General features: G+C 37.8%; 4 protein-coding genes across 7 annotated transcripts; 1 reads left to right on the top strand and 3 right to left on the bottom strand.

Moving 5' to 3' along the window:
- The first annotated feature begins 16,929 nt into the window (after window positions 1-16,929).
- LOC137140262 (galactose-specific lectin nattectin-like) lies at window positions 16,930-19,859 on the top strand. Of its 2 annotated transcripts, none has more exons than XM_067528500.1 (7): window positions 16,930-17,043; window positions 17,617-17,682; window positions 17,890-17,932; window positions 18,463-18,554; window positions 19,015-19,149; window positions 19,351-19,459; window positions 19,639-19,859. In XM_067528500.1, the coding sequence occupies exons 2-7, from the start codon at window positions 17,617-17,619 to the stop codon at window positions 19,704-19,706; spliced, it is 513 nt and encodes a 170-aa protein (XP_067384601.1). In that variant the 5' UTR covers window positions 16,930-17,043; the 3' UTR covers window positions 19,707-19,859. The 2 variants fall into 2 exon arrangements, with proteins under 2 accessions (XP_067384601.1, XP_067384602.1); XM_067528501.1 differs by having other exon boundaries at window positions 16,935-17,043; window positions 17,890-17,911.
- Window positions 19,860-22,106: 2,247 nt separating this feature from the next.
- atp6ap1a (ATPase H+ transporting accessory protein 1a) lies at window positions 22,107-35,119 on the bottom strand. The gene is made up of 11 exons (XM_067527999.1): window positions 34,960-35,119; window positions 30,432-30,558; window positions 29,156-29,230; window positions 28,760-28,953; window positions 28,400-28,440; window positions 27,923-28,008; window positions 27,681-27,833; window positions 26,994-27,151; window positions 25,669-25,719; window positions 25,276-25,513; window positions 22,107-23,995 (listed from the first exon to the last, which is right to left on the bottom strand). Exons 1-11 carry the CDS (start codon window positions 35,094-35,096, stop codon window positions 23,786-23,788), a joined length of 1,470 nt encoding a protein of 489 aa, XP_067384100.1. The 5' UTR covers window positions 35,097-35,119; the 3' UTR covers window positions 22,107-23,785.
- A 226-nt stretch (window positions 35,120-35,345) lies between these two features.
- Window positions 35,346-40,487, bottom strand: tafazzin (tafazzin, phospholipid-lysophospholipid transacylase). Its single transcript, XM_067528013.1, has 11 exons — window positions 39,644-40,487; window positions 39,330-39,454; window positions 39,062-39,190; window positions 38,940-38,985; window positions 38,684-38,769; window positions 38,515-38,595; window positions 38,337-38,378; window positions 38,096-38,158; window positions 37,675-37,727; window positions 37,514-37,591; window positions 35,346-37,034 (listed from the first exon to the last, which is right to left on the bottom strand). Exons 1-11 carry the CDS (start codon window positions 39,706-39,708, stop codon window positions 36,933-36,935), a joined length of 870 nt encoding a protein of 289 aa, XP_067384114.1. The 5' UTR covers window positions 39,709-40,487; the 3' UTR covers window positions 35,346-36,932.
- A 1,666-nt stretch (window positions 40,488-42,153) lies between these two features.
- Window positions 42,154-70,256, bottom strand: acss2 (acyl-CoA synthetase short chain family member 2). 3 transcript variants are annotated; one of them, XM_067527101.1, is made up of 19 exons: window positions 69,465-70,256; window positions 65,763-65,958; window positions 58,727-58,818; window positions 58,275-58,378; window positions 58,124-58,196; window positions 55,923-55,998; window positions 54,079-54,190; window positions 53,147-53,194; window positions 50,691-50,828; window positions 49,036-49,206; window positions 47,872-48,005; window positions 47,514-47,646; window positions 47,220-47,276; window positions 46,528-46,608; window positions 46,275-46,383; window positions 46,017-46,085; window positions 45,628-45,804; window positions 45,028-45,102; window positions 42,154-44,545 (listed from the first exon to the last, which is right to left on the bottom strand). In XM_067527101.1, the coding sequence occupies exons 1-19, from the start codon at window positions 69,589-69,591 to the stop codon at window positions 44,418-44,420; spliced, it is 2,100 nt and encodes a 699-aa protein (XP_067383202.1). In that variant the 5' UTR covers window positions 69,592-70,256; the 3' UTR covers window positions 42,154-44,417. The 3 variants fall into 3 exon arrangements, with proteins under 3 accessions (XP_067383202.1, XP_067383203.1, XP_067383204.1); XM_067527102.1 differs by having other exon boundaries at window positions 53,147-53,191; XM_067527103.1 differs by lacking the exon at window positions 53,147-53,194.
- Between the last annotated feature and the right edge of the window lie 1,365 nt (window positions 70,257-71,621).

Here is a 71,621-nt window from a genome sequence, read left to right as displayed (position 1 = left end):
TACCCACTCATCTATCATATAAAAAGGTTTTCTCTTATATTTTAGTTTAAATTAAATATTCATGATGCTGGTCTTTCCATAATGATGATAATGCTAACCATCGTGAGAGTTGTGCTAAACTCAGTAAATACCCACTGAAATGTGGAATTCACCCTCTTTTGTTTAATATTAAAGTCTTTACAGTCATTTATTGTAGATTCTGATTAGTTAACCTTTCTTTAAAAAAAGCATCCAAACTAATTTCTTTTAAAAACAAGTAAACTGGAATAGGAAACTTATTTCTAGTTACAGATGCTTATTAAGTGTAATACACTTACAATTCTGTTTACACAGCTAAAACAACTGCGTACTGTACTTAAAAATCAACTTCTCATAACTCATAACTCAGTATGAACTACTCAGGGTTATTATTTCAAACAAAGTAATTTCAAGTTAAGCGTACTGTGTTTATAACCAACATTTTACCTCAGTTTGAGTTTTACTTTCTGGTTTAGTCAAGTTCATTCGTTTAAATACGTCATTATGAAGATTTTATAAAATCATACTTTCGTGACCCTTTGTTATGATCTAGAACAAATTTGACACATACACACAATATGACCAAAAAAACCCACAATACTTACTCATGCAAAGTGCTATCGTTGCCTTAATACTTTCTATGGTTTTCAAACAAAGTAATTTCTATTTCTATTTCAAACAAAGTAATTTCAAGTTGTACTGTGTGTTGTCTTTCAAACTACCCACTTATTTAAATGTCAACAAGCTTGACATTTCCTACAACTTTGAATGACTGAGTTGTAGTCACTTTTGCAGTGGACTGATTTACTTGCTAACACCATGCAAACTCATTGGGTTAAAAAGATCTAATGGTTACTTGTGTTATTTCTACTTTGGTCACATGTCTTCACTCATGGTTTATTAACCAGGCCCTTCCCCCTAAAATTAATGAATGTGCATTACTTTTGTAACAATACTACACTATACCACAATATTAGGCAAATATATACTATACTACTAAGGTAGATATACCCCCTCCCATCTGTTCTATCTCAGAACGCTTCTTTTTTCAATTTACTGTAATTATCTAGTGCTCAGATCAGTCCCAACGTAGTGTAAAATATTCTTAACATTGTACTGCATATGGAAAATATATTTACTTGCAGCAATGCACTTTAAAAAATTGAATCCTCCTTCATTGCTTAGCAAATATCAACCGAGGATTTTCCAAGAGCAAAAAAACGTAAATGGACCGGGTTTTTGAATTGCACCAAGTTGCTTTGACCCCATTTATACTTAGCTTCATGACCTTTTTACTACCTGCTTAAAAGTTTTCTCGGGAGACTAAGCAATTGCTGCCTCCCACTGGCTAAGTAGTGTCATTGCCTCATTTGTTACTACTGTACTTGATAGTTTTAAGTTACCTTCACTTGAAAACAAAGAGTAAAGTTTCTTTTTCACCCTGCAATTACAACTAACTTGAAGAAAACTAGGAAGAAGTGCATTTGTTGAAAACTGAGTAAAGTTACCTAAAAACATCTGAGTTAGATTACTATTGGATTTTACAATGTTGAGCTCATCCAAAATTTGTTAGTTTGTGCATATAACATTTATCATCGAAATGTCCTTCTTATCTGATAAATCATGGGTTATGTAAAGGCCTAAATATTAATTCTGACTATTTCTTAAAGGCAACACAGAAGGACATCAGAAAACACTTGATTTCTGCCTTCTTAACTTCTAACAGTCATTACTTTACTAACATTAGCATTATATAAATGGTTTACACTTATATAGCGCTTTTCTACCTATTGGCACTCAAAGCGCTTTACACTGCTTCTTATTCACCCATTCACACTCACACACACACTCACACACTCACACACCGATGGGGGAGCTGCTATGCAGCTGGCCAACACTTACCCGGAGCAACTAAGTTGGGGTTCAGTGTCTTGCTCAAGGACAGTTTGACATGTGACTGGAGGAGCTGGGGATTGAACCAACAACTGTGAGATTGGTGGACAACCGCTCTACCTTCCTGCGCCACAGTCGCCCCTATGTCTCCATTGATATTGAATAATTCAATTCAACTTTATTTATATAGCGACAATTCACAACAAAGTCATCTCAGGGCACTTTACAGAATAAAGTCAAGATTATAAAGATGTACAGAGCAAACCCAACAATTCCTCCTGAAAAACACAAACCTCCAAAGCCGGGGACACCTGCAGAAAAAGGGACAGAGAGAGGGGGACAAAGAAAGACAAAGACAACTACGGGAGAAAACACACAGAGTTAATGACGTACAGTGGTGACAATTGCGGGGTGAGAGGAGAGGAGAGATGGTAATGGGGGTAATAAATCCTCAGTAACTGAAATCCAGCATTATATGGAGCAAAAATGACCAAACCTGGTGGTTTATGACAGAATTGCCCTTCATTTATTCTGTACCACATCAGGAGGCTTCACAATGTTAATCTGCAGCAAAACAACAACAACAATGAGAATTCAAACAACAGCAACTTATGGACTATACAGTCTACAGAGAAGATACCAGTCAGTCATAGACTGAACTTGTGCACTGTACATTGTGTGTACAATGTGTGTCATATGCATATAATTTGGATTTATTAAGCATAACTATGTTAATCATATATTATTGGCATTTTAGAAAGTTGTGTATTACATTATATTAGCAAAATGTAATGATTGATTCACTATCCTCATCATTTTCATTTTGCAGCTGATAAATATGTAAGTTTGTTATTTTAATAAATAAAAATAAACTTCCCAGCTAAAAAAAACCTCTAATTTATAGATGAACTGTGTTGAGCTTTGACTGTGGCATTTTTACAATGACCTTATGCAATGTGAAACATAATAATTACTGCTGTCAGATATGAGTGTTTTTAAGTGTCTTGGTATCTGAGATGACTTGAAACCTCATCTTGCTAGTGCATAGGGAGGCGACATGATCGGCTGGAATATAAGTCTGAGGTAAGTGAGGTATGTCTAACAAACTAAAGGCCTGCCTAACAATTCAGAACAGTCTGACATGTACACACTGTACTAAAGTGTTTCCAATATTGTGGAACTGGATGACAAACATCTGAAGTAAAATAATTTTATTCAGGGAGGAAGTGTAATACAGTGTTGTATGAGGGAAGTACCAGGGAGTTCAGTTCTACAAGCTCATGGGGACATTTTAAAATAAACTGGGGGTAAACAGAATCAGACAAACCTGTTCTGCCATCACAGGTGTTGTGCTGTGTGTGAGTCTGATTCTGGTGGTGGTCACAGTCATCATAATCTGCAGGAAGTGGGACTGAAAACTCAGGGTATATGAAACACATCCACAGATGATAATAATGTAGCTCAAATTTAGCTCAAATTAAAATGTTTACCAGAATTGAACCAAGTTGTCATCTTTGGCCTCAATGTCAGACACTGTGTTTCCATGGCATGAAATAGTGGCTTTCCTGAAAAGTACAGCGCAATTGGACGCCTTATAGGAAGCGTCATTATCAGATGCTGGGGCATGAGAACTTGTTGGATGAAAGAGTTAATAAAATGGGAATTAGTTTCACAGATGCAGACAAAAATTTGGCATTAATACTAGTTGCACATAAGCCTAGTTTGAAATCATTCATGTACCTGCTGTTAAGGAACTGCAGTAGAAAAAAAGATTATTAGGAAAGGGACGAGAGTCAAGTGTGTGTTTTGTTTAGTAAAGGAACTTCATCTATTGGGGAAGAAACCATTAACCATCAGAGTCTTAAAATGAAAGTTCATTATACTTTAATCTGCTTCTTCTTCCTCAGTGAGTAGATTCACTCTTTCATTTTAATACTTTGTCTTTAAATGGGTTTTATTAGGATGATTTACATTTTATTGATACATTTTAATCATATGTTCAACTCGTCATTGTGGTTTTTCTGGGTAAACATGATGCTCACTGACTTCACTTTCAAATACAGTTCATTACAAGTAATCGTTATCTCCTCATTATATTTAAGTATAAACATACAGATTGTGAGGTTTAAACTAACGTTTATCATTAACCAGACAAATATTTGTTTATTTCATGTGAAATAATTCTTTTCACTTTTTACTTATCATTCATACACTTCTTGCAGCTATTAAAACCCTGGTAGCAGCTGTTAACAAACTGAGAGCATTGATTATGTTAAGGAGCACATTCAAATTGCTGGCTCAAATCGAATTTCACATGCAAATACAAAAAGCAATTGACAGATGAAAATGTCTCCAGAAAAATAGAACTGAAGAACTAAAACAACCTAGTGTATCAGTTAATTAAATAAATCAGTTAATCAAGCTTCAAGCCTACAAGACATAAAGGCCTGGATGTCCCACAATTTTTTTACTTATAAACTCAGACAAAATTGAAGTCATAGTATTTGGGCACAAAAATCTCAGAAATATAATATCCAACCATATCGTTACTCTAGATGGCATAAGTCTGGCCTCCAGTACTACTGCAAGGAGCCTTGACCAGGTTTTGTCCTTCACCTCACATATAAAACAAATCTCTAGAACAGCCTTCTTCCACCTACGGAACATTGCCAAAATTAGGAGCATCTGTCTCAAAGTGATGCCGAAAAACTGGTCCATGCATTTGTTACTTCTAGGTTGGACTACTGTTATTCCCTACTCTCAGGAGGCCCCAGTAACTCCCTAAAGAGCCTGCAATGAATACAAAATGCTGCTGCTATTTCACCTTCACTAGCTTCTCTCCATTGGCTTCCTATTAAATCTAGAATAGAATTTAAAACCCTGCTTCTTACATATAAAGCTCTAAATGGTCAGGCATCATATATAGAAGACCTCATAGCACCATATCATCCCAGTAGACCACTTCGCTCTCAGAATGCAGGCCTACTTGTGGTTCCCAGAATTTCCAAAGGTAGAATGGGAGGCAGAGCCTTTAGCTATCAAGCTCCTCTCCTGTGGAACCAACTCCCGGTTCTGATTCAGGAAGCAGACACCCTCTCTACTTTTAAGTCTAGGCTCAAAACCTTCCTCTTTGATAAAGCTTATACTTAGTTATAGTTATGCTGCTATAGGCTTAGATTGCTGGGGGACCCCCCTCCTCTTGTCCCTCTCTCCTCTCCTCTCACCCCACAATTGTCACTACTATATGACATTACCTCTGTGTGTTTTCTCCTGTAGTTGTCTTTCTCCTTCAATGTCTCTCTCTGTCCCTCTCTGTACTTGGTACATAATAATTCTTTCTCAGCACAGACACAAGAATGTGACGCTTTCTGTCATTATTAAGAGATGTCAGTCAGGACCATAAAAAAATGTCTGCAGTTTTCTGCATGAATTGAGCATATGTGGATGTTATGTGGCTCTGGTGCATCCTGTTCAGATTTGTAAAACATTTTTATTCATGTTTTCACATCGTCACAATTTTTGGGGTGTTGTAGTTGAAGAGAAAGTAGGGGTCATAGTGGGTATATTATATAAGCAGTTAATGTTTTGTCCCCTTTATTCATTTTTACATCCACAATAGAATTATGCCTGAGAGCTTTCCTCATAACATCCAGCCTATAAGAAAAAACAAGCAAGGAAGACAAACATTTCAGGCCCATTCTACAACTAAAAAGCCAGAATGGACCGACTACATCAGCTCTGTGTCTCCTGGGATGACGTCACCAGAAGAAGATATAAAAACCATGATGTAGATGAGCAAAACTGTAGTTTATACAGTAAGTGTGGTTGGAGGCTAGATAGGTGATTTTGAGGTGCTGAATAAAAGAGAGAATAATCATAAAGGAAATATTTCAACAAAGACATGTGTATACTACTGAATGTAAAGAATCTAGTGCATGTATGCGCTATAATGAGGAAGTACCGAGGAGACAGACACCTGGAGAACAAGCGAAGTACCTCAATAAAAATAGAATGATAGAATCATTGCAATTACGAAAATCCGTTGAGCCTGACCAGTGAATGGGGTAACATGACATAAAGCTGCTAGGATTGGATAAGTTACATAGGTTCTCTATCAGCACTATGCCACAAGCTGATCATGCATTTATAAAGCTTAATCCGCATGGTAATGGACACATGATCACATGGTGGAAGTTTATTTTTGGAGTGTCTAAGTGTACAATAAGCTAGACATGCATTCTTTATTTGCTTTGTCAGTCTGCATCAAAAATCTCACCACCACTAAACGTTCATCAAGACCAGCAGACATCCCAATACCAGCCCGACTTGGCAATGAGGCCTAGGTCAGCAGGGCCTTAGGACCTGTAGACGACATTCGAGTATGAAGAAAGCAATAATTAATTATTTTTAACAACTATTCTTTTACATTTTTGCTTTCCCTGTTCTTCAGACACCAAGAAGGTTGTGAGTAAAACGTTAGTAGTAGTCTCTCGTAGTCTCTTCTTGTTGTTTGAGAAATAGTCACTGACTAAGCCAGGCTCAAGTTACTGGTTGGTTTAATCCAGGCTCTACAATAATATCTCCTAAGCAATAAACATGTACAACCATAACATCTGGTACACTAAGAAGAAACCAATGGTAACCAGTGTGGCTCCATTAGTAAATTCAAACCTACACAGGTGCTTGTAATAAGGTAGCAGTGGAAACATTGGGATGTAGCCAGCCTGAGCTTAAACGAATGCGGGCTTATTGTATGTATAACATTCTGAAATGCTCCTGTTGGTTCAGGTTCTACTTTACTTCTGTCCACAGTAAAACATTAATACACAGAGAAATGGGCGATGCTTCTGCTGGGTGACTGTGGTGCAGGAAGGTGGAGCGGTTGTCCACCAATCTCACAGTTGTTGGTTCACTCCTCACCTCCTCCAGTCACATGTTGAAGTGTCCTTGAGCAGGACACTAAACCCCAACTTAATTGCTCCCAGTGAGTATTTGCCAGCTGCATAGCAGCTCCGCCATCGGTGTATTAGTGTGTGTGTGACTGTGGGTGTGAATGGGTGAATAAGAAGCTGTTTAAAGGGCTTTGAGTGCCAATAGGTAGAAAAGCCATTTACCATTGCTACTGTGCATGTGATGAGGACTGACTACAGAACCAGCCTCAGAACCAGTATATTGCTTTGGTTCCACTTTATACGTTGTTTACAGTGAGCATACAACAAGATACCTGAGTTCATTCTGACACTATCTGTTACCCACAGCTGCTCTATGCAAAATTTATTTTAATAAGAGCAGATTTGATCAACTTAACATAATGTTTATTAAAGCTAGAATGTGAGAATTTCTTTAATATTATTATATGATCAATTAAATTAAAGCTTTGAAATCAGTCAGAAGTATAGGGAGGGCAGATATCCAATCACCTGCCATATAAAAAAAGGTTTTGTTTAAGCATGAACTTGCCAATGAGGAACTGTGCAGTGGACAACACAATTTAATAAGAGGAAAAAAAAAGTTCTTGGTTTGCCATAGAACACGGAAGGAAGGAAGCATTATACCATCAGAGCCTCAACATGAACGTTCATTACATACTGATCTGCTCTGGGGAGGGTTGCATCAGGAAGGGCATCCGGCATAAAAACTGTGCCAAATCAACATGCGGACAATGATCCGCTGTGGCGACCCTGAACTCATGGGATAAGGGGACAAAATAAAATACAACTTCAAAAGAAGTTTCCCATTAAATTAATAATGTGAGTTGTTCACGGGGGCATGATGATAGACTCAGGACATCAGAAAATACTAGTTGTCTGCCTTCCTCACTTCTAATACTCATTACTTTTACTAATGTTAGCATTATATTTGATGTCACAGAATTACCAATCATGCATTCTGTGCCACATCAGGAAGCTTCACCTTGTTTTGCACAACATCAAGTCAAGCAATAACTACAACAACAACAACAAAAAGCACAACAACTAAAACAACAAAAAGCACAACGACTACAACAAAAAGCACAACACCTACAACAACAACAACAAAAAGCACAACGACTACAACAAAAAGCACAACACCTACAACAACAACAACAAAAAGCACAACAACAACAACAAAAAGCACAACACCTACAACAACAAAAGATTCCAGTACAGGAAGTTTCACATCTTCTTCATCCTCCACTGAAACCACCTGGCAGCCAGAGACAGCATCATCTGCAGGTTTGGTTACATTACTTTTTGATATTGATTGTGCTTAGAGAAAATGAACATGCCCTCAGTGACTATAGAGAAGATACCAGTCAGTCATAAACTGAATTTGTACATTGTGTATAGAATGTCTGTTTATCATATGGTACGTGAATTACATTATATTAGTAACAGGTCATCATTGATGCATTCATCTTCATCATTTTCATATTGCGGCCGATATAAGTGGAGCTGAGTAATAAATAATAACACACTGCCCAGCAAAAAACAAGGTCACACAACGCTCTTCGCTTTGACTGTGGCACGTCATGTCAATGTGTCATCATTATGCAATTTGTCTATGCTGAGACATTTATTACTGCAGTCATTATCCAATGGATAAGGTTGGAATTTTATACATTAATATTTATAATATAAATAATTTTTTTTGGTATCTGAGATGCCTTGAAATTTGTGGATGCACCTTGGTAGTAACTGAAGCAACAGAGCTCCCCCAATGTGACCCCTTGCACCGTGTTAATGCAGGGCTGTTCTTGATGTGGGTCTGATTAGTTCTGAGATGGCCCAGTGCATTGGGAGGCTGACATGATCGGCTTGAATATAAGTCTTAGGTAAGTGAGGTAGTGAGGTACAAACACCTGCCTAACAATTCAGAACAGTCTGACATGTCTGTACATGTACACACTGTATTAAAGTGTTTCCAGTATGGTGGAACTGGATGAAAACATCTGAATTTAAATATTTAGATTCAGGGAGGAAGTGTAATACATTGTTATACGGGGAAGTACGAGGCAATGCAGTTCAGAATAAACAGCAGAAAACAAACCTGTTCTGCCATCACAGGTGTTGTGCTGAGTGTGAGTCTGATTCTGACCGTCATAGTCATCATATCCTCAGTGGCTGTGCTCATAATCTACAGGAGGAGGTTCAGAAATCTCAAAGGTAAGAATATAGGAAACTCACACACACATAACAAAGGTACTTGACTATGTAAGCTTACCTATACTCAAAAAAAGAAAATAAAATTATTTTCATTTGTTACAGGACGACAAAGTGTTTGACCATAGCAGACAGTTTGTGGCCAATTTGTATTAACCCTAAATCAATCAATGAATCAATCAATCAAACTTTATTTATATAGCAACTTTAATGCAGATTCAAAGTGATTTACAGATGATAATATGTCCACAAAGCTACAGTAATAAAAACATCAATTTAACTCAAATTACAGTCTTTCTCAGAATTGAATAAAGTTGTTATTGTGAATAAAATTTAAAAAACTGGTTGATTCCTAAATCTCAAGGGACCAGAATGTCTTCCATGGTGGATGTTAGATCAATAGACCATAGACACTGATTTTACTTAGTGTAAAAAAAAAAAAAAGAGGCTCCATCACAAAATTCATGGAATGGCTGCTGTCATTTCTAACAATCTTATGTTAATTTTCTCTAGATGTTGTAACTTCATGATCTAATTCTCATCCTCTGAACTAAATGCTTTCTAGAATGTACTGTGGAAATTACCCATGATGATGTCAAAGAGGTATGGCAAGTCAGTCTGTAGCATCTTAGCATCACTAGTGTTTTTAAAGCAGCTGATACTGATATAATGCTTCTTCTGCAGACCAACCAAGCGTATGATAAGATCAAAGAGGACATACACTGTGGACCTCCTCCTGTGAAGGTGTCTACTGTCTACGATTGTGTCAAATACACTGACACCAATGGAGCTGAAAGCACAGATGAAATCAGCTCAGCCACTGCCACTGCACCCTGCACAGAGAACCAAGTAAGTTCCCCTGTGGTATAATTTTAATCACAAACGTTATGTTTTTAGTGGATTAAATCAAAATTATGTGGAAATGCAGGTGATGCTACCAGAGAAGAAAAAGCTTTTCTTCTTTCCCAATACACATCTGGCAGCGCTGAAAACAATCAGAAAACTATTACAGGACGAGACTGGAAAGTTTATGTTTGTTTCTGTGTGGTTTTCTGTGTTTGTACCCATTTTTTCCACATAACGTTGCTTTATTTTTTTTTATATTTGCAGTCCCACTATATTTCTGATGGGTTTTTTGTTCTTTTTTTCCAGAGTGAACACAACTCCAGTAATATCATCTACACCAGTGTGAAATTTCTAAATGGCCCAGACTCCTCTCTCCACAGGAACCCCGGTGGTCAGACTGATAACGTTGCCAAATCTGCGCCATGGATAGAAGTAGATTATGACAACTACTCCAAAGACCCTTCACCTCCTCTCTGCTTTTCTGCTGATACACATCACGAGTAGGCTTCATTGCTGAGGCTTCTTTATTCACTCACTCAGAGGCCGATTGGTGGTTTTTCTCTCGAAGATTGAGAAAAAGAAAAAGAAGTGATAATATTTGAGAAGGTGCTAAGATTAAAGTCCAGTCCCAACAATTTCCCCCAAATTAGTTAATTTAATAACTGCTGTTGTAGTCGAGTTATACATATAGTTATACCATCTATTTTTATTAGATGTGCTGCTCCGATGTGCTGTAAGCAAAACACGGTTTCCTACAGCCTAAATCTGATCGAGTATTAAAATCGCAACCCTTAATTGAGACCCTTATGTGTTCTAATCAATGTTATCCACTAACATTCCACCTTTTCATGTGTGAAACTCAACTCCGGACAATGTCCAATTTCTGTTTCTGATTTCTGTTGACAAACAGGCTTCAGATGAACCCAAGAGATTCTGACTTGGAAGATGGACTCTCTTCTACAGCCCGACCTTTAGGCAAATCAGAGACAAGGGAACAATGTCACTAGTGTCCAATATCTGCATGAACCAGTGTCAAAATCTGGACAAAACCCTGAATTATAAGTTCCAGTAAGTAATTTCAAGATGTTTGATCCAAGTCTCGTTAAAATCTGAGGAACAATCGCAAAGATAACAATTTGCTGGAAAATTGAGTAAATGTTTCATGGAACCACAATGTCACTAAATGGTAGCAGTGTTCAGTTTATTCATGTGCTGGCTGATATGACGCTTGTACTAATTTAGATTTTGTAATAATTTGAAATGCATTTTTAGTATTGAATTTTCTATCATATGACCTAATGCATACTTTGTTTATGATATTTGATCTCTCATACACGATTCCAACTACTGACAGTTTAGGAGTTATTAGGAATAAGCCCATTATCCTTATTATGCCTCTTATTCACCCATTCACACTCACAATTACACACACACTGATGGGTGAGCAACTAAGTTGACCCTCACGGGGAGAAACTAAGCTGAGGTTCAGTGTCTTGCTCAAGGACACTTGGACGACCGCTTTACCTCCTGCTGCTAAGTCGCTCCAAATGAATATACATATATGATGTGTACGTGTTGATGTGATACCTTAATGTCATCAGTGGCTTGTCCCTTCAGAGGTCACCACAATGGAACATGAGTTTTTGTTTTATTTCCTATTATTCATCCCAAACTGTTTATTATTTGATCTGTGTATTATTTTAATCATCTGCATTGATCTTAATTTTTTAAATTACAATTATTAATTTGATTTATAAATATTTATGTATAGATATCTTGGGGAATGTGTTGTTTATTCCACGGTGATCAATTATCTGGAGAAGAGCCCATCTTTGATTTGTGAATGATTAATATGTTTTCATTAATACGTCGTGGTTTTAATAGAGTATCTCGTACTTATCTGGTGACAGATAACAAGGATAAAGAAATTACTTATTAATGTGCACATTTGCTACATTATTTTTAAACTCCAGTGAAATGATTTAAATGGTAATTTTTGATGACTTCTATTTCTACACGACACATGATGTTAAGGAAATTAAGCTAAAATGCAAATGTTTACTATCCCTAATGATCTTGTGCATTATTTAGTGCTCGTACATTATAAGAAGAGGTGGACATAATGTTATATAATAAAAATGCAAATCAAATTTCAGTATAAATAATTGACATATCTGACATATTAAACCATTCTCTTGAGGCTAGACATACAACCATCTTCAAATATTAGTACCCCTTCTTTTAAGTTCATGGTATTTGGGGTAAATAATAACTGATCATAGTGGGTCTTAGTCTTCGGCAAATGCAACCTCAGATAAACAACATGTCATTTTTTTCACTTTTGACATTATTTAATTAACAAAAGTGAAGGCTAAGAGAAAGAAGTACCGCGTTGCTGCCTCCAGGTGCTGATGATCATCAACTATTGATGAACTAAGCATCAGCAGGAGTGCAGACCTAAAAGTAGATTCTATTCGGTATTGCAATACCAGTTTTTGCAGCTCTCATTGAAAAAGGCAGAATGAGGATCTTATTTCTTATATTATTTCTTATTTCTTATATTATTTCTTACTTTATTTATGACTTTATTTATTTTTGTCAAATAATTGTAAAGCCACCTAATGTTGATATAAACAATTCAAGGAAATAAGAGACGTCCTTCCTTCCTGTAAACCATAATGTAAAATCTAAGACAAAACAATTTTACTAGCATCTGTAGATAATTGATTCCTAATGAGTTTAATAATTCTAGCGCTAAATGTTGGTCATCATCTCAATGATCTGTGTATGAAGGATTGAATTCACAAACGTGCTCACTTAGAATAATTGGCCTCAGCACAACTCAAACCACACAGAATAGAAAACTCTACATAATGTGAGATTCAATATCTGTAAAAACATCAATAAAAGCCCTTTCTTTAACTACTTGCACATACATTTTAAAACACACCCAACAACTACATCAACATCCTTCAAAAAGTACAGGGGTAGAAGATGGAGACTGTTACTTTTTTGCTGACATCATCAGCTCCTCTCTCACCTGTGAAGCCCTCCTCTTCTGTCTTAATGAAGTCTTTATTTTTTCTGTCAAGAACTCCCGGAGAGAAAATGATCCCCAGGTGTCCAGCCCAGAGGCCAGATGGATCTTATGCATTCCTTCTGGATATGCTTCTGGAGTCTTTGCTGCTTTTTTTGCATGTGAGAATGAATGGGTCAATGTGAGTGCTCAACTCAGTCCATCCAGGTTTTGCTTGAGATCTTGCTTGAACATGCACCAACTGCAGATCTGAAGCTGTCAAGCTCTTCTGTGAGGTAATCAGCCAGCACCTGGTGCCTCACCTCCACCTCCTCCATTATGTCATGGAGTTCATTGATGTTTCCTCTGCATGTTGCCTTTTAAAAATATAGTTTACTTTAATACCAACTTCAGCAATATACATTAAGTCCTCAGGGGACCAGTACATTCTCAGTCCAGGAAGAAGGACCACGGGCACAGGCCTCCCAGCTCCTCCTCCCCCTTCATTGTCAGATAAAGGTATATATGAAGATGAAGAGATAGAAACAATTTTAGGAGAAACAAGTACTCTGCCAAAACATTTCCAAGAATAAAGGACACATCGTCAATGGGGTAAAGACAAAGACAAGACAACCTCTACCAAAACCTTCAACAAGGACGCTAGAATCCAATGCAAAGTCATGCGAAAACTGAAGAAAATCCTGTAGCATCAATGACTGAAAAGCTCCAGTACCTCAGATTTTAACAGGATGTCTAGTCTAAGGGTCAGTTTTCAGAGAGACAAAACAATCCATAAAGAAAGGTGAAGAGCCTTTCATCCCACTTTTCACTTATATTCTCCTCATTGTGAGTCAAAACAGGACTTTATTAAAAGATACAGGCTGACAGGGTCTTTGCTTTTTACTTAACAACAGGACACTGAGTAATAAGATGACCAGTTTTTTTCTTTACATAAAAAACAGTTTTCTGTAGAAAAACTCTTTCTTTTTAGACACAAAACGAATGAACACCAGCTATAGGTTTTGAGGAGCAAGCTCTAGCTTTTCATTTTTGCTCATCCTGACCTTTGTCAAAGTTTGTCTTGTGTGTCAAATTCATCTACTAGAACAGGGGCTTTATCAATTGTTTACATTCTTTGCTCATTGAGATACGTACAAACTACGTCAGGCAAAAAGTTTTTAAATTCTACCAGCAAAATAAGATGTCTCAGGTCTTCATTAGTTTCTGCCTTCTAAGACTTGGACCATTTGTTAGTCTCCTTTGCCTTAGCAAACTCATCATAGCTTTGTTTATTAACCCTAGCAAGGCCTCTAAAGGGTTTGCATGCCATTGAATATCATGCCATTGGGATTACAGCAACAATTACAGTCCATGTGATTATGAAATATTGACCACCAGGCCAGCTGACGAACTTCTCCGATGAGCTTGACATGCTGCTGTCTCACTTTCGTGAAGACGACACTCCTCATCATCTTGGGAGACCTGAACATCCACCTGGACAAACCTCAGGCGGCTGACATGCTTAATCTTTTAAACATGTTTGATCTGAGACTGGTTTTCACTCCCTCACAAAGCTGGTAAAAACCTGGACCTCATTCCCATTTGGAACTGCTCCACAGACAACAATCTTGGTCACTCCTCTGCATTTATCGGATTACTTCTTCATTCAGCTAACAGTCTTCATTCAGACCTTCGCATTCTACCACACTTTTAATTTTTCGCCATAACCTCCGGTCTGTCAAAATGCGGCCTGCGAGACGATATTTTGTGGCCCGCAGGAAGATTTGAAAGTTTAATGTTGGTGTGGCCCGCGAGATTTATATGAATGGCACTTTACCACGTTGTGTGCAGAAGGTTCCTTTTTTGTGGAAGTAGAGTGGAGCATATGGCTCCGGGGGGGCGGGGCCATCGGTCGAGCTTGATGCACGCAGAGAAACTTTGCACAGCTAAGGAGGTGCAAGTGTAACATCACATAACCGTTGCTGGACGAAGTAAATGTTACCGGCTTTAACGGCCAACACGGATGTTCCATTGATGTCACCGAGGCGAGTGGACCTTCACTTGGGCCACTCAGCCAGCTCCCGCCCGCCTCGGTTATATAGTCAACGGAACATCGGTGTTTGTTAGTACGTAGCGCTGAATCCATAGGGTTATAATAGAAAAGAAAACCAGTAAATAACGCCTCTGTGGCTGCATCCGATTGTTTGTATATTGTATATATTTGTATATGTATATGAACCAACTTTTTCCTGTCCACACTCTAACCTGTAGAACCATGCTGTAACTCTCCTACGGACACTTCTGACCTTTGCCACAACTGAGGTGATAGAAAAGGCTTCAGGGCAACATCTGATTTCTGTCTGGGAAAGTCCACACAAATGATGAGCCCTGTTTTGTGCAGTTGCTTCTTGTAGTTTCGTTTAGCCTTTCTGTGTCTTTGCTTCTTTCCTTTTTCTTCTGCTAAATTATCAGTTTGATCCTCCATTTTTAAGGCTGGGTCCTTCTGTACCTCTCAGAAATGATACTACTTTTCCTCATCTTTTTCAACTTCCAAGTGGTACCAAATAAAAGCTACCACTTCAACATCAAAATGTGAAAATCGCTTTTTAATAAGCTTTAGATTAAAATGTAAATGTATTCATTTGGCAAATACTTTTGTCTAAAGTGACTTGCAGGTACGGGACAAAGCAAGCAAAAGGCTAAGTCAACAAGCAAACATTGGACACACTGTAACTACAGTGTACAATAACAGTTTTACTGTTGGAAAGTAACACCCTTGTTTTTATTTCCATATCGTGTGATAAGAACATGTTTATTTAAAGTCGTTTAAGGAAAAGTTTCATATTTGACTTTTAACAACCTTCTTCTTTCCTCTCTCTTGTGGTAATAATGAGTATGATCCTCTATTTCTACAAATTGATGTCCTGAAACTTCTCACATAAATTATACTTCTTTCTTTCTCTTCTTTTACTTCTTAAATCAATGCTGCTGCTTCAATGTTAAAATGTGATCATCTCTCTCTATAAGCCAGTATTTAGTTTGTCTGGTTGGGGTTATAATAAAAGCGTGGCAACCGCCATGAAACAACTTATATTACACATTAATCAAAACTGAATTATAATCAGTGGTGGATGAGACAGGAATCCTTTCACTAAATCAGGTACAGGTGTAGGGTGAGTTTGTTCTTCCATGGTCTTGTTTCAAACACTTATTTGACATATTAACAGTACTTGAAGTGAGCCAGTATCCAGTAATTTTACTCTTTGGCATGTTGTGCTGAATTTGGTCTGTCTACAGAGTTCTGTATTCACTGCAGTACCACACACAGCTCAAGTGAAAAACCCCGGCTAATGGTCTAACTTCCAACACAAAGCTGCTGAATTCATGGTAAATAGGCCTTCAGATGGGGATCATTGAATGTGCTGTCAGATTCACTCATGACGTCTCAAAGTCCATCAAACAACAGAACCTGGTGTTGCCTCTCTCTGCCATGTGCTCAGAAAGGGGGAAACATAAAGATAAAGCAGAGCGAAGCAGTTCTTGGTGTCACTGCACCGAGAACTGGGACAGAGCTGGTCCCTGCTGATTCACATATTGATAAGACTGATGGACTGAGGACTTTTCTGTCCTCCTCTCCTTCTGAAAGAAGCAGCCACACGCACTAGTCCATCCACTGTGTTTACCTGGATAAAATCAGGTGCAAAGAACAAATTAAAGCTCCCAGTGAAGCACAGAGCCTTTCACTCATGTGTCCTCCTTCTTAATGAATTTCTGTGGCAAAGTACACTAAGTCTAAGTCAGCGAGAAGACATTGGACATGCTGTAGCTACAGAGTACATTAAAAGATTAACCTGTTTGACAGTTAACACCCTTGTTTTTATTAATATATCATCTTCTAGGACATATTTTTTATGTTATTTAAGCAACATTTACACAAGGTGGTGGCAAATTCTAATCCAGCAATCATTTTAAATACAAACCAATTTTTAAAAACAACAACACGATGTCTTGTGATCAGCAGATGATATGTAGCCTAGTAAAAGTATATAAGGGCTGCGTCTTTCCTTCTTTCAAGACATCCTGTAAATTCTACTGCAAGTGAAACCTCATCTGATCGTCACAAAGAAGGTTTGAATTCTTTTCTTTCATTATCAGCTTTACGGAGATTCATCTACTCATTTCTATTTAGATTAATTAAACAATATTAAAAGTAGAACCAACTTCTTTTAGGGTATGGTTGTTTGCAATTTGACATTTCTTAAAATTTTTGTTGCAATTCTCATTGCAAAGATACATTTTTATATGATTATAGAATTAAATATGCAACGCAAAGTAATTGTGTTATTATAATGTTTAATAACCTGAAAAATATGAAAAATTTGCAGGGGGCCGTCGTGTTGCGCCACCATGTTCCTACAGAAACCTAGAATCGAAAATCCAAACCCTGTTTCTAAATATATAATTTTGCATTTTCACTTAGATGAACTATGACCCATAGCTTTACTAAATAAATTACCTTAATTCTATTTCTAAGCATATATCTATTCAAAGTTACCTTATCAGCTGTCATGCTGCTACTGAATGCAGTCGTACATGACATGATGGACACCGTAGGCTTTCTTACTCATCAGATTCAGATTGTTGTAACCTCACCCATAGATGCCAATACATCATTAACCTATCTAATGTATCATTACGCAGATGGCATCATATCTTCATTTCATTGTGGTACTCTGTTTGACCAGCGGCCTGTGGATGGGAGCAGATGTAAGTAATATTTCTAAGAGAGGTACTTTTTTGTCTCGTCAAAAACTAAATAAAAATCTTATGGTTTGCTGACAAGAAAAGAACCTTAGAGGTTTGGGAGGCAATTCATTGATATGTGACTTTCCACTCTTACTCCAGTTTGTGTTCCCGCTGTTCCACTGTACTGTACAGTGCTGGTTTGTAATACTATGCTCTTTACATCCACAGGCATCCTGTCCAAAACAACAAGGTTTGTGTGGCATTTCTGAAGGTGAATGCTAAAAATCTAATAGCTAGCAATCAGTGACCACAAATGTTAATTATAATTTTAACCAACTAGCTTTTTTAGTATCTCAGACTCTGTGGCTTCTGTTTGTTGGGATGTGACAGTGGTTTTAGGACTTTAACTGCTTTCCCACAATTAATCCCCCTTCATCAAAGTGATAATTAGTTTGGGTTGAAGCCATTTTAAAAAGGTGAGGATGCTACTGTGCTGCTGTTGAAGTGTACTGCATCATACAGAAAGTTGTTTAGCCTCACTGATATGAGATAGTAGCACTTATTTTAAATGATCTCCGGTTGATTCAACACCTCTCTAAAACTGTGACTGATCATTATCACCTCCATAAAGGTTACAGGAATGCTGGCTTTAGTTAGTTTTATCTAGGTTGTCCAACTGAGTGTATATGATGTAGTTATGTGGGTTTTATGTTGGTGGAGATTTAGTCAGACTCAACAAAATATGGGAAGGGGTTTCTAGGCTTTTGGAAATTGTGATGGGCATAATTAGTTTTTTTATAGGTTGCTGTGAGATCTGCCCTCCTGGCTGGACTATGTTTAATGATCACTGTTACCAGTTCTACAACAGTGAGAAGGACTGGGCTGATGCAGAGGTACTGTATGGAACAGCACTAGCTATAACCAACACCCCTCACTCACTCCAAGAAATCTTATCAATCTATTTTTAGAAAAAACATTATTACTGCTACTACTATTACTACTACCAATAATAGTATTACTACCACTACTACTACTGTGGCTTTATAATTGACTGTCTTAAACCCATGAATACTTCATATTTATGACATTTTTTGACTCTATGTTTAAATAAATTAAATAATAACTACATTAAATTAAGTAATTTCTTTCAAGACATAAATACACAGGGTTTCTTCATAGTGGGCATCTGTTAGTTAAATGTCACACTTCAAATGTAGGCAGTGTTGTTATGGACTTAATTAGTTTTTATCTGTCACATTCTCTCTTTTTCTTTAACTATGTAATGTCTCCGTTCATAGTCACTCACTTTCTGTGTTTCATTCATTTTACTTAACACCAAATTTTCTTCATCAGAGTTTCTGCACTAGTCTCGGTGGAAACCTGGCCTCACTCCTAACTGCAGACATTCAAAACTTTCTCAAAGAGATGATTTTCAGAGCAACAAATGCCTATAAGAATGCTTGGGTCGGAGGCTCCGATGCAGTGAAGGTGAGTGTTTCATCAATCAGCTGCATATGTTTGTTGGTTTGCATATTTTTGCAGGTTGACTCGATTTTTTTTTTTTTAACTACACCAATGTATAAGCTTAATTGTATCAAGTAGTCTCTTTAAGATCAAAATCTCCTTTGCAAGACAGATGTGAAATAAAGCATTGGCACGGCTTTAAAAAATGACTTTAACTTCTGTCAGGAGGGTAAATGGCTGTGGAGTGATGGCTCACAGTTTGACTTTAATCGCTGGGGCAAGGGAGAACCTAACAACCTGGGAGATGAAGATTGCATGGAGATTAACTTTGGAGGTACAAATTAATGATCTTTTTTCTCTTGATAGCAATGTTCTTTCTCTTATTTAGAAACAGATGAGAAATGTGTGCAGACTTGCATGTGTCAGTAAGAATAAATACGCAAATTAACACTACAAGAAACAGCAAACACCCCTAAATTTTTACATTACTTTTTTTCCTCCTCTGGTCTTTAGGACAAGATTATGTCAATGATGCAAAGTGTGACCTGAAGAGAGCCTTTGTTTGTGCTAAAGAGCCATAATAATCTTCTCCATGTGCTGACACATGTCACCCCCACTGAGGATGTCATCTCCACCAGGACGTCAAAGCCTCGATGACGTCAGTGCGGGAAGATATGCTGTCAAACGTGATTTCATTTCATTTGAATCAATAAATGTTAATATCTGCTCAGCAACCTGTGTCTCCTGTGTCACCTATTCTTAGCACTATTTAATCTGGAGCAGAAACTTACTCAGCAGAAAATGTGATGGCAACTTATGACGCCAACAAAACTCTATGCAGTTATTTACAGGGATGGGATTTGCTTTAAATCTGTAAACAGAAAAGATTTGATTATTAGAGAGTTGTTCAGACAAACAAAGACATGTGAAGACGTTACCATGTGCCAAAGCTAACATTTTAAATATGTTATAGAAATAATATTTGCTTTTCAATTTAACAAAAATGCTAAACTAGCAACTTTACCTTTTTTCCTTTGAATTTGATTGAAAGCTGAGACGCTTTGTCTGAATCTTTTTAAGTCTAGGTTTAAAACCTTCCTCTTTGATAAAACCTAGTGTTTTATTCTGTAAAGTGCCTTGAGATGACTTTGTTGTGAATTGGCGCTACATAAATAAAGTTGAATTTAATCTGAAGAAAAGTTGTGTATTTTGAGAAATTGTTTAGTACTGTTTTAGGGAATAAAAATACAACAGCTGAGTTTTACTTATGATACTTTCATCTCCTAAATTCAAAACGTAGACCAACAAATTCATGAGCTAAAAGACCACCCACTCAAATCTGATACAAAGGAAGAGTTTATTGAAGATAAAATGTATAAGTAGCCTCTGCTCAATAGGAAATGTGCTAGATAATGGAACAGGATGATGTCTGGAGTGAGGAACCAAGGTTGGGTGTAGTGACGGCTGCAGTGTGGGACAATGGGCCAGGATGACTACAGTTTGTGGAACCCTTTGGGCAGGCTGAGGTATTATCCATGTGCAGCAGACCCCCAAGAGCCTTCTAGAAGAAACAGATGGCTGACAGTCGAATGGATGAGCCAACCTCAGTCTTAGGGTTGGTTTTATAGTGGTAGAGTAGCAGCTTAAAATTTTGTAACAGCCCAACAAATACCCCTATAGCAGGATAACAGGATAACATATTCTGAACTGAAGGTTTCTTCAAGTGATGTCACCGTTGTTTGTAGGTCTTCTGGGATGGATTGTAGCACGAGGAAACTTTGTTCTGTGTAAACTGTTCCATCTTTGGTAGATATGGCCTCGAGGTGAACAGCAGAATGTCACAGTAGCTTGGTGTTTTTTTTGCTGGATTGAACACTGGAGAGTGATGACGCCACACACAGGTGTAGGTGATTAACCAGATGAGGAATCTTGGGCTGAGCGTGTCAAAGTCATGGACAAAAAACGAGAACGCTCTAACGATGGTTAGATCCTCACGTTTTAGCTGTGGTCCTGCTCCTGAACTTCTGATAGTAATCTCCATTTAGGTCTAATTTAAATATTGCTGTTCTCTTGTCTTTTCTTCTGTCAGAATGTGACCGACATCAATAGATACTGTGATGATGGCTTCTCTGTTCAGTGTCTAAGCTGTGATAAGACTAAAATCAGTCTTTCTGTTGATAATGAGTGGTAAATTGAAATTAGAAAACTGAAACTAACTAACCTCAGTGCTGAGGCTTTGCATAGAATAGAAACTAGAGTTAATATTTGACATCGATTTGTTTCTCGTCACCTTCCAGCAAATGATTAGGGCAAAAATAAGGGCTCTATCAGGAGAGAGTAAGATTATTAGGCTAATACCCAACAAAAAAATGTCAGCTTTTATCTTGTGTATTTATAAACAGGTAAATTAGATCATCTATATTTTAAATGTTCTGCACTTGTTTTTATTTTAAGTGAGCAAATCTATTGAATCATATAGTTTTAAAGCAAAGCTTGACGCAGTTAGTAAAAGCTCATTCTCCTTTAATCTCTTTAACAGGTGAAGAAGAGATCAGGGGGCTAACAGCCCTTACCCCAGTTGGGCTAAGGGCTGGTAATTGACTTGTCCAGTCTAAAACCTTCCAGCCATTCTGATAAAATTATTTTTCTGTAATTTTTTCGGGCACACCTGTACAATGTTTTTTTTTTTTTTATCATAAAAGATAAGCTAACCTGAAGTGGTCATGCAGCCTAAGACATGATGCTACCTCCACCATACTGTGTGGTTTAGATCATGAGAAGATTCTTTCACCACACTTTGGCCTTGGATATGAAAGCCAATAAGCGTTACCAGCCAGACTGTTCCTTAAATGCTCCCCTACATGGTAAAGACATCCCAATGCTGTCAATAATGTCTAAACAGTTTTTAAACTAGAGCTAAACAATTATCTGAATGAATGAACATTCATATAATAGAGTGACAAAATAATAAAAACTACAAATAAAATCTCAATTTTCAAATTTATTGGGATCACAGCAGCAGCACAACACAGGACCACAGTCAGGACCTTAGGTCATTAATATTCACTACAAATCAATAACAAAATAAATTAACAGAAAACAAAAGTTCACACTGAGCATTCTTGGGTAATAAATAATAAACATGTTAATTATGACACAAAACCAATGTTGTTAAAAAAGGAAAACACCGATTTCAGCTCTTGTTTGAGAAGATAACGGACCATGAAGATCAGTCAGAAGTGGAAATACCTGACTATTAATGCTGTACTTCCATAGTTCAGTGCCTTATAGAGAATGCAACAAATAGTGGAACAATATGGACAAGGACATGGAGTTTTCTGTCACGTATTCCCTTCATTCAACATCTACATTTCTACTCACACACGAATTACTGTAGTTTTACCAATAAATAGCATACGTCTAAGTTATTTTTGTATGCACTGTATGTCCATACAATCATATCCCTTTTATGCAGGAAAAACCAACCCATGGCAGGCAGACAAGCAGCCCCATTTGTGCCTCATATTAGCCTTATGTCAGAGCCTCAGTTTATCTGAAAGATGGTGCCCAGTGATGTTTAGAAAAACCCCAAAAGTGGTTTAGCAAGACATGCTGCTCTTCTGAGACAACGTTTAGAATCCTCAGACTGGATGGGTTAAATTAATTGTTCCATATGACATTTGCAAACACATTTGTCAAGATAAAAAAGTATTTCCTTTCCTGTAGCTACAATATGGAGCCTCTCATAGAGCATAGTGGGAATATTTTTCCAAATGTACTTTGCCTTTATCTTGCATTAAAGCTGTTGTCACCTCACAAATGTTTTTCTCCAAAATGCACATTGAGCATTTATTAGCTGCTAGAAGATGTTGCAATGTCTGACTCTCAGCAAGCTCCTGATCCAAGTGTTGTAGCAACAGTAACGTGTTGAGGATGTAGGTAAAGGACTGGGTGGAGCTTAACTGAGAGGCAAGTGTGGAACGTTTGTGGATTCAAACTGTCACAGTTCACAATGCATGTAACACTAACTACATACAGGGATTTTGGTAGCAGTGATTTGACATTGCTGTGCTGGAGGAGTGTATTCCTGAACTCCTGGGGTGTACTGGTCATACCTGCACACCTGTGATGGTTTAAATTGGTTGGATATTAAAGGCAGCAATGAGCAATGCATTTATTATGTAAAGTTTGACTCCATCTCTCCTGAAGAACACACCATTTGTTTTTATTACTATGTGCTTGGGTAATGTGTGAAAAATCTCCAATTATGCTGCAAACTTAACATTTTTCATCCACTTTATTGGAAGATGACTTTTAAAATCCCTACACAAGTGTGAATTGTTGTTAAAGTTGTTGTTCAAACATTAGCTGGTATTTATCCGTCAGAGAAACTGTAAGTCATCACTGTAAGGCCAAAATAATTTTTGGGGCCACCTGTTTCTCAGCATATGGCTTTCCTGATATAACACACTGTGTCACATCACACAGTGGTTATTAAATCCTTATATGACAACATCCATAATTATACAGTATAATGTGTAACTACAGATGAAGGGGAAGTGGAATGTAAAGAGTGCATGGAAATATATTGCATTAAGACAGAATTCGAGGAACAGAATAAGGAAAAGAATGTGGAGTCAAGATATAAACTACAGATGTTTTACTCTGTCTGGGGTACAGAGATGGCCGGGCCCTTGGGGTCATCGAAGCGGTCCATGGTATGGAGCTGCATAATCATGTGCAGGCCATAGGCAAGTACCAGAACCATAAGAAGACTGGTCATCAGACCCATCCAGATCCCAGGAGAAAAGAAACCAGCACAGTCACTGGCATATGAGAATTCTCGCCCAATCACATTAAAGCCCTGGATCTGTAGAGAGAAACACATTTCACATAACGAATCCAATTTAATAATGTAAAATAAAATTAAAAAAGGATGTGACTCACGGCTAAATATCTTACCAGGCTGCCTGGTACTGCTGTAAGCAAAACACTGATGTATTTCAATAGTTGAAGCTCAAACATTTTTAGAAGTTGTAAGCTTCTGAACTATTGTGGAAGCAGATTTGTACTTTAAGATTTAGTAACTAGAGTATTTTAGCAGCTTGAGAGTTTGGGGCAAACGTACTGTATTGAGTAACATCTCCCACCAAATTCCAAGCTAAAAAATAAGTCAAAATTGTTAACAAACCAATCTGAACCTTAGAATACAAAGATAAAACATGGGTCAGTTAACTTGTTTAGAAAACGCTGGTTCTACAAAAATCTAAAGGTAAAAAAAGAGGATGCAGCAGAGGAGGTGGATAAGTCCTGCAAGAGGTTTTTTCTCCAGTACCTAGTTAGGCCTAATATTTATCTGTTATGTAGATGAAAATCTCTGGCCTGACCAAGAGCAGAAATGCATGACAGAACAAATTAACTTCTGGATTTTAGTATTGGGTCTCTGTGGCTTAGTGGGTAAAGTGGTCGTCCCTGAACCCTCAACCCTTCAACCCTCCACGCGTCAGTGTTCTTGGACACTGAATCCCAAGATGGTTTTGTTGTAAATATTTGTAACTTGTAAGTAGCTTTAGACAAAAGCTTCTGCCAAATTATTGTTTTGCTTTATTTTCATAAAGTAAATGGAAACAATTTTACTCACGCACTCAGTTTAATTTACTACAGTACATTGAAGAATTAATAAATGTATACATGTCTTGTGTCTATACATTGTGTTTATCCTGAAAAGAGGTTGTATACCAGGTGGTGTTCATTTTGTGGCTGACCAGTGTTTTGATATAAATACCTACCTGTTAATAACTGAAAAAAAAACAAAAAAACATGTGCATTTAATCAATTTCTAGACATGTATCAACCATAACACTTTTCAAAATAAAGATCGATTTATTCCACACAGGAAGATGGACTACTATTATTAATAGAAACTGCATATGCCCTCCCTTGTGACTGTCATCTATACCTCAGTGATGAGGAAACTTCTTAAAAAGTCTCATTTTATGTTGAGAATGATCTTAAATTTTGAGATGATTCAGACACATACACACAAAAAAAAAACCTCCCAGTGGATTTTATATTCAGTGATCAAATATAAACCAGCTAATCTTCGCTGTGTTATTTTTCATATTTAACTGAAGGTGTTATAGTAGGTACCTGGATGTCTTCAAATGAGACTTTCCATTGATTAGCTGGATCCTTAGATGAGCGTGGGACAAGCAGGGGCCAACGGAAGCTGGTGACTGACTCACAGCGGTATGAATACTCAGCGGGGGCATAAATGTTTCTGCTGCCATTAAAAATGGCTTTGGTCCCATCATACTCCAGCTCCACAGCGTCAAGTGTGAACCAGCGGCGGGCAGATACCTGGTAGTGGCGTTGGCTCATAGCAAAGCTGAACACACACAAAAATAGAAATATACACATTTTTGAAAGATTCAGGAGGAGATGGTCGCAAGTTGTAAGCTCATAATATTTCTAATTCTGAAAACCGAACTGTAGAACCTGTAAGCATTTTTGAAATTATAAATGTATCTTGTGCTGACTTACATGAGTTTAAAGCTGCTGTGTCCAAGAACATTTGCATAATTAAGAGCCAATCTGCAAAGAAAAAGGAGATTGACTGTAATGCTGACACTGAGAAATTTCAAAACAAAAGTGTGCAGTGGGAAAACCACAGATAATAAATGACTGAATTAAATTTATCAAGCAAACATGCCAGAAATTTACTAAAACTTTGTTCTTCTTTTACTTTTGACTGGTCCCTTTCAGAAGTCGCCACAGCGAATCAGTTGCCTCCATCTAACCCTGTCCTCTGCTTCCTCTTCTCTCAAACCAACTAACTTCATGTCCTCTCTCACTACATCCATAAATCTCCTCTTTGTTCTTCCTCTAGACCTCCTGTCTGGCAGCTCCAACCTCAGCATCCTTCTACTGATATATTCACAGTTTCTCCTCTGAACATGTCCAAACCACCTCAATCTGTCCTCTCTGACTTTATCTCCAACACATCTAACATGAGCTGTCCCTCTGATGTCCTCATTCCTGATCCTGTCCATCCTCGTCTCTCCCAAAGAGAACCTCAACATCTTAAGCTCTGCAACCTCCAGCTCTGCCTCCTGTCTTTTCGTCAGTGCCACTGTCTCTAAGCCGAACAACATCTCTGGTCTCACCACCGTCTTGAACACCTTTCCTTTCATTCTCGCTGATACTCTTATCACACAACACACCTGACACTTTTCTCCACCGGTTCCAACCTGCCTGCACTCGCCTCTTCACCTCTTTTCCACACTCACCGTTGCTCTGAACCGTTGACCCTAAGTACTTAAAGTCCTGCACCTTCTTCACCTCTGCTCCCTGTAACCTCAGTGTTCCCCCTGGGTCCCTCTCATTCACACACATGTATTCTGTCTTACTGCGGCTAAGCTTCATTCCTCTGTTTTCCAGAGCAGACCTCCACCTCTCTAGATTTTCCTCCACCTGCTCCCTGTTCTCACTAAGAATCACAATGTCATCTGCAAACATCATAATCCATGGAGATTCCTGTCTAACCTCATCTGTCAGCCTGTCCATCACCAAAGCAAACAACCCTGCTGAACCCACTGGCAATTTGTGGGAATATATTTCTTGTATGCAATTTAATTTCTGAGGACGTGGCCACTTGACACTCCGTAGCATCATTGTGTGTAGGCATACAGTACATGTATGTCTGAAATTCTTGGTACCTTTACTTAAGAGTGTTCCTATAATTAAAAGGTGAATATACACACATTTTATGTCATTGTTGTGATATACAATGGACGTGATGGTAGACCTAAAGTAATTGCTAATGAATTTCTAAGAATTTACTTAAAAATCAAAAGCTGTGATCTCACTTTGATTTGGTTTTGTCACAACTTGAACCATGGAGTTCTGGTTTGATCCCCTTTCCAAAGGTAGAAGGAGTCAGGTCATGGTCATTCCACTGACCATTGCGAAGAATGCTCACTACCAGCCGTTTTGCCCAAAAGAGGATGCAGATATTTTCATCCTCCTGTGGAGAAGAAACAAACACAACAAGTAGAAATGAAAGGTCAGGTAATTTAAATTTAAGAAGATGAGATGAAATAACCAAACCAGTAACACTTTCTAACTTTCCTACCCTGTAGGACTATTAGCTGCAAGAGGAGGAAAATATTTAAGGCTGCCTAAATATATAGTTTAAAAAAAATAAAAATATACTCATCACCTTTTTTTTTAACAGAAGAAATAATGTCCTCAAGGTAATATTTGTGGCTGTGAAACAGTGTGTGTGGGAGTAAGCCAACATAAATTAAAGTGTGTACGATGCAACGTACGATCAGAGCAATAGTGGCTCACTGATATGTTAGTAATTGTTGGACAACAATGCAGCTCTGTGGTACAGGTTTTGATACCAATGTGTGTTAGATCTTTTCAGTTTTGGTTTTAGTCTTTTAGAGTGATTTATTAAAAAAAATTTAAAATATATCCAGACTTTTTTAAAAACAAAAACAAAAAAACATTAAACATTTTATTTGAATGCATTAACCAAGTCCCTCCACCTTGAACTCGACTGGACTATCAATCCCTGTCTTCTCCTCCTCAATTCTACGCTGCTTCTCCCTTTGTCTCCCCTTTTCCCTGTAGCCTCCTCTGGTCTGCAGGAGAGAGCGGCCTCCACCCAGGTCTGATTCAAGGGAGAGAGATGCTGCTTCCTGTACAGAAACAGGAAGTCACAGACAGTAAATCAATCTGCTACAGAACAATTATATTCACATATCAACACTGTGATACACTGACTAACCCTTGAAGGTTGCAGAGCTGTGTATATAGCTGTGTATGGAACAGACTGGGTCTTCATGATGCTCAAAACCTGACCAATCACACCATCTGAAAAACAATGTGTCATCTAATTGTGACTGCATTACCCAGAAAATCATCACATCACTTTTACAGGCAACAAACTTAAAGAAAACCTTCTGCAGCAATCTGGGCACATTCAGATGTTTAAAATATGATTCACTTTCATACTCAGTATTCACAGTCACAATATCTATTAAAAACCTATCACTGACTTTGGCGATATGTGTTTGGCAACGCTCTTTAGTGCTCTTTTCTTTTTGAGAATATATTGTCAAGGGTCACTGAAACCGGACTACTGTTTTGTAGTGTCCCAAACCTAATCATAAACTTAAATTATAAGTTTTGGGTTTTTCTTTTCTTTGTCGCCTTATATGATTTGATTTAATCGTATTTTATTTAAGAGGTTACCCAAGCTCACCATTTCCACTGAGAATTTCTTTAGCGGACATCAGATCAGCCCTGCAAGAAAGTCAGACGAGACAACAAAATACTGGTGAAAGGGGAAGGAAAGAGGAGTGAAGAAGGAAGGGTCAAGGAAAAATAAACTAACATAAATAAGTAAGAGAATGTCATTTCTAATAGTTAACAAAAACATCCAAATCTATACAACCTTGTCATAAAATTGCAGAATCAAAAATTGTTTCAGGATGAACTTTCAAACTTGCAAAAATGTGTGAACTGCACTGAATATGGCCTAGTGTTGATTACTTTATCTATTTTTCTGGATTCTCAACAACAAATATTAATCCTTCTCTCTGAGTATGTCCAGTGTACACACCCAATGCCATAGGGCAGCCTGAACACCAGCAAGGCTGGTGAGGAGGCATTGAGTCTCAGCTGGCTCAGTGTCTCAGGGTCCATGTACAGAGGTGAGGTTTCCAGTTGGTCTTGCAGCTGGCCAATCACTACATTAGAGGCAGGCCAGGACACAGCAGGTAGCACCAGGGGGGAGGATGAGGACATCAGAGCCCCCTGTCATACAAGAGAGAGTTTACTGACAATGACCAAACTCACAAGAGCAACGTTTTTGAGTTTTACTTTTGCTCTGCCTTATTTCAATGTTCAAGTGAGGAAAAATCTTTACACTATCAAACTGGATAAGCAGATAATAAGAGTATGTAATAATAAAAGTTAAATATAAAGTAGTTCATTGTGATTATTATTATTTTCTTACCTCAAGGTTGGGAAACACACTGTCCTGCTTGTTTCCAAAAGCCCCTCCGTATATGGTGAAGTCCTCTATGCTCATCTTGAGTGGGGACAGAAAATCTTAAATAAGCTAAACAATTCTCCCCAAAGCAGAATCATTAGTAACTGATAACACTTTATTATTATCCTTCATGTAAAACATGTGGGTGTGAGAGTGGGTTTGTCTGATGAATGCACCAAAGGTGGTGTCCATGGATTGAACAGTTTGAATTAATTGCTGCCACACGATTAGACAAGCTGGGACTACAACCGTCTTCTACCGCAGATGACAACAGCCCCTCTCTCCACGTCAGCCATTGCCAACCAACCCAGCATTGTGTTACTGACTCTGTAAGATTAAGTAGGTAGAGAGCTATGTGAAAAAAGATGACTGATGTGATCTGAGTATTAAGTGGTTTTGTCTGATAAAGGGGTATATAAATGTGTATATACTACTGTAAAGTCTTTGTATTTTACTCATGTTTCTCCTGCTTGGGTTATACACCGCAGTTTAGTTTGGTACAGTAAAGTAGGGTTTTTGTTAGAGCTTTTGCGTTATGTTTTTCGCACTGCTCATCTCCAAAGTTAATAAATTGCTACAATTTGCATTTTGGACACTTGCTCTGGCTACTTTTGGTTGGGATTTGGAAGAGTGGGAGAACACATCATGTTATGTCCGGGTTCCCCCTTGACCAGGGCATAGAATGTGTCTGACTAAAAGTGTAAATCACAGACTGACGCTCTGACAAAAATTAATTAATGTGCACAGCCCCCGACTTTTGAATTTTTAGATCAAGTGCTGCATTAAACTCCTTGTAAATGTTTCACATAATCTGTTTGACAAACCAGAGTCAATGTATAGACTTTTGAGTGTTATACAGTTTTTGTATTGATCTGAACTGGTCGTCCATCAAATGTATTCATGACATCATGACCTTGTTTCTTCACTTGGTTTGGTCTGAGTGTAGATCCTGCAGAGCTATTACTGTCCTGAATGGAACAATACAGAAAGCTAATGACAACTATTTTTGGTTTTCTAATCTTTTTATAATTTTAGCAACCATTTCGATTTTCATTTCATTGTTGTATTTCCATTTTCTGTGCAAAATTATATTTCAGTTTGACAAAACTAAAAATATGGGGTTATTTATTGCTGCATTATGTATATGGTACAGATTTCCATTTATTTCACAGTTCCTGTAAATGTTGAATGCCTATATTCTAGTTATGTAACTAAAAGAAAGTATTTATTGTTTGTGTACCTTGTCCTGAAGAAACAGCACTACATTCCGTGGGCCCACATTCAGAGCTTTCTCCAGGTATGAGGCCAACTGCTGCTGCCCAACAATGTGACCCGCTGCAGGAGGGGATTGACTTGGTATCGAGATCCTGGAGGTGATTTAAAGCAAAGTGGAAGGATGTATTCAGCTCATATTCGTGAGTAAAAGAAGTCATACAATAATGCAAAAATACTTCATTACACTCATTCAAAATCTTATTTCAGTTTCAATCCAAGATCTTATCAGCAAAATGTCCTGAAACTCACAAAACTAAGCTCATAAATATAAAACTAACAAAAGTAAAAGTCTGTGTTATTACAACTGTTATTTACTGTATAAACATTCAAGAAGCATTTAAAATAACTTTATTTGTGTTGGACAATTGAATAGATGTCCCTCGGATGTCCTCATTCCAGATCCTGTCCATCCTCCTCACTCCCAAAGAGAACCTCAACATCTTAAGCTCTGCTACCTCCAGCTCTGCCTCCTGTCTTTTCTTCAGTTCCACTGTCTCTAAGCCGAACAACATCTCTGGTCTCACCACCGTCTTGAACACCTTTCCTTTCATTCTCGCTGATTCTCTTTTATCACACAACACACCTGACACTTTTCTCCACCTGTTCCAACCTGCCTGCACTCGCCTCTTCACCTCTTTTCCACACTCACCGTTGCTCTGAACCGTTGACCCTAAGTACTTAAAGTCCTGCACCTTCTTCACCTCTGCTCCCTGTAACCTCACTGTTCCACCTGGGTCCCTCTCATTCACACACATGTATTCTGTCTTGCTGCGGCTAAGCTTCATTCCTCTGTTTTCCAGAGCAGACCTCCACCTCTCTAGATTTTCCTCCACCTGCTCCCTGTTCTCACTAAGAATCACAATGTCATCAGCAAACATCATAATCCATGGAGATTTTTGTCTAACATCATCTGTCAGTCTGTCCATCACCAGAGCAAACAAGAAGGGGCTCAGAGCTGATCCTTGATGCAGACCCACCTCCACCTTGAACTCCTCTGTCACACCTACACCCCACCTCACCACGGTCTTACAGATCTCATACATGTCCTGGACCACTCTAACATACTTCTCTGCCCCTTCAGATGTCCTGATACAATACCACAGCCCAATACCATTTTCCTTGTTCTTAAAAATTGGCACCAGTACACTTCTCCTCCAGTCCTCAGCATCCTCTCACTCTCCAAGATATTCTTAAACAAACTAGTCAGTAACTCTACTGCCACCTCTCCTAGACACTTCCATACCTCCACAGGTTTGTCATCAGGACCAACTGCCTTTTCACTCTTCACCCTCTTCAATGTCCTCCTCACTTCACTCCTACTAATCTTTACTACTTCCTGCTCCACACCAGTCACCTCTTCTACTCTTCGTTCCCTTTCATTTTCCTCATTCATCAACTCTTCAAAGTTCTCCTTCCATCTTCCCATCACACTCCTGGCACCTGTCAATACATTTCCATCCTTATCTTTAATCACACTAACCTGCTGCACATCCTTTCCATCTCTATCTCTTTGTCTCGCCAACCTGTACAAATCCACCTCTCCCTCTTTAGTGTCCAACCTAACATACAAGTCCTCATATGCTCTTTGTTTGGCCTTTGCCACCTCTATCTTCACCTTACGCTGCATCTCCCCGTACTCCTGTCCACTCTCTTCAGTCCTCTCAGTGTCCCACTTCTTCTTAGCTAACCTCTTTCTCTGTATACATTCCTGAACTTCCTCGTTCCACCACCAAGTCTCCTTGTCCACTTTCCTCTTTCCAGATGACACACCGAGTACCCTCCTACCTGTCTCCCTGATCACATTAGCTGTAGTGGTCCAGTCATCTGGAAGCACCTCATGACCACCCAGAGTCTGTCTCAGCTCCTCCCTGAAAACTACACAACATTCTTCGCTTTTCAACTTCCACCACTTCATCCTCTGCTCTGCCTTAGTCATCTTCATCTTCCTCAACACCAGAGTCATTTTACACACCACCATTGATGATTACAAGATCAACACAAGATGTAGTCCACTTAAGTGCTTCTACCTCCGCTCTTATACGTCACCCTATGTTCCTGCCTCTTCTGGAAGAAAGTGTTCACTACAGCCATTTCCATCCTCTTTGCAAAGTCTACCACTATCTGTCCTTCTGTGTTCCTGTCCTGAACACAAAACCTGCCCGTCACATTCTCATCACCTCTGTTCCCTTCACCTACATGTCCATTGAAATCTGCACCAATCACCACTCTCTCCCCTTTTGGGATGCTCGGAATCACTTCATCTAACTCACTCCAGAATTTCTCCTTCTCATATCCTACCTGCGGGGGTAACAACATTAAACATCACACCTTGAATTACCACCTTCAGACTCATCAACCTGTCTAATATTCTATTAACCTCTAGAACATTCCTCACAAACTCCTCTTTCAGTATAACTCCTACTCCATATCTCTTCCTATCTGACCCATGGTAAAACCACTTGAACCCTGCTCCTAAGCTTCTAGCCTTGCTACCTTTCCACCTGGTCTTCTGGACACACAGTATATCCACCTTCCTTCTCTGCATTACGTCAACCGACTCTCTAGCCTTCCCCGTCGTAGTCCCAACATTCAAAGTCTCTACTATCAGTCCTACACTCTTGCCTTTCCTCCTCTCTCTCTGTCTATGAACACACCTTCCCCCTACCCTTCTTTGACCAACAGTAGCCCAATTTCCAATGGCATACTGTAGGTCAACTGCACCAGTGTTGGTGGTTGTTAACCCGGGACCCAACCAATCCGGTATGGAAGTCAGATTCGGTGTGGAAGTCACGATTCACATGTTTAATTTGGCCCGTTTTTGACATTTGAACCCACTGCATTTATCCAGACTTGGGACTGGCACAAGAACACACTGGCTTGTGTCCCCTAGTGCTTGCACTGCCCCCATTTTAGTTGCATTATAGTATCCAAAGAGCTCCATTTTGGTCTCATCATACCAGGCTATGTTCTCTCAGTATTTCACAGACTTGTCCAAATGTTGTGCAGCAAAAAACACAAACTTCAACACGCTCTTTCTTCAGTAATGGAGACTTGCGTGGCGCGAGTCATGATAGGTCATGATGGTTGAGTGCAATAACTTATTGTTTTCTTGGACCTGTAAATTCCAGGTCTTTTCTGAAGCTCTCCACAAGTGGCCCTTAGCTCTTGGACAACTCCTCTGATAAATATTTTAACTTCTCTCCCAGAAATCTTGGGAGGAGCAATTGATCGTGGCTGGTTTATGGTGAAATTATATTCTTTCCACTTCTGGATTCTGGCCCCAAAAGGCCTCGATTGAACATTCAGAAGTTTAGAAATCCTTCTGTAACCAATGCCATCAGTTTCATCACGTTTTGCAACAATAAGGTTGCAAAGGTCTTGAGAGACACAATATGAGATGTTTCTTGTGTGACACCTTGGTAATAAGACAACCTTTTATAAGCCATCCGTTGGCATTGATATAAATTTGATATAATGATATAAATTTGCACTGACAAGCGGCAGGATTGCTTTCTAATTACTGACTGATTTCAGCTAGTGTGTTAGCTTTCCATTCCTTTTTGCACCTCCCTTTCTTCAAGAGTTCAATACTTTTCCCGTCATTTCACATTATTACACGTAACTTAATTTCTGGATATCTATAGTTTTCTTAGCATGTGTAGCTTGCATGAGTAGTTATCAACATCTGGTTAACATTTCAAGTCCTTAATAGCACCTTAAAACAGTTAACTTATTGCAACTGAGCATCCAAGAGAAGCTGAGACTTCAAGAAATAAAGGGGGGGGTGAATAATTGGGACATAAAAAAGTAAGAATAAACAGTTTTGTTAAATTATACTTTATCATATTAATATAACATTGCCTATATCTGGGGTTAATACAACAGTCAACATCACATTTTGTTTTTATCCGTTTGCATTCTAGGTTTATTAGAATCCATGTCTGTAATATTTGAAGCAACCAATATATCAACACGTTTAATGAATGTAATAAAAAATGCATTTCAGTTGATTAATATTTAGATGTTATGTGCCTTGAAACAAAATATTTAGCCAAAAAAACATAAGCAAAATGTTTTTTAAAAAAATGGGGGGGGGGGGGGGGGACATCACAAGTAGACTGTTGTTTATGTAAATAAAATAAAATATTAAACACCAATGACACTGCGTATGTTTCAGACGTGTTGAAGAACGTTAAACGGCGTGTGGTCAGGTGCAATGTTATTACCAGGCATTCAACAGAATTAGCGTTAATTGGATACATTAAATACAGGACATTTTAGTTTAACTTAGACAGTAACAAAGTGCTTACATCACCGTAAGGTTTTAATACTAAACTAGCAGAGTTGTATTAAAGCGAGCTAAGCTACAGTCACCGCTAGCTGACACAGCTAACGGTGATCTGCTTGGTAAAAGGGAGTAAGAGCATCAACCCCATTTCATGCCTGCTACCGACACTGTTTGCAGAAAAAGCTATAATGTCAATACTGCTCACCCTTCGCTTGTCCACAAGATAAGCGGAACCTGTTCGTCGCATGTTCCCCCGTTTGATATGGTTAATAAACCGAGCAGAACGGCCAACACTGCAGAGATGCTGCAGAGTCTCTGTCCCTCTGTCACCGCCATCTTCATTCTGGCTAAGTGACGTGACGTCGTGTACCAGCTCACATGACGATCTCTGCAGTAACCGGTGCACATCAAACACTCGTGTTTTGTTTTTTTGTTTTTTTTTTGTGTGTGTCAAGAAAATCATTTTGGGAGCAAAAGATAATTTACAATAAAGTCGTGCTTCTCCACAATCTTGACAAAACCCAGTAAATTAACGATTTCTATGCAACTAAAATAAGTAAACATGAGCCAAGAATATGTCAGCAAGACAAGTTTAGAAAATGCATATATATTTTATTGGCATTGACAAACAGTAGGAAAGAGTGGCAATGACAGTAAGGCAGTAAATTTATAAAATAACCACAGATCACTTAGCTGTGGTCTTTCCTCTTCTATAAATACTACTGATCTCGGTAATAAAAGATGCAAATATCTGTAAAAGGGTAGTATTCAGAGTTTTAAAGGATAAAAAAAAGGTTACATTTGCTGCAAAAACAAACTACCTACAGTACTGGAAAAATTTGGAAATTTATGTGAATAATGTACAACTGAGGAACCAGAGATTACAGAAAGGGCAGATGGTGATGTAGAAAATACAACTGGGCAGTCTGTTGATTTAGAGCTACAATGATGTAATAAACGCTAAACATAGATTGATACAATTAACATAATTATAACCTAGTATTTCCTGACTTTCTGGTTAATGTGTTGACATAACTTACAGATCTATTATCACTCCAAGTACATACTTATAGTTAATATTTCAACATACAGCAGTTTTATGTGAATTTCTAAAAATAGAAAACAGGTTAATGACATTCTGTTGTCAGTGCTGGACAATCCAAATTGCTTTATTCATCCAATGTCAACATAAAAAAAAAAAACTAACTTTCTGTTTATCTTTATCTGATTATCTGTATATGACATGCTGTGGTTAGGATCAGATAGATTCAAATAGACTACAGGAAAAATGTGGTTACAGTTAAGACTACTGTAAAACACTTTGTTTACATTAGATAACTTATAATTTTCATACATTTACATTTTTTTATTTATATTCTATCAATGGTCAACATTTTCTGCAATAGGCAATATATGCATATTATCTTCTTACCCCTGAAGTAGTTTCTTTGTTAGTGACCATTCTTGCACAGAGTTTTGATTTTCCTGAAGTTTATATTAAGATACCCCTGACAATGTAGCTGCTTATTTACTATTCTGGGACCTCAAACCTTGACTGTAACTTAAGATTAGTAACTTTAGGCTTTAAGAGGGATTTAAGGGGAAAGACCATAATTACTCTAAGAGGAAAAAACATTATTTGGAGGTTTGTAATGGGAGAAAGTATCAAGTATTAAAGTAGCCTATTCACCACCCTGTTCTCCTCTCTCCACCTCACCACTCCGTGTTTTGGCACTAAACTTGAACTGGATTCAAATCATGAAGCATTGATCCAATTCTTGAAATACTGGGCTATGGCAACATCAATGAAAACGGCTAAGTAGCTAAAATGACAAGTTAAATGAGTAACAATTATTAACAATTTGCTTAACATTCAGGTGAAAATGGTCTAAAAGCCACACACATTCAAGATATTTCATTCTGGACAGGTTACTGGTATGAAATCCAGTAACTCAGTCATTCATCTTTCTTACTTTTAAACCAGAGCATATCCTAGCAATTTGCAGAATTTGCTGAATTAAACAAAAAGATTACACAACACTTGGTGGCTTCTCAGTGTGGAGGAGTGCAAAGGACAGGAGATACAAAAAAGCTCTGTAGTACAGGATTTACCCTCAGTTTTAGGGTAAAAAATGATCAGTCTTGATGTTGTGAGTGGTTTAGCAGGATGGCTGGAACTCAGGATTTGGTCTGGACCTGCCAATGAAGGGCCTCAGCCTGGACTTTCAAGCTCCGAAATTCCACTTGAATGAAATCAGTCAAGGCCTTCCTCATTTCCGACTGAAAGAAATTAAGAAAAAAGAAGGTGCCAGACACATGCTGTAAAATCTGCTTACTTTGCACTTAACCATGTACAAACCAGTTATGCAAACTAGAGATCAAACCATTGGTTAATTAATGGGTTTGTAGATCAATAGAAAACTGATTGGAAAATATCTTGACAGCAGTTTGGTTTTTTTTTATTGTTTGCAGTCATCCAGGTGATTGCACACTCAGAAAAGGACCAGCAATGACCATAACCCCATAGTGCTAGATTTCAAACAGGTTTCAATCCCACCTGTTCAGTGACCACCTGTGCAATACAGTGGCTCTGCCATGAAATCTACTTTTACAAGGTTATAATCTTTTACAAGTTCATCCACTAATCGCAATTAGTGGATGACCGACACTAACTCTTGAAAAAGAACTACCTTTTTAGGTGGTACATAATTTTATAGAATACTAAAAACAGTAGTATAATAGATTTCATCTCTAAGTACCTGGCTCTTGTTTTGTGCTCGAAGGGACTCAACAAGATCTTTCATGCTGAATGGTTTCCCCACCAGGATAGTGATTCTCTGGAAGCACAAATCCAAAAGTTAAAACTATAGACACAGTAACAAAAAGCAACAATAAACACAACGCATAAAGTTTTTTTCACCTTGCCAGACCGAGGAATGTAGGGCATCACATTTGGTAAAACATCAGTCAAACCTGAGACAAAAGTAGAAATCACAGAAGGTCAATCAGTGGGTTTTTGCGCTGGGTGTGTCCTGTATGATTGTTAAGTCTATTGTATAGTATTTAATGATTTTTATGTATTTTTTTTGGAAGTAATCAACATTCCCAGAACACAGGAACATTCTCCATGTTCATTTTCAACACGTTTGATGCTCTCTCCAATGTTTGATACTCTGTCTATATAAATATACAAGCTTTCTATATACAATGTTATGTTTTAACTTCACATTTCTGATCAACAGTGAAGCAGTCAGTTATTAAAAACAAGTGTAATGGAACAGAAGACCATGTGCAATAATAACTGTCACACTTGGCGAGTGCTGTGAAGGTGGGCTACTCACCAACATGCCAGAGTGGGAGGATAATTGGATTTAGGGAGCAGTCTGCTATTAACCGGCCAACACCTTAACAACAAATAAGAAATGAACCCCAATCACCTTAACACTGACCACTGAAATGCAGGCACAGGCCAGTCAACCCAACCTAATACATAATCATATACACATAAGTAATCACTCTGCAACAAAGCTCATTTTTAGCGTGATTCTCACAAAGATACTTAAAAACATACATAGTACTTACCCCATTTTAACCGTATGAATTCCTCACCCATGTTGACTTTGCCTGTTAAATGAGAAATGAGACAAAGTACTAATTTCCACTTTAATTGCAAAAAAATAGATCATAAAGTCACAGAACCTGTAGAAAAGAGGACACGACAATAAACAGAGTAAAGCTGTGACCAGCATAGTTGGCATACCCTCTGGAAAAATGTGCACCCATTCTCCTCTGTTTAATTTCTCTAGAATAAAATCCATTCCTTTCTGGTAAACACCATCACCTGAAGAAAGCACATAATGCAAATACATTGTTCAACATACATTTAGAAAAAATTGATTTTATTTAATATATTTTAAAAAACTGCTCACCTCTACAGATGGGAACACACTTCCCACGACTGAAGAATCTGGAGTGGAGCTCTTTTGTGAAGCAAATATCAGATGCTGTTGGGGTCCTGCCCAGCCACAGTAGAGAATCACTCATTATCCAATTGTGTGTGATTGTGTGTGTGTGATTGTGTGTTTGTGTGTGATTGTGTGTGTGCGCGTGTGTGATTGTGTGTTTGTGTGTGATTGTGTGTGTGTGTGTGTGTGTCTATATACCATTTAATTTCACTGAACTCACCACCGCATCTTGTTGACGTTCCATAGCTGCCTGAGTTTTAGCATGCCTGTTGCAGATACCGATGAGGGATCATTTCTCATTCTTTCAACTGATAAAATTGTGGGATTACTTTTTGTCCTTACCCCAAATGTGTGGGTCATCCATACAGGACTGGTGATTGGACAAAGTGATGAGGGGTGTGTCAGAGGGTCTCTGGTCAATTAGGTTCAACAAGACCTCCTGGTTGTGGACAGTCAGGCGGTTCATGTACTCTGAAGGAGCAGGGATTAAGAGAATAATGGCACAGAAGGAAGCAGCGAGCTAAGAAAAAAACTGAAAATAAGAATCTTCTTGTAGGTATTGTGTTGGTGTTTTATCTAGTGTTTACTGTATGTACATATTTCAACTTACTTGTCCAGAAGTAGGAATAGGAGCCCACCATGCCCATGATCAGTGAACTAGAAAGCCTCCATGACAAAGCAGGGCACAGTGGGAATGGCCATTTGACCTCCAGGGGCATCTCCACACGCATTAACCTGACCCGTCCCAAACAGAACAAGAAACAGGAGGAAAACTTTTTCATCTGGTTTGGGTTAATGGGGCACTTGAAAGTCAGTCTACTTATTATGGGAATCAGTTTTATAACATCTAGAAAAAAAATTACGTGGATTTGCCTTTGGTTTGGTCTTAATTAAGTGGAATGAAGTCAAAATGAAAGATTAAACCTGATTTCCACTGGTCTGTGTCCATTGATTGTGTGTCTTGGTCCAAACAATGCTCCACCTCTCATTACTCTCCTTCCCCTGCTTTTCTTTTCCTGGGTTGATTCTCATGAGAGACTCTTTGTGAATTTGGTGGTTTTTGCAACTGCACTTGAACCCTCACATTTCAGGACATTTCCCTGATTGACTGATGTTTATGTATTGTAAATGTAACAAACAATGCCTATTTTAAGGAATCTAAAGATATTTCGCTTTGTTGTTACTTTTTCTTTACTTGATAATTCCATGTGGTATTTTTATTCTGTAGGAATGATTAGGAATAAATATTAGGAACAATGAGGGGTTTAAGTGAAAAGCTCTGTCCAAATGTTTGAGTGAGATTCAGAAAGCATTGGGTGTATTATAACTAACTTATAGCATTGAGGAATGCAGAATTTCTTTTTCTCAAATAACTACCAAGTTATGAAGTTTACACTCGAGTCTTAGATCAAAACATTCAGTGGTATATGCAACAGCAAGCTAACGCTAGCCTGCTAGCCAGCAACTAGCTAACGTTTACACACGTAGCTCTCAGAGACACGGCTCCAACATTAACCCGGACACAGCCCTGTCAATAATACATTTATAAACACATTCATCGGTAGATGTTGAACAAACTCCAACTTAAATTTTAACGCCACACAAGATGTAGCCATAACGTTACTGACATAATCATTCAACAGTTACCAACAGTCGGCTGCATGTTTATTCTGTATCACCGACTATCTTGACAAATTAGCCAACAAGCCGTGTTCGTCGTTCGTTATTAAATACGCAACCTAGTGTGTAGATCTATTGTGACTTTTGCATTTAACACACCTCTCAACCTCACCTTTCTCCTGACACTTCAACGGTCACCGACACCGGAAATGAAAGCCTGGTGCTGGCTTATGGGTAATGTAGTTGATAGAAAAGGCGTACTATATAGCGTAATATTTCTCAAAATATAGTTCATTTCACATGATTTTACTTTACTTCCCCGAGTTAAGAGGTACTAATAAATAGTTGGTCAAATTTTGTCATATTGTCCGTTTTAATAAATCCTGGAATATGATGGAGGGCTCATGAGACCTAAGTTAGTAAATGATGCAGCCACTGATTGTGATAGATAACCCATGACGTAATGTTGGAGTTGCTAAGGAGTATAGCTGTCCTTATCTTATCCTTCGTCCTCCTCAACCATATTTGTGAATTTATTGTTTTTCTGTGCTTTTTGTTTATTACTTAGTTCTCAAGAATGCCAAGGGAATCTCAGATGTCAGGTTTACACGTATGTAAAGGCCGACCATTTTTTCTTTTCACGGTTTGGTTTTCTTTTATATAGAACACCGTTTCCACCACTGGAAGAAAAATATCATGATTGGGCAACTGTGGCACAGGAAGGTAGAGTGGTTGTTCACCAATCTCACAGTTATTGGTTCAATCCCTGGCTCCTCTGGTCACATGTTGAAGTGTCCTTGAGCAAGACACTGAACCCCAACTTAGTTGCTCCTGGTGAGTGTTGGCCAGCTGCATAGAAGCTCCCCCATTGGTGTGTGAATAAGAAGCAGTGTAAAGCGCTTTGAGTGGCAATAGGTAGAAAAGTGCTATATAAGTGCAGACCATTGACCATTTGTGTAATATCGTGAGTGTGTAAGTCAGTCAAAATATTGAGATACTAAGTTAAAATTAAAAAAGGTTATTGTACTGAATTTGACGTTGCCTCCCTCTCCATCTTGGTGCCATGTACTCAGAAAGCGGGGGACATAAAGCAGAGCAAAGCAGTTCTTGGTGTCACTGCACAGAGAACTGGGACAGAGCTGGTCCCTGCTGATTCACACATTCTTATGATTGATGAACTGAAGTGATTTGTTTGTTCTTTGTTCTATTCTTCTGTAGGAAGCAGCTACATGCACTAGTGCTCAGTGGGGTTACAGCCATCCACTGTGTTTACTTGGATTAAATCAGGTGCAAAAAACAAAATATTGTTACAACCCCTTATATTTTCTGTTTATTAACAGATTTATGTGCCCTTTGTTCTGTGCATCCTGAGCTCATTTCCAGCCCTCTTGGCATTTCATCCGTTGTTGTATTAGTGTTTTATTCTTGAAATCACAGAACTGTTGTGTGTATGAGAGTCTCACAACTCTTCTTTGTCTTCTGAAACCTCACAGTCTACAGCATGGGCTGGTTGGAACTAAAAGACTTTTCATTTATAAAAACGTGTAAAATGGCATTCTACACTTATTTTAACATAATAGCTTTAGCAGTATTGCTTCTTGTGCTTCCCAGCCTGATGCTGTTGTTTTCAAAAATAGTATTTTAAACAGAAGCATCACAAAAAAAAAAAAAAAGACTTTTCATCACTGTTTCTTCTTTCTACCAAACTCAGTCAACAGAACTGTCAGTGAAAACACTGAAAGTCTGGTAGACAAAAACCACGAAGTTTGGGTTGTTGTGAACCTTCATTAAAAGGAATTATCAGTGACAGAGGATAAGAGGCAGTAGTCATGTCCTTTTACTCTTGTGTACATACACAGGGAAAAGAAAACACAAAACTGAGGAAAAAAACTGAATTTTCTTTCCTTCACCCGAGTTTCAATTACACACAAAAATGCTTCAGAATCAAATAAGCAGCTGCACATTTTTTTTAACATGACATACAATTATTAGCTTTACACATCCAGCCCCTCCGTTATTTAGGTTGGCACATTAAGACACAAACAGCAACAAGTATAAAACAATTAAATGAAGAAATAAAAAAAACAAGAGTCCTGCTTCTAGATCATGTCCCTCAAACCGCAATTAAAGAAGTCTGCACAGGAAACCAAGAGTAGAAACATACCAAGGCTCAAATCAGTGACTCAGCATAGAAAGGTTTATGAAACTTCAGAGTATGACCGACAATTTCACCTCAAATAAAAAAGGAGTAAGTGTGGCATTATTCTATATTTTACTCCAGTTATTAAAAAAAAAAAAAAAAACGGAAATCAATGAAAAGACCAAAACCAGCATTACATTCATTTACTAACAAGTGCTGTAGTCCAAAATATATGAATAAGGCATCATAGAGGCACACTGTGTGTTTGGGTTCAGTTTCCACTGTACTTAGGTACAGTACAGAAAACAAAAAAACAAAAAACAAAAGAGAAATCATAGGGCAGCTCATGAGTTCCAGAGACACTATGAATAAGTAAAAAATATTAGGACTGCAACTAATAGTTTGCTGATTGTTTTGTTTTAAGTAAATAATTTTGTCAATGAAACATACTGCTGAGTTAAATGTCACCTCTTTATGTGTTGTGGTGACAATAAACCCCAAATATTCAGATTTCCATTTCCATTTTTTTGTGACCATGAAAAGCAGGAAATCATCTTTTTATGACCTGAAATCCCAAAAATGTAATTCCTGGACCTTACAGAGAAGCTGTTGCAGGAAATGAGTGAGCAGCAATTTCAATTAAATTTGTTTGTGAGAATTTCTATCTTCAGTATGAACCACTGGGTTTGAAGCGGAGAGCAACGTACAAATGGACTAATGTTGGTTTTGGTTGTTTCAAATGCTGACAGACAATCAAAAAAATTATAACACTAACAGTAACACATGATAATTAAGATAAATGCGGCTCTGCATTCACAGACATTAGAGAGAAGACGATTCACTGTTATTGCATATGGTAATGATAACAAAAGGTCTTTTAACTGAGCCATATATTATTTTTGTGGTACTATCCATGTCTTGATCCAGACTTAAGCTAACATCCCTGGTTATGTAGCAACTAAGACACTATCACGTGCCATGAAGTTGTTGGTGATTGCTTGACCTAAAACTGAATCACACTTAAACATCATTACTGTCTTCTGAGATTGACTAAAGTTTAATTAAACAAAAAAATATTAGGCCTAGATGTGAGATAATATTGAGTAGCTGAGACCAACTCACTTAAACAATTTTCATCACCTGCTGTTAGTGAGCACTCAGACTGACAGACGAGCTTTACTACAAGACAAAGAACATACAAAAGAACAGACGTACAAATAAGAGTACCCAAATAAATCCTACATAAAATAAGAAAAGAAGGAAAGAAAACTCTCTCTATATATAAGAAATCACAACTAATTGAAACAATGAGTGTAGCTAATCAAGTGTCTAAAATCATTGAGGCAGTGGGTGAGATAACTTGTTCTATTAAGTAGAGCTAGAACTTTTTTAGCCTTATTTCAGTGCAGATACTTATATATTGTGTGTATTATTGGCTAAAACACTGGAATAAAAACAAAATAAGTGCTGCTCAGATCTATGCGTTTCTCACAGCTCCACTGCAGGAAGGCATCCTTTAGCATTACTCTCATTCACACAATTGCCAAAATTTTTGTTTAGTCTTTACCAGCAGTGGGACCTGCATTACTCTCTGGACAGTATTTAAACCTACAGGCTAATGTACTTCTTCCTTCCTAAACATTGCATGTTTCTGGTGAAATTAGCTTTTACTGCTACAGATGTGGGGAGCATTCAATAGTAACCAGAAAAAAACTGTATTTACTGCTGATTTTCTAATGTATAAAAACACTGGGGTACTTTTAAATACACCCTGCTACACCCTTACTCATCCTTATTTTGGAGCTAAATTTCCTTAATGGAAAAGACCACGATCGTCGAATTTCTCTCGTCCTGCTCTTCGGTTCCTTCCCTGGTTGGGTTTTGTGGCCGCTGGTGTGCAGCTGTAGTCGGAGACTCCCAGGGAGGATCATTACAGCATCACACAGTGGTAAAGCATCTGTTCTGGAAGAGCTGCTCCACGACTGAAGAGTCGGCCAGTGTGGAGGTGTCTCCCAGGTCTCGTTCGTTACAGGCAATTTTGCGGAGCACCCGTCGCATGATCTTACCTGCAGGAAGTGGAAGGAGCGGAAAAGGAAGTTATTTGGGTGGCAAAAAACATAACTAAAAAAAACTATTCAAAATAATTCTATACAAAGTACATTTGTTACTGTTTTTCTGGAAAAACTAAAGTAGTTTTCTGTTTGAATGAGTACAAGACATAGACCAGGATCAGAGAAAGTTAAAACATATTTTTAAAATTTTTCACATGTCCTTCCTAATGCAATAGAGCAGCAAGGGTAAATTGATTTTAATGCGCACGCAAACATTCGGATTTAAAAATCAAAAGATGGATAAGGAATTTCAGCTTCTGTAGATCTATAGATGTACAGAAGCTGAAATTCCTTATCGACAGCAGAGTCACCAGTCAAACTATGGTATAGTTTGGACTATACCACAGATATTATATTGAATAGTGTTGAATTTGTAAATTCAACTACAAATACATTTTTGTCAGTGTGTCATTGATTTCAGTTATCTGTAAATTTACCGGAGCGAGTTTTGGGGAGTCCTGGAGCATTCTGGATGTAGTCTGGTGTGGCGATAGCGCCGATCTTCTCCCTGACTGCAAAAACAATAAATAAATAATTGCATAAATACATAAATATCCCATTGCACAGATATTAAGTGGAAATAAAGCTGAACAGTAAGAAACCCATTGTAGACATTAATGTACAGACTTCAGCAGATGCTGTTTCTTTGAAGCACTTTTTTTGCCTATTTTATGTTTTGCCATTTACTTTTGTGATCAGAATCCAATTTAGAGCTTTCGCAATCTTTTTGTAACCTTCTCCTTGTTTGTGACTGGTAATGATCTCTTCTCTTTTGACAATTCACTTAGCCTTTCTAACATGCCAGTCAACAAACCCCTGCATTCTCTCTCAAGCACACTTGCTGCATCGATAAGTTGTGCCAGATGTTTTTGAAAAAACTGCAGTAGTCATTAAAAGTTGTCATTTGTGTTGATTTTGGAGGAACCACCTGTTAGTTGCAAAATTAAACATGTTGAGCTATTTCAATTATCAATTCAATGTTTCATTGCCAACAGTTGCAATAAACCTAATTTGTGTTGCTCCTTGTGTTTACCAACCTTGTTTCTTGAGTTCGGCCTCCAGTGTTTGGTTGTACGTCGCCCCGTCTCTCAGAGTTACAAAGCAGTAGAGGCTTTCTCCTTTAACTGGATGTGGTCTGCCCACCACTGCAGCTTCTGCAATAGCCTCATGCTCCACCAGAGCCGACTCCACCTCCGCTGTACTCAACAAGTGACCTGAAGGGAAAAAGAGGGACAGAGTGTGTGTAAATAAAATATTTTGCTATCTTTTGACAACCAGCTAGAACTTACTGTACCTAACCCTGAAGGTTTGTATAGATGGCTTAGGAAAGGAAGGAAGGGGGTATGGAAGCAGTTACTACATGCCTGCTTCAATACAAGGAAAACACAGGAAAGAAATACAGCAAGGTAAAGTTGGCTGGTCCTACCTGAGACATTCAGCATGTCATCAATCCTCCCTGTGATCCAATAGTAGCCGTCCTTGTCTCTACGGCAACCTGTAGGATGGAAAAATTGTTAAGAATTGTAAATGGCACTACGGTGCAGAGGTGCTGCGCCAAGTGAGACGAGCAGTGAACAGTCAACTCAGAGGGAAAAAAATATTTAGAAACATCTTTTTTGCAGTTTGCAGTATAAGTTTTTCTTTTTGATCCTATAATTCTCTATGTCATGTTGTGGTCTCTTACCATCCCCTGTGACATAGTACCCAGGGAACTTCTTGAAGTAGGTCGTTTCAAACCTTGAATAGTTTCCGTATACTGTCCTCATCATACCAGGCCAGGCCTGTTTGAACACCTGTTTCAGGGCAGGAGCAGAGTTCAATGCACACAATGAATCAAAGGCTAAAAAACTATTCTGTGAACGTATAAAGAGAAATGTTTGAGTAAAAATACAAATTATAGTTCAGGTCATGTCAAGACAAAGTAAGGTAAAGCTGACCAGGTAGCCTTCACTTGGCCCCTCCAGCTCCTCTCCCGACTCATTTAGAATGGCTGGAACCACACCAAAGAACGGGAAAGTCTGGAGGACACAAAAGGACACACAGAAAACAGTATGTTCACTTTCTTCAAAGTATATTTCCTCAATTAATTTTTTAATAAGACTGTGAAAGTGGATTTTAATGAGCAGTATAACAGGAAACGCCTTCGGTTTTTGATCCAGTTTCAACTTATCCCAGAGAAAACCTTGGATAAAAACCTAAATAAAAGTCTCTCAGTCAGATTCCACTGTAAAATAACAATTTTACATAATTATTATCACATAATTATTATTATTAACACATAACTTGGATATATAGTAACTAAAATGGGGCAGAGAAAGTAAGGAAACTGTTCAATTACCACAGAGGTAAATGTAGACCAGCGGCTATATAAGTTAGACATTTTCAAAATATTTACAAGGGAACTGTAAAAGAAAGAGGACGCCAACTATTGTATGAAAAGAAAACTCGAACCAAAAGCCAAGAAAATTAAGGTTTTTAGGATTGAGAAGTAACCCAAATTCATAATTTCAATATAAGTTATAAACCTTATAAATAAACCTACCTTGCTATGACTTATAATATTAAAGCACTATAGATAAAAAAGCACTAAATAAACATTGTGCATTTATTTTGTACATCATTTACTCACAGCAGATCCAGGTTTCATGGGTGTGGCTGCAGGTAGAGGAGTGAGCATATGTCCACCCTGTAACAGGTAAACAGAAAGGTTTTATCTCACCAAAAGAAAGCAAAACAGGGAAAGTTTAAAGGGCCAAGGACGGTCCAACATCTTCATTTTGCAATCAATCAATCAAAAACGATTAAGCTCTGTGTTTTTGCTTTAATTGATTTAGAATGTAGGACATTAGTAATTTATTAAAGTAAAATATTTTTTTCAAATTAGTGTTAAGAGAACTGGAAGAGTGTAATAACCACAACATACATTTTCTGTCTGCCAGAAAGTGTCAACAATAGGACATCGCTTCTCTCCCACTACACTGTAGTACCAATGCCAGGCCTCAGGGTTGATGGGCTCTCCCACCGTCCCCAAAATTTTCAGAGAGTCCCGCTTATACCTGCAGAGAACAAACTTAAGTTAGTTTTTTAATCACAAAAAGCCTCAAACCACATTGCGTTGTCTATGTGTATAATTAGTTTGGCTAAAAATGCAATTTATTTCTATTTCCTGAGTAAAAGCGATCATATAACAAACAATTACGCTGCTAACTAGCCTCCCTGGAAGGAAACTGACACAGACAAAAACTGCTGAAACAGAAACAAAATTGGAGAGAGCAACGTACTTTTGTACTGGCTCGCTGCCGTATTTCATCAGCAGCCTGATGGCGGTTGGAGCTGTGTAGAACTTGGTTACATGATATTTGTCCACAATCTCCCACATACGGCTCACATCTGGGTAGGTTGGCAGTCCCTCGAACTAACCCACACAAACAAAGAGTAAGTTTGAGTCATCATCAGAGAGGAAAACATATATTCACCTAATGCTTGAGACAGTCACTGAGAACTAGATTTGCATCATTATAAAATGCATGATCTTTAGCCTGTGGGTGTCACATAACTATTGTATATAAATTTGTATATTTTTCCTTAACTGTCAACACAATAAAGCATTTCTGTATCATGGGCCATATATATAAAAATAAAGATCTATGCATTATCTTCTGCTTATCCCGAGTCAGGTTAACATGGCAGCAGGTTCAGCAGGCTAATCCTGACATCCCCTCTCCCAAGCCAGGTTTTCCTTCAAATATAGTCCTGAGGCTTCTCATGACCAAATATAATGGGAGCATTGAGGAAACCCATTTCAGCCACTTTAATTAATTATCTAATTTTCTTGGTCACTACCCAAAGCTCATGACCACATGTGAAGGTTGGACTGACTAGATTGAGCAGGAAATTTAGAACTTTAGAAATTTAGAAAGCTTCATCAGGTCACAAAAAGGAGGACTGTATATACAGGAGAGTCACTGTAATACACATATGCCAAAATATATACAAAAAAAGTCAGTAAAGTTAAACAAACACTATAATGATTTTCTTGTGATCATCAGACTCCCAGTCTGACACTGGGTTTCATCAGAGACAGTAACATGTCAAGTGAGCTTATTTTAAATTAACTTACAATTAACTTTTGCATTGTTTTTTCATAATATGCCTAAATTACTCTAATGTCAGTATGTTCTTCACAATGTCCACAACAAAACCAGAGATAAATGCACATTTGAAAAAAAGAAAGGTGAATAGTGTAAAAAGGTTGGTTAATTAATGTTATATACAAAACTTAAATATTTTAATGCCTGTACTGAATTCTTTGATTGTGAACTATAATAAATAAAATAATATACCATCTGGAATAACACACAATAGAGAGACCTTGGGCCAAGTCGGTGGAAGTTTGTTAATAACAGGAAACAAAGTAATTCCACAGTCCCTCAGCGTCAACTTACCAGGACACTGGTCGCTCCATAAGCAAGGGGGCCATAGGTGATGTAGGAGTGTCCAGTGATCCAACCAATGTCTGCTGTACACCAGTAGATGTCATCAGGCTGGTAGTCAAACACAAATTTGAAGGTTGCAGCTGTGTAGAGCATGTAGCCGCTGATGGTGTGAAGAACCCCCTGAGGATGAGAAAAGAGTTGTGAGGATTGAGTATACATATACATTTTAGGATGAAAAGACTAAAACTTTGTATTCACACCTATTTTTGGGAAAAGATGAGAGTTTAAAAAAAAAGAAAAAATAACACTGACACTACTGATTTGCTGGCAGAGTTGGGAACTTATATTACGCACTGACAAGAAAGATATATATTGATAGTCCTCTTTACTACTGGTGGTCCTTGACCATGAATTCAAGATGTATTTTTACTGTACATTCCCACATATTAACACTTTGGTACTGTTGTCTACAAAGCTCAAGCACTGTTAGGGTTGGGCTATTAATAAAACGTGATACCAGTACTAATACATAATACATTATCAATACTTTGATAACAGCTTCTAAATGCTACATATTTCAATACCAGTATTAAAAAATCGATTTGAACAAAAAAAAATTACATTATTAGCCAAAACAACCTGGAAAACAAAGAAAAGTAAGCGTTTTTAGCCATAACTGAACAGTGAAGAATTGTGGTTTGAAAGCTTTTTGTCTTGGATAACATGAATTTTACACTAAAAGCTTGGTACCATTTTATTCTTTGGTTTCATACACAGAGAATTGCTAACTGCATCATTATGCTAAAACTACAGCTTTCTGTATGTGTATTTGTCCCATAATTTAATAAGTGAGCAAGTTCTAATGGAGTCTGTTAGCAGCCTCCACCATAAAGGTTCTTGGCCTCCCTCTACCAGCTCATCCACCTCACATGGAGAAGAAAAAAAAAGGATCAATGAGTGATAATAACGGATCTTTATTTCCATTTCAAACTTCAGCCAATGGTTATTAATAGGACTATTTTTTTTTACATTTTTGCTGTTCTAGAAATTAATACATTTTAACTCAGTTGTCAGTTTGTTAGCTTCACCAAATCTGTACTAGGTTCCCACTCCTATGATGATATGAAAATGTATGATTCATTTAAATTAACTGCAATTAAAATTTCTGATCAACTGAGAGCCCTCATAGTAAAAATTGTGTCAATGTCATAAAACTATTTTCACCATCAGGCTACAATCAATTAGCCACAAGAGCCAGCTGCTCAGCTTCTAGTGCCACAACTATGCACAGCACTTTATTTCGGTCAATACTCAGTATTACCTGATACAATGAGCTTTGAATATAAAATCTTTGGACATAAGAAGTTGGTTAAGTGCATCCTTGAATAAAATCTAATCAAGTGATACATCAACTAATAAATCCATCGATGGTTCTCAACACTGGACAATGATGCACCAAAATGCATAAAACACACAGAAAAATGCAAAATGCATGACAATAAAAAGGAAAACAGGGGCAAAACTACCTAAAAGTACATCAAAATCATGTCAGTCTACACATTTAAATGGTTTACAGCTAAATATTGTGTCCTCTAAACATGTTACAACACAACACGAATGTTCAACTTGGTAGAAAATGGAGAAGTGTGTCTGTTGTGTTTTACCTTCGGTTTGCCCGTTGAACCACTAGTATACAGTATAAAGAGAGGATCTTCAGACTCACACCACACTGGGTCACAGTCATTTGAAGCTCCACGCAGCAGAGCGTGCCAACACAGGTCCACCTCAGGGTTCCAAGGGACCTCAAAAAAAAAAAAAATAAAATAAACATACATAGACAAAAGCAGATTGTGAGCACACAGATCCATGGTATCAATAAAACCCCTGGCAGTCAGGCAATAGACATTCTTTACAACAAATACATTCTGTATGATGTATTGTAACTTCTTCTCAGTGTGTCAGAGCTGGGCGATTTACTATTTGATGGAAACACCAGGGAACCTTTTATAGTTGTTAGATTTGAGTATTAAAATCCTGAAAATCTTCAGATTAATAGTAACAAATGATGAATGTTTGGTTTCAAAAATGAATTAGCTCATTTCACAGTTAAACTGACCCAAGCCTGGTGTCCACTAAAAAAAGATTCATGTCTCAGTGATGTTCTCATGGTCAAAAAATAATTCAATAAAATCATGTTGAGGAAGATATGTTAGCAGGGCCCTGGGTTTTGGCCAGAAAAATTCCTATACGTTCAGATTTTTCTAAATTGTTTGAACTGACATTAACTAAAGAAAACACCTGATTAATTTCTCTGGGTTGCTTTTCAATATGTTTATCTTCTTGAGCTGAACCATGTGCAGAAAAAAAGAGGAATCGCAGCACAATAGGGAACTGTTAAATGTGAAAAAGGAGCATTACTACACCAACACCAGGGTGTAGTCAGGGTGTAGAAACACTCCTGACTCTTCAAACAGATTACTGAGAAAGAATCAAGGCTGTGTTTAACTGTACATCTGAGCAATATATCCTGAAGATGGGTTGTAGTTTTCATGCATCTGTTGACAAACATACAGCAGATACAGAGGATTAGTTCTTTTGGTTAGCTGAACCCCTGCAGCAAAGGTCCAGCAGCTGTCCCTCTGCATTGCAGGGCATAAACATTGGAACAAAGGTTAGTGAGCCACAGAGCCTCGATTCTTTCTGCCATGTGGTGAGTAAGTGAAGGGAAAAAGCGTAACAGCAGTTACAAAAGTTTGACACTGTACACAAATGCTCAACTCTGCTAAAAGTGTGCAGTCAAAAAGTAAAAGTGTACAACCACAACACAAAGAGTGTGATCACAACAGACAATAAAAGATAAAACTGTGTGCTTCCAACTCCACGCTTTTAGAGAATTTGCATTTTATATCAATAAATTAAAACAGTTTGAACCTTTGGGAACATGGGTAACACCTTTCCCTCTTATAAAGCAAAACCATCTCTTATATTCACAGTGCAGTTCTTTGTGTTCTTAATTTTGAATCTTGAGAATTGTGGCACATCATTTAAAAATAACTTTTATTTAATTTAATCATAATCAAGAAGCACTGTTCTTACTGATGCCATATTCAGCAGGTTAATAGGTGAAAGGTGTCTGCAGCAAGATTCAGTATAAAAGGAGCATCCACTAAATTCTTGTAAACACTGCTGGATGTGTGTGACCTTCAGGAGCATCACATGAGAAACCGTAATGCTACGATTATGAATTTATCCACATAGATTACTTTTCACTAAACATAGTCCACCGCTGCATCCTGAAATGTAATCTAAACCCGTGTTGTAACAAGGAAGGAAGACATCAATTCTATGCAGAAGTACCGAAGATCCTTGGGCTTAAACTCATGTCAGGTGGAACGAAAGACAGAGGAAATGTGTTCTGTGGTCAAATGTTTCCACATTTCAGCTTGTTGTCAGGAAAAACAGACATCAGGTGCAAAAGATGAAAAGACCATCTAGACTGTTAGCAATGAATGGGGGGGTGTATTATGCAACGTATTATATTCTGATCTAGTACGTCGTTGTGGATCAAGTGGGTGATGAAACTTACAGTTTAATGGTGTTTGCTGCACATTTTATAAAAATAATGTTCCTCATTGTGACTTTCTGTGCTCACTCTAGGAGTTGTGTGGATAAACACTGGTTCTAATTGTTTTAGTTCTAATTGACCAAATAAGTTAAGTTGGTCAGTGAAAGCACTGAAAATGTTATTTTTGAAATTTTGTTAATTAAAGGCCCAAGTGAATTAAGTGAATTGGGTTTTTATTGATTTTTTTATTTCAGCTGCAGATAATAAACATTCTCATTTAGGGAAAAACATTTTTCATGTTCACAAACATTCTAGCTTGAACTGTTATAAATGTCAGGAATAACAGTTGTTTGCACTTGGTGGGTGAAAACAATAAATCAGCATTAACAGTTTGTTATGTTTGATTAGTATAATGGCCTGTATTTCCTTGCTTAATTTATTCTTTTTACCCTTCAACAGTGCAAACAATGCAAATTCTGCCTGTGGATGATGCCCCTTAAAAGAGCAAAAACAGATGTTAAACAGTTTAGTGGAGGGAGGAGGATATGAAAATACCTGCGGAACTGGATGTGTTTTCTTTATTCTCCCTGTCTGTTTCTCCTGCTAGATGGGAGGGAGGAAAGGAGGAAGGGAGGAGGAAGGAGAGGTTAATGGGGGAGACGCTGTTAATTTATAAACCCAAACTACCAAAACCCAAAATAAATAAAGCAAAAAAATAATTAAAACACAGGATCCACAATGTCATCTTGACTTGAGACATCGAGGGAAGTTTTAGGGAGGGTTCAGGATTGGTTATGTAAAAACACTTTGACACTACAGGGTCAGTTTTACAGAAAAACCTCTATAGTGTTCCTGAATTTCTCAAACTAAACAAAAACAGCCAAAGAAAAGTCAATGATAACAGTCAAAATTCAGAAGCATCTACTTTTAACACAAAAACATAACATTATATTGAAAGGAGAAGGCTAGTTCCTAAATATAGTCACTGTCTAGTTTATTAGGTAAAACTACTAAAACTAGTGCAGTGCCAATATTCAGTTTTAGTTTAAACTTGTTTTTAAGAGGTGAGGTTTCAGCTGCATGGTCATTTTGGACGCTATGGTCTGTGCTGCCATTGAACTGGGCTCAGATATACTTGCTCTTTACCAAAGTCCACATTTGGACAACGGCAGCGTCATCTGTGTCATCATCACTTCTTTGCAGATTTTGTGTAGGTCTGAGGGATTTAAGGAATTAGCCATGATGAGGCAGAGAAGCTAAATGTATTTAATCTTTTTCAAAAAGAATCCTTTGTTCACAGTAAGTTAGTTCAAACTGGCTCCAATGTGTTTCATCTGACGAAGATGGGAGAGATAAAGCAATGAAGTTTCCTTGTGGAGAATGTGAACTTAAAATAACAGAGTAGGATTATGATTTAACCGTTAAGAAGTCAATTTGAACCTGGCCTGGACTGAAAAGCCTAGTTGGGTTTGCATTTTAATCTTTACCTGCAGATCAGGACAGGATCGTTTGGCTGGAGGAGACTGAGAGCCCAGAGGAGTGTCTTCTGTTTCTTTGGACAAGTGCTTCAACACGATACATTTCTCTACGGGGAAGCCCCTGCAGCAAGACAGAAATGTGTTTATTATTTATTATATAACTGCACTTTAAGCACTTTAACTTACTTCATCACTCCTCCGGTGAGAATGGTTCAATTTTGTTTCAGTGTTTTTAAGCCCCCCCTTTCCTCAAGGCCACTGCGTTCTGATTGGTCAGCTGGCAAAAACCTGTTGTACTTTGTGGAAGTGAGAACCCAAAACATAGGTCCTTTTATGGACTTTCATGATGGTTGTACTTCATACTGTGAGGCATTGAGTATAAAAATGGGCAGACTTAAACCTGGGCTTTAAGCTGTGGGCACTTGAATACGGTATTTTTTATTTTTGTTTTGTCCCTTTGGCTTATCCCATGAGATCTTTGTCCGAATGTTTATTTGGCACAGATTTTACGCGGGATGCCCTTCCTGACTCAACCCTCCCCAATTTCTACTGGGCTTGGACCAGCACTGTACAGCTGGGGATGGTAATGAACTGCTGGGGATTTAGTGTCTTGCCCAGAAACACACCAACTGAGCTACAGTTGCCAGAATATGCTTCCTTAAAAATCTCAGCACGCTCCCATGCATTGTACTAATTTAGTTACTGTAAATCAATAGGGTGCCTCTGTAGAGAATTGATAGAAGACACCACTAACAACTACTTCTTTTCCTTTTGACTGGTCCCTTTCAGAAGTCGCCACAGTGAATCATGTGTCTCCATCTAACTCTGTCCTCTGCATCCTCTTTTCTCACACCAAATAACTTCATGTCCTCTCTACTACATCCATAAATCTCCTCTTTGTTCTTCCTCTAGACCTCCTGCCTGGCAGCTCCAACCTCAGCATCCTTCTACCGATATATTCACAGTCTCTCCCTGAACATGTCCAAACCACCTCAATCTGGCCTCTCTGACTTTATCTCCAAAACATCTAACATGATCAAAATGTCAACTGCAAACATCATAGTCCATGGCGATTCCTGTCTAACCTCATCTGTCAGTCTGTCCATCACCAGAGCAAACAAGAAGGGGCTCAGAGCCAATCCTTGATGCAGACCCACCTCCACCTTGAACTCCTCTGTCACACCTACAGCACCTCACCACGGTCTTACAGCTCTCATACAAGTCCTGCACTAACATACTAACACACTCCAACATACTTCTCTGCCGCTCCAGACGTCCCTGTCATACGCTTTCTCTAAATCTACAAAGACACAATGCAACTCCCTCTGACCTTCTCCATCAGCCTTCTCAAAGCAAATACTGCATCTGTTGTAGCAAATATTAAATTAGCTCTTTATTTTGTGTAATTCTTTGATCTGCCTTTATATATTATATAATTCTATAATATTATATTATAGAATTATATAGAATTATATATTATAGAATTATATATTATTATTATTATTATATTATGATTCTTTGATCTGCCTTTATATATGCATTTTCTTCTTTTTAGACAATGGCAGATTTGGTTGTTATTTTTTCAGTCATTTATTACAGTTTATTTGTACCTGAACAATTTCAAGTGGTTTCAATTTCAAGTGTAATGACAAGTCCAGATATGAGTCGTCAGAGTTCATATGTAAAAAAATAAAATGTGATTTTGCTGTGGTTTAGCAGTGAATTAGGCCATTTGATGTTCTGCAGGATTGTCTTAATCATTTACTAAAGTGGTTAAAATATTAAATGACATCTGTCATTTGTCATTTTGATTGTGTCTCTCTCTGTGCATCCTGTGTGTCTGGACAGCTTACTTCTCTCTGCATTTCTGCAGTGCTTCATCAGCTAAGAGTTTGAGGCTGATCAGCTTATCCCCTCGATAGAAACCATCTGAAAGAATGAGAGAGAGAGAGAAACAGAGGTTAAAAGAGTAACACAGTTGAAGACAGAAAGAAAAAAACAAAAAACAGAGGGAGTAATAATGCTGCAATTAAGCTGATGTTCCGGTCAAGACCAGGACATAATAATCATACACATCAAGTATGTAAAAGTGAAACTAAGCCAATGCCAATGGCACTTCACACACACACACACACACACACACACACACACAATGTGATTTAATTGCTGTTAAACAAATCCACAATCCTTATCCTAACCAGGACTCTGGACTCAATATCTGGCATGACAGTCTTGCACTTTGTCACACCACACAACCTGACTACTTACTTGCCACTCTTCCTGTTAATACAAGTAGCACTTCATTCATTCAAGATGATAGTGCATCAAAACAATAAACTAATTTGGTTCCCTACACATTTGCCGTTCAGTTGTATAGGACTGCCATATTTATGAGACAGGGTTGTCTTAAGTATCTTGGCCTCATTTTTACGTCCAAATCTGACTGGAAAATAAGAGGCAGAGGGAAAATTGCCCCTTCGCAGGTCCTGAAAGGTGTAGTTGGTGGAGAATATTTTCCTTCATCTTGCTAAACCATGTGGTACAAGGTTTGGTATGGAGTGACTAGGATTTTAAACACCAGCCAGTGAGGTGATTTATAACACATCCAATTTTTTTATTAAACCTACCAATATTGCCTCGGTCTCTGTCCTTGCAGTCACATCCAGCCATGCTGCATCATTTCCATTAGCACTGGCTGTAGTTAAAAAAAATCAATACTTGCCAAAGGAAACGTTAACACCCACCACTTTCTCTAATTAGCTAGCATTTAGCCAAGCCACATTCAAAGATTGGTTCACATGGATTTTCTGATACTACAGTACCATTTAGTTGGGCTTTGGTAGATGCACCAGCAACACTGGATTTTAACAACAAGTCGCAGTATTCAGTCTTCATCAGTGACATTCTGGTAAAGGCGATGTTGGTCATTACCACTACATTAAACAATACAACAATTTTTTGTGTTTTGTACAATGTTGTTTACTAATGATGAATAGCATCAGAGTTTAGCTAATTTTGCCGACCTCAGCAATGACTATGACTTATGGAGCAAGGTAGCCAATAATATTGGATGTAGCATTTCTACATCGCTTAGTAAGAAGCTGAGAGTCCCACCCTCTACTTTTAAAAGACCCTCAGGTTTTTACAATTACTGTTTGCAAAACCAGAACATTTAAATTTGTCAAACACCTGTGTTCTGAATATGCAAACCTGCAAAACAGAGTTTGCAGATACAAAACTAAATGTAAAAATGTAACTGTAATTTTTGCAGTTAGTCACCTTGTTAGAGAAAAGTACTGAAATAATTAACAGTTTGACATATGCATTCAAAAGTTTAGAAAAGGTAAAATTAGTAGCTTTGTAAGCGTTATCCAATTCATAAAGATTTTTTTTAAATATACGCATAGTCTATGCATACAAAACAAAATAAACAATAGAAAACAACGCGCAATTCATTTTCTAGTTCTTCGAACTCACAAAACTGACAAATCCAAACATGTTCTTCAGTACCAACATGGTCCAAATGCAAGGGCGATACAATGTGGGACAGAGCTGGCCTCTCCTAATTCATGTTGATCAGTCGATCTTCAGTGTCTTCATTCCAGATAAGCAGGCTGTTGTGAAAATTCACTTGTATTGCAATGTTCAGAAGAAATGCGTAACTACATGACAATGTTATTTTCTTGCTTCTGCCACTTCTTTCTCTTCTTGTGCACCAAGTCACTAAGCCAATCAGAGTGGTTTCCCATCAACAGTGTCGATCACCAATTCAACACGTAAAATCTGACATTGAAAAGCCTTCAGCAGTGCAGCTCTTAAATGATCTGACATTGGATGATGACCAACTGATAGCTAAATGTCAAAGTCATATTTTGATAGACAATAAACTAAATAAACTATTTAATCAGGGTGCTTCTCAGACCACCAACCCCCACCAATACTGTGAAATGAATGCAGCCAAAGAGAAAAATACTGACAAAAATAAATAAGGAAAAATCATTCTCTGCACCACACAAAACATGTGTTTTGTTTTTTTTTATTATCTAAAACTCACCTGCTGTGATGAGCAGTGAACACTGGGAGTCCATGATCCTCTCACACAGAGATTCAGCAGAGAAACCTGCAAACTGGAAACAGCAGGTATTTTTTATCCACACTTCATTTTGTAAAGAGTTACAGAAATGCGACATGCATTTCTAACTCACCACTATGGAGTGAACAGCCCCGATTCGCGCACAGGCCAACATAGCTACCACCAGTTCAACTACCATGGGCATGTAAATGGACACACGGTCGCCTTTCTTCACTCCTGAAGAACATAGGATAAAAACAGTAAAATCAGCTCTGCAAAGACATATTTTAACTGATTTTACAACATGGTATAAAACAAAAGCAGAGACAGGTGTTTGTGCTGAATAGTGACAAAACTGTTTAATACACAGGAGTCCTTCTAGCTCCTTTATTCCAGTAGAACAGATGGAGGTTACTAGTATGTAGGAACAAAGCTTCAGTTCAAGGAAACACTAATTTATTGAAGGTCTCTTTTTTTCAATAAAAACTCAAGAATAAACAGAATATCAATGCCAGTGGAATAGTGAATAATTAGTAAGACATGTGGGAGCCGTGCATTCACACGGTATATACATATGGAACCTACCCTGAGACTTGAGGACATTGGCAAACTGACACACTCTGTGCAGCAGTTCTCTGTAGGTCACCTTCAACTCATCACCTGGTTCGTTGCCTTCCCTAAAATTAACATCAAAATGTATAGAAAAATTATGTAATAGAAATGTATCACTAAAACAGACCAACTTCATATATGAGACTGTAAATATTGATGCAGTCTTTGATACATACACACACAAAAATATTGTGGATTTAGAATGTTATTTAATTATATTAAGATTCTGCAAAGTAACTAAATCTGTGTAATTTCGAGGGAGTTATAATAAATTAAGATGAACAAAATTAAAGTACGTGTTCTTCAAACCTGCCTTTCAGTACAATTGTTCCACAACTGATCAGTGACAGCTTTACTTGAATATTCTCTCAAAAGGCAAAGACTTGTTTATTGGACTAGTTATTGATGTGTTTTTAAGCATTTCAGACATATTGTCTAATGCAGTTACGGTAAAGAGCAGGAAGGGGATCACTTAATGTCAATTTCCCTCTGTCACGTTAAAGTCATTCAAGTCATTCACAGTGCACAGATGCCCAGATGACCTTTGTAGGTTTACTCAGATGAAATAGTGGAAAGCTTGCTCTTTGTGTTTCTGTGCTGAGAACAGGTGTTTGTGAAGCAACATTTATCTGCTGGCAGTTTGGGGATTTTATCAAGAGTAAAGTTGGTAGAAGCATTAATCAAACATTCCTTAATCAATATTTGTTTAAACATGCTTAAAAATGAATAAATGATGTGGTAAAACACAAAAACTCTGGGCAGAGCTGTAATCTGTCGATTCATTAATGACTGATCCTTTCATTAAATCAGTTACGCGTCTAACAGCCAGTTAGAAATTGTATCCTCCCAATCAGGTTGGGATTTCTTGTTGCAGCCCTGTGCATTCTGACCTTACTTCCAGCTCTCTTTTATTTACCAAATTCTGTGTTATTCTTGAAAAGTCTTACAGTGCAAAGCCTGCTATTCCTGTTGTAATGGTATGCTATACAATGTGACGTTAAAAGTAGAAATAAAGCTGAAAAATCAACTTCAGTAAATTATATCTATAATGTAATTTGCCTGTAATCACTGGAACCACAATCACATTATCAATTTTGTTGATGGTCTTAGCAATTTAATAAAGCCAAAGAAATGGATCTATAGGCTTCCTTTTTTTTTTTTGGCAAAATTGAGACCATGTATGAAAGAGATATGAATGAGAGGAGACTGAACTGATCTCCAGCTGGTTGACATTGGGCCAGTTTATAGCCTCCAGATATGGTTGGGTTAAGTTTAAGGTTCAAAGACCATTTCAGCAAGGCAAGAACACCTTTCAGTCATAAAAATGCACACCTTTAATCGAAAAGTGCATCTGTATCCAAGACAAAGAACAACTTCCAAAACCATAAATCATTTAAACACATCAATCTGTTATGCCATTTAATGCTGGCTACCCCAATGGTTTCCAAGTATGGTTTCCAATATCGGTAGAAGGATGCTGAGGTTGGAGCTGCCTGGCAGGAGGTGTAGAGGAAGACCAAAGAGGAGATTTATGGACATGAAGTTAGTTGGTGTGAGTGAAGAGGATGCAGAGGACAGGGTTAGATGGAGACACATGATTCGCTGTGTTGACCCCTGAAAGGGAACAGCCGAAAGGAAAAGAAGAAGACGACCCAACCGGGTTAATCTTATCTCAAATGTAGCTTCAGTATTCTTGTGATTCAGCCCAGTTGTAAAACTTGAGTGCAGCTACTAAACAGAGCAGGATCTATATCCTGTCCAACAGCTCCCGTCCCATGTATTCAGAGTCTTGCATCTTGGCTTCTGGCTCTCTTTCTCAGCCACTAGGCAGAACCGATAAACACTCTTTTCTACACCCTATGGTAAATTTAGAGAGGCCAAAATTAAGTAAGGGAAAACTTGTGTATTTTATGCAACCTGGTGATTGTTGTTGTGCATTGTGTGTGTGTCTTTGTGTTACTCTACTGCTACAAAAACAATTGCTCTGTAAGAGTCTTGAGTAAATGTCAACTTTCCCTTCATGACAAATAAAGTCATTCTGGGCATTTGGGGAACTGCATGCTTGCAAAAGCATCACTCAAGGTCTCACACACAGACACACAGTAAATTGTGCGTGTGTGTGTGCGTGTAAGCTTTTTCTAATTAATAACTCGACTCCAGACTAATAAATACAGTTGAATTTCTAAGTGAACAGCGTCCAGCTAACCTCTACATATTGAAAAAGATGACAGTTAGCAATGGGAGGAGTGCAGAAAGAGGAAGCTGTGTCCTAATTCTGCACTATGTAAGTTTTTTTCTTTTTTCTTTTTTTTTTTAATAAAAGGTAGGGACTTCTCATATTGAAAATGTTAAATTATAGGAAATTGGAAATGTTAACCTTGGGTCTGAACAAGCACCTTGGTCACATAAATAATAGTAGGTCGACCCAGTAAAATTTACATTTCAACAGTTGTGTAACAATTCACCACAGCACAAAACGTTTTGATTTAAAAATGACTACATTCATCATAAGTGTAGAAGATGGACTGTGATAAGTTTTTAAAACTGTGATTCTCACAACTTGCAGTTTTAACTCCTCTATTGTAAATAGAATACAAATGAGTTTAGTGACAACATTCAAACACTTATGTAGTCTGGCCACAAGTGTAAATGTAGTTTGGTAACAGTCTTTCAACCACAGTTCAAACATTTACCCATCGTCCTAACGAGGACATTGTTAATGCACTGCAGTGACATTCTGATATTTATTTTTACATTTATTTTAAAGATGCAGAGATTTGCTGGCCACAATTATGGGTATCTCCAAATAAAGCTGTGAGGAACATAAAAGTATAATTTACCAATGTCTGAATGACCAAAACCAAATGCATTAACAGACTAAGAAATACAACAATGTTAGACATCCTGAGTTTGAAAAGGACCTATGTTACATGTTCCCACGATTTAGATCCAGAACAGCAAATGAAATAATGTCTCCACTATTAAACTAAACACACACACACACACACAGGCTTCCAGCACAAAAAAATAATTTCAACATATACAAAGATTGCAAAACTCTCTCAGAAGCAGCTAATGCTTGAGCTGAAGTGATAGAATGAAGCAAAACACCAGCCAACATTCAACTCTAGTTCCTCTGTGTGTAGAGGCCTGAATAGCTGAAAGTTCTCCATGACTCACTTGGCACTGATGACCAATGGGAGTTACATTTACAGAATGACTGACACCAAGATAAAACTCTGACCTTGGTAAACATTTTCAACTTGATATCTGAGCTGCAGTGCTTGTGTCGTCACACACCCAGTCTGACATCTGTCCTGCATAACTGCTTAAGTATATGAAGTTTATTAAACAATCAGTGTCTGAGTATGAGTGTGAATGATCAAATGAGAACTACATGTTACAGCAAGCCATGGCTTTTGATTCATGTCAAAAAGTGTCTGTTGAGAGTCACTTTGGAGGTATGTGTAAATACGGTGAGTTAATATCTTAAGCAGACTGTGCATTGCTCCACCTCTTCCTGCTCTCAGACCTGCAATCCAAACAAGCTTTTTGTTTGGGCTACAGCAGGGGTCACCAACATGGTGCCCGTGGGCACCAGGTAGCCCGCAAGGACCACATGATTAGCCCGCAGGCCTGTTCTAAAAATAGCTCACCATAGTGCCACTTAATAATGAGCTGCATCTAATTCTTTTGTTGCTATTCTTTTTTTAAATCACATTTGATAGGTATTGTAAGAAATCATTAATTTGTGTCTTCACATAGATGAATATCATTAATTTAATTATTAATAATTAACAGTAAATTGAGCGAATTTGTTATTTCAAAAGTGCTTATTAAACTGGTAGCCCTTCACATTAATCAGTACCCAAGAAGTAGCTCTCAGTTTCAAAAAGGTTGGTGACCCCTGGGGTACAGTTTGATGTCAGTTAGTGTAATTAACGGTTATTAGACACTTTGACGTGGAGGAATAGATACAGTTAAACGTCCCAGTGCTGTTATACTTTATTTAAGCAACTTGTCCAATCAAATTGCTTGGTCGGAACTAACTGTTGTATTGTTACTATTATAGTATATAATATGCATAGCATTTGATCTGTGGGATGAGGTCATTTGTATATCACATCGGCCTAATGACCAATGTGGATAACATTTGAAATGAAAAAAATTACATAATTACTAAAAAATATTAGAATATGCAGATTAATCATTAAGAAAACACGGGTCTGGTGTTTGGAGTTTTGTTTGGTCATTTCCCTGCAGATAACGATCAACACAGTTGTGTTCATATTAACAGCATTAGGCATGTTTCCTTTCTTCCTCTTTTGCGATACTCTCACTGAATAACTGTGTAGTCTAATGGATTCCACTCTGTGGCTTCACCATTCACATCAGAACACATCAGTAACCAGAGGCAAATGACACAGAGACGAGAGCAAGAGAGGCAGACAGGCCTAATGGTAAAAAGCTCAGGAGCTAGTAATGACACAAAAGAACATTAAAATAAGTGATAATGCAGACGAGAGAGACGTTCAGGACAAAGATGACAAACTGGCATATTCTCTCCCTTTATATGGGATGGCTGTGGCTCAGGAGGTAGAGCAATTCTACACACATCGCAAGGTCAATCAAGTGTGTGTGTGTGTGTGTCTGACAGTAAGCAAGTGAGAGAGAGAATGTGATGCGACACTGTATGGCAGCGATTAATTACTGTACATGTTTGGGCATAATCTGCATTCTTTAAGATACAGTGTTTTCTTAGTGGTGCACTTTTACTTTTGTACTTCAAGTAAAATGTAGAATAAATAAGAAAAAGAAAAAGATTTAAATTGATACTTGTAGTGGAGAATTTTTTAGGCCAATGTTTGCCAACCTGAACCTGCTTTAGACTCTCTCTTTGTAGCATTTTATGATGTTTATGTCACAACTGATAAACTGATATCATTTCTAATACTAAAACCCAGAACACACGTTTTTTCTTTTTTGTGTGTCTCTGACATTGGCACCCTGACAGAGATAGAAATCTTTAATAGTGAAGAGCCTGTGCTTTGGATGGTTATTCATAGTAAATAGACTTCATAATTAAGATGTAACAGTTGCACGATTTTCAGCCATCTAGTAAAAATGGTGGAGTTTATACAGAGCAGGTTCCCTTTCAGTCAATTCAATCGGTACAAAACAAGTATAGGACATCATGCCCTTGTGTGACCTGGCTGAAGACACCTTTATTCACACTGTGAAGGCTGGCAACCCGTGGTGAGGTATGTGCAGCCCTGCCTGCACATATAAGCCTCAGTCACCACAGTTGCCCCCAAGTTCTTACGCTCGAACACCTTATGCTTTCGAGTTGACTAGCTACTGCTAGTTAGCTCTGTCTTCACTTGTCAGAACTTGACTCAAACGTAGCTTAACTGCTTAACTGTTCCTGTTGGTGGTAGCAGAAACAACCTCAGTTGGTGAGTCGTCTACCTGCGGAGGACTGATTTCAATCAGTACACTAATTGCTATGAGGATCACTGCTAACATGGGCAAAAAAGTAGTCCACCATCTGTCCCTGTCCTCAGAGTTTTGGCTTCTATTTGTGGGAGAAAGACCAGCACAAAGCCTGTCCTGTCTGTCTAGGTATTCACCAAAGTAGGAGAGTCATGCACATTTTTTTGAACGGACTCATCCCTGGAATGATGGGTCACATTTGTGGAAAAGACTGGGAAAGACCACAGGTCTGATCAGCAGGACTCTTCTCCGAGTCAGTAGAACCAGCTATGCCTGCGTCTGCCGATGAAGGCTTTCCGTCTGATGTCCCTGCTCTTAGCTGGTAACCTCTGTTACCAGAGGAATGAGGTACAACACTATGCCGCCCCAACTTGCAGCTGAGCTCAGTGAAGAGCAGCTCTCAAACTGAGAGGACAACTGTGGTGCCTGCTTATATGTGCAGGCAGGGCTGAACAGTCCCTGGTTCACCTGAAATCAAAGACTGGACGCTAACATCAAACATGTTGCCTGCAGCTCTCAATCCAATATTATTTTAACTAATTTAACAAACAAATTTATATAGTTACAAAAAATTATATTTGTTGATCAATGCTTATATTTTGGTTGAGTAACAAATACATTTTTTGGGTTTGGGAAACACTGTAGACCATCAAATTAATTTTTCAGGTGCCCAGTCAGACAACTGCAGGGTTCATTGCACTTGCCCAAACATAGAATGTACTCGGCCATAGATCTTCAAGCGCTTTCAGATAAATAAATGATTACTGTCAGATTATGAAAATCTTTCTTCTCAATTGGGGGAAACAAAAAATGGTCAAGCATGCAGCCTCCATGCTGAATCACCTGGATTCTAAGCAGAATAATAATCAACTATGAGTATGTAAATGTTTTTCAAGTACATGTATAGTTCAAGCTATAATAAGAAATGAGCCTTCCATAGTGGCATATACATAGAATTTATAGGAAATTTGTTTTTTGGATATTATGGTCATTTTGCACAGCCCTAAATCATATCCATCTTTTGATTTTAAACCCAAATGTCCTAACCTAAACATCTGAACGAAACAAAGCTACACACTATAACCTCTGTTAGTAAATATGAGTGAACTCATAGTATGCGCTATTTTTACATTATGACTTGTTTACAGTAATAAAATAAAGTGTAGAAAATTCAATAAAAAGCAGATGTTTGCCAGTTTTGAGAATATTTGTTTTTTCTAAAAACCGATTCCCTTTTTTCTCGTATACCGGCATTGTTCCCATACTACTTATTCCAAAAAAAAAAGGATGCAAGGAAAAGACTCAAAGGGACATGTAGATGCAATTCAGGAAAATAAGATGTACCCAAAGCTGGAAAGAAAAAAGAAATACGGAGAAATATGAAAGAAAGACAAAAGGAGAGAGGGTGGCTGCAGCTCAATTCATAACATCTGCTGGTATTTAATCATGTTATTGTGTTACCAGAGGCACCACCCCCTCACAGTCATTACACACACACACACACACACACACTAACCAGTAGAAGGCCACTTTATCTCCAAGGTTCCTTTCGTGGACGTTGCGGTCAAGGAGGTTGTAGCAGATGTTGGTGGAGGCTCCTTCCATACATTTGATAAAGATTTTTCCTCTGGTCACATCAAAGTTGTATTGAAGGAACTGACCTTTGTGTTTGGTCTTCCAAAAGAAATCTTTGGCAATGTCTCCCCAGAAATCTGCAGGAAAGAAAAAACTGTAGTATAAGTAATACAATCTTTTAATTACTTTCACTGCACTCAGGTGAAATGGAGACATTTAACTAAACAAAATTACTTTTTGTCAGTTTATTTTTTATTAACTTAGCTTACTTAGTAGAAATTGTTTTAATTGAGCATGATTCAATAAAAGTAAAGATCTCCCACTTCTCTTTTCTATGACTACACTGGAAAAGGCCAATATCTGTAAGACCTACAGGGCTCTCACATGTTCTTGCATGAGCCACAAGTATAGTGTTTAATTAGATTACTATTTTGACAGTAGAGGAAATTTTCTTGTTGCAAAATTACACTGTGAATGTTGCAAGATCCAGATGGTGAAACAGGCCCCTGTGCCAGATTTTAGTCACAGCATGCAAGAAGCAAACAATTTAGAATTTTTATTAAAAGGTGGAACTTTTGCTGTTTGTACTTAATCACTGACTTTTTTAATCAGTAAAATATCAACAGCATATTCAAAAAATGTCACTTGGTGGAAGCAACATTTTCACTTCCCTTTTAGTCTTTTACTTTTCCTATTTCATCACGGTTTAAATAGGTATGTTCAGATACCAGTATTGGGTATAGAGTCAGATACCACCCTTGTATTGTACTGTATTGTGTTGTGAATTTCTACTCTTACTCTCAAACGTTTTGCCAATACCACACCAGATAAGACAATGACAAAAATACAAAGGACTGAAGGCTCTGCTCTTGTGAAGTCTTAAGATTCAGTTCCTAACCATTATTATATTTCTCAAAATGATTTTAAACTAGTCTAATATTTCTCAGCTACAGTAACTAGAACATTGCCGGAAGTTGCCTCTATTTGCCAAAAAAATATGGTTTTCAAAAGCAGTGTTGTACAAACCATGTACAGAGCATGGAGAGAAATAGAGGGTAAAAAGGAAATTGTGGGCAGGCTGGGTTTGAGATTAATTGCCACAAATAATTGAGGCCCTATTACTGGCTGAAGTATTTCAACCTGCATACAATCTTTGCGTCGGCAATTAGAGTTTCCAAGATGAACTAGATCTACACAGACACTGGCAACACAGAGTCAGTTTAATTAACGACTTACTCATAGAATTAATGTTTATTAGTGAGAGCAGCAAAGACCTGCTGTTGTTTGAAATGTTGTCCTTTCATCCAGCAGCATCAGTACTGGCTAAAAGCAAGAGGCTGCTGGCTAAATGTGAACATAAACTGTAATTTGCAGAGGTGTTCTCAACAACAGCTTCTACCACTTCCTTACTACATTTGTTGTATGTATACTATATTATGAAATAAAGTTTGAAAAATAAATATTTTTCACTTTCTGCTGTGTTTCCCAAATATTGATTTATTTCAAAATCTTTTGTAGACTTGAGCAGCTGGCAGTCAAATTTACACTGTTTGAAAGCAAATTACCCTGGTTACAATGTGTAGAAAATATAAATATATGGAGTAGCTATATATTTAGCTGCTTGTTTAGGGCTGATCTGTGCCATTTCTGGTTAAAATAGAACTGATTGGTGCATCAACACAAACACACAGGTCTGTAAACCACTCCCTTCTAAAAGGTCAAACTCTGCTGCAGTTGAAAGAAGCTGACTGACCTTTTTTATTAAGTAGGTTATGTTAAAATAAAATGCCATAGCATTATAGCTTTGCCATGATAATGAGAAGTAAACACATTTTCTCACCATCTCACCAAGTAAACTCCACTACAATAAAGTTACTTTAAAATATCACCAGTAAGCTAGCTAGGAAACTAAAACAGATTTTCAATTTTGCCTCAGTGTGAGGTATTAATAACCAAAGCACAGCAGCTCTCCAAAATGTGATCTGTCACAACTCAACCACAACAAAGGTTGACAAACAACATCCAGTAAGTATTATTAAGATTTTTACCAGATGGCACAAGAAAATGTACAATATAAATTTGTGAATAATTCACTTAGATCAGCTCAAATAGTTTTAAGCTGTTTTTGTGACTGCTAAACATAGTTATGTGTAAGTGAAACTGAATGAGAGAGGGGAACAGCAGAGAGATGCAAAAAGCTGGCAGTGAAAAACACTTGCAGAGAAATAGGTGACTGTCAGAAAATAGTTTACACCTGTCAACAAGATTCGGCATATGACATGGCTAATAGGACTTCCTCATAAAGCGTATGCAGTTAAAGGAAGGTGGTATGAAGATTTCAACCAACATGGATACTGAAAGAGATGATAAAGAACTGTATCATATTGATATGAAAACACGTTCAATGTTGAAGTGTTTAATATTGTTTTGATATTTGTTTTGTAATCATAGGCAAATTGTTACTAAGCCTGGGTGTACTGTACATTTGTATTTTCTTTAAGTGTGTAATCAGTGTTTTAGTAGGTAGTTGTTAGTAGTTACAAATGCCATTTTTGGCCAGAATAAATGTGGCAAAGGCCTCCATCAGACCCACTCCTGCTTAGCCTACATCGGTGGCGTTCCATGCTAGTAATGCTGCAAATATGACTTTATCTAAGAAGCAACACTAAAATCTTTAATTAAACATGACAGGAACTATCAATAAAAAAGTATTTATTGTAACTAAAAATGCAGAGACAAATCCTGAACACAGCCTATTTGTTAAGACTCCAGAAACTTGGAATCTATGTACAGCATCTGACCTGTTTGCTATAATAGAAAAGCAGTAATCACAGTGCAGCTACAGTGGCTGTGCGCACGTCCCATCCATCTGCTGTCACACTGATTCTGTTGCAGTTTAACATTCACAGCAAATTAAGAAAGTCAGAAATAGAGCTAAAGTCTACATTTGTTAAGTCAAAGTGCGTTTCTCAGCTACAATGTTGAAAGCAAGGTGTGCTAAAAATCAGCTCCACTCTCAGAATGTTGACCATGCAGTGAATGTTAAAATTCAGTATTGGAAATATGAATAGTTTTACACGTGGATATCAAATAACTAGGCTTTACAGTAGAAATATTAATTAGAAAGCACAATTTCATAAACATTATCATTATGCCAAGTGCAATTTTGCAAATGGAAGCCCCCCCACCCCCAAAGAAAATCACGCAATTTCCTGCTGAGGTTGTCAGTCTGCCATCTTGTATAATTCTATCCCCCCCCCCCCCCATTTGATAAGACATAAATGATTAACAAAATTGTTTTAAAATATCAATTTATGCTCACAAGCAAATTTGTTAACAATCATTGCAGCTCTAGTTGCATTTATTTTGAGACATAATAATTTAACAGCATCATAGCATGTCCACTGGTTTTGGGATATTTTGTTTTGGGTGGAGCTTAATATGCAAAGTACCTAAAGTTCTCATAAATATAGTGAAGTAAAAAGTACCCTCTGAAATGTAGTGGGAAGTAAAAGTAGTGAAAAATGAAAAGTACGCTTTAATTTTCTCAAATATGTATTTAAATCCAGTATTTGAGTAAATGTAACATGGTAATTTTCCCCAGTAGTCTTTACTTGTGTGGCTAATTGTACTTATGACTTACCGTCTGGATTTACTACAGACTTCGTGTAGAGTTCTTTATACTTCTCAAAGCTGGAGATGTGAGCCTCCTTTTTTAAGTCATCAGAGCCGTGGAAGACGTCTTCCTTGGGCACTTGGTCTGGAATCATCTTTTAAACCGTTTACTCTCTTAACTTATTCGTCAGTAAAACGAACTATGCTACCAAACTGGCTTCTTGAAAACACGACTGGACGGCCAAGATGGTTAGTCCGACGATCAATATCAGCTCTACAGGATGAGCCGAGATGCTGCACCGATGTCCTTCAAACCACACAATGAATTAATGACGCCAACATTACACATTAGCAAGGTGTTAGCCAGCAGCAAAGTTCATTCAAACTTCCTTAGTTAGCACGGTGGTTTTGTTGGGGGTTGATTTGTTAAAACGTTGTGTGCAAAACACGAGTTTATAGCCAAGATGTGTAGCAACAGATGTTAAGGAAAAGTCCACATCAGTTATTATGCACCTCCGGACGAATCTCTTCGCTCCTGATTGTAACGTCCTGTAGACGCGGACACGGGTGAGTGGGTATTATTCTAAGCTAACATGCTAGGCTAGCTCACCAACGCACAAGAGGAAAACGAGCGAGAATCACTTTCGCTTCAAGGCTAAAACCCTTCAAGTTTAGCTCTATAGACCTGATGTATTCTTACTGCCCAAAATAAACAGCTTCCTTTGAGTCAGCAGACTTTCTCTCATGCTGTCCGAGAGAAGGAAGGCAAGTGTTTTTCTGTCACTCGCTTGCTTCTTCTTCCTTGGTCTTATTTTTTTTTTTTTTTTTTTTTTTTTTTTTTTTGACAAGCAAAGCTGTTTGGTTCTGCTTGGCCCTCAACTTCATCCAATCAGAGCTCACGTTTCCTTCCGGTAGTGCGTGAAGGCTCCCAATTTACAGCAGTAACAGTGGTACATGCGATCACTTGTTGCTTTACGAATGTGTAAATCTGTAGAAAGAAGGTGGCTTTTCTAAGTGCTAAAGGTGTTGTATTTTTTAAATACAAGTTATTAAGAATACAAAGTCCTATTTGTATAATTTTTCAGATATTAAAATGCCTCGAAATAATATCTGGTGTTTTTTATCAGTGTAGTGAAACACTGCTCTCTATGGACATGATTTGTGTTTTACACTTGTATTTTAGGAAATGTGGAGAAAATTTTAATAAAACGTAAGAACACTGATTTCTTTCATTAAGCCAACAAGTTAAAAATGTACACATGCTGACAAAGGAAAAAGAGACTTTGACTTTTTTAACCTTCTTAATTCAAACACACCACTGATGTAGGAAACGCAATTAAACATTCGAACAAACAAATAAACAAACTAAAAATAATAAATTATACTTTATCACTTAACCCAGCGGACATACAAACGGATATGTCAACACCCATATCACAGATTGATAACCAGTTTAAAAGCCCAACCCTTTAAAACACAACCAATATAACAAGACAGATTTTGTCCTTTGTCAGCACAGATTACATGGACCCCAGTGTGTACAGTGTGACTCAACTCTTCCCTGACAGTAAACTGTGAAATATACCTTGCTGTTTCAAATTCAAAGTAAATATCAAATGGCTGCCCTTAAAATATTGTTATATAAGCAAATAAGCAATAGGTCTTCTAACCGTTAAATGTCTTCTTTTTTTAAACATTGCATGTGGAAATTACTATCTTAGTTTGGTTGATTTCAATTTGTGAGTTTATAAAACAGGTTAAGTAGTTTGTTCCCAGTAACTGCTATATTTTAAATTGTGGACAACTGGAGGATTTAAGGCTCTTTCTATACATGCATTCATATCTTGGGAATAGGTGACAGGTGAAAAGCAGTCTCATGACTTTAGATGGAAAAAAATGTTATTTTTGGTATTAACTTCAGGAAAAACAAAAGATATATCAAGTGTAATTTATGCAAAGGAGCAGTTCTAGGTGGGCAGCCTGGGGAAATGTCCAAGTGATACTGGTGATTCTGCTCATTGTGATGTCTAAAGAATACATATTATTGCATCTGTTGGAGAAATATAGATTGATTAGGAGAAACTGTTTTCTTCTTAACACATTTCCTCGGACCTTGGATTCAAGAATTACACAAAGAAACCATGCACTGTCCAAATTATAATAGTAGTGCACAGTTACTACTACT

Source organism: Channa argus, chromosome 13 (assembly GCF_033026475.1).
Source record: "Channa argus isolate prfri chromosome 13, Channa argus male v1.0, whole genome shotgun sequence".
Taxonomy (NCBI): Eukaryota; Metazoa; Chordata; class Actinopteri; order Anabantiformes; family Channidae; genus Channa; species Channa argus.
This window is presented reverse-complemented; position numbering and strand designations above follow the sequence as displayed.

What these genes read in the sequence shown, in the direction of transcription:
- LOC137140262 (XM_067528500.1), top strand. Translation starts at nt 17,617, where the DNA reads ATGGCATCATATCTTCATTTCATTGTGGTACTCTGTTTGACCAGCGGC. An exon ending in GAGGCTCCGATGCAGTGAAG is followed by an intron (nt 19,150 to 19,350) that starts GTGAGTGTTTCA and finishes AACTTCTGTCAG; the next exon opens with GAGGGTAAATGGCTGTGGAG. An exon ending in CATGGAGATTAACTTTGGAG is followed by an intron (nt 19,460 to 19,638) that starts GTACAAATTAAT and finishes TCTGGTCTTTAG; the next exon opens with GACAAGATTATGTCAATGAT.
- atp6ap1a (XM_067527999.1), bottom strand. Translation starts at nt 35,096, where the DNA reads ATGAAGATGGCGGTGACAGAGGGACAGAGACTCTGCAGCATCTCTGCA. An exon ending in AGAAATTCTCAGTGGAAATG is followed by an intron (nt 28,009 to 28,399) that starts GTGAGCTTGGGT and finishes ATTGTTTTTCAG; the next exon opens with ATGGTGTGATTGGTCAGGTT. An exon ending in TCTCATTTGAAGACATCCAG is followed by an intron (nt 23,996 to 25,275) that starts GTACCTACTATA and finishes TTCTCTCTACAG; the next exon opens with ATCCAGGGCTTTAATGTGAT.
- tafazzin (XM_067528013.1), bottom strand. Translation starts at nt 39,708, where the DNA reads ATGAGAGGTGGAGCATTGTTTGGACCAAGACACACAATCAATGGACAC. An exon ending in AACGTCAACAAGATGCGGTG is followed by an intron (nt 38,770 to 38,939) that starts GTGAGTTCAGTG and finishes GTGGCTGGGCAG; the next exon opens with GACCCCAACAGCATCTGATA. An exon ending in GAGCACAAAACAAGAGCCAG is followed by an intron (nt 37,035 to 37,513) that starts GTACTTAGAGAT and finishes AATTTCTTTCAG; the next exon opens with TCGGAAATGAGGAAGGCCTT.
- acss2 (XM_067527101.1), bottom strand. Translation starts at nt 69,591, where the DNA reads ATGATTCCAGACCAAGTGCCCAAGGAAGACGTCTTCCACGGCTCTGAT. An exon ending in TTCACTGCTCATCACAGCAG is followed by an intron (nt 55,999 to 58,123) that starts GTGAGTTTTAGA and finishes TCATTCTTTCAG; the next exon opens with ATGGTTTCTATCGAGGGGAT. An exon ending in GGCCAAGTGAAGGCTACCTG is followed by an intron (nt 46,384 to 46,527) that starts GTCAGCTTTACC and finishes GCCCTGAAACAG; the next exon opens with GTGTTCAAACAGGCCTGGCC.